Raw genomic sequence first — 67,803 nt, forward strand, 5'->3', positions numbered from 1 at the left:
GGCACCAGCAGTGTTACTCGAAAGCGAACCAAACTCTGACGTGGAGGTTCGTTGAACGAACCAAAACACTGCAGCGACCGAACCGACGGAGGCAGACAGAAAAAGCAAACCAGGTTTGGAGTCCAAACCATGGCGAATAAAAAATTGAACGAGTCCCTCTCCTCTCCTGCATACGAGAACGAGAGAAGCCAACAACACTGCTTTTAATGCAACCTTGGCCCCCATGTATCGATGCTCGCACTAGAGAAGCGAACCATGACCCAAATCGATTTGTGTCAGGCCTCAGTTCGCAGCTGACACTGAAGCTGCCCTAAGCGGATCAGAGCTATACAATGTTCGCCCGCTTCGACTCGAACTCCTATTGCATCTCACTCCCATCAACATGACCCACCGACGACACACTGCGTACATGCATTTCCGTGTCTCCCTCTCTCTACTTCTCTCCTTCCTACTCTCGGGGCTTCGCAGCCGGATGATACGCAAGCACGCGACTTTTGTAATTTCGGTTGTTGGTGATAGCTACCTATTTATAAGGTACTATTAGTAGGATGGAGTCGCTCAAAGTAACCGAGTGAATTCAGTTCTCACCCACCATACCAGGACGGGCGAACGGCCACCGATATGATGCCTGATCTTAATTATCCAAATGCCTGATCCAAAAAATCGGATCCACGCTAACTTTAAGATTTACGGCTACACATAGCTAATGAAAATCATCTTGGTTTTTTTTGGTTGCCTGGACATCCAATTAATCCGTCCCCTTGGTCGGAGACGCACAAGAGAACGTCGTTGCTTCCACGTTCCTCCGGATCGTGGGATGGAGGCTAACGCTGTTCGGTGCTGCACCGAACTCCGACGAACCTCTACCTTCACCTACGGCTCCCTCCGAGGCCGGGATTTCCAAGACCGTTGAGCTACCGCCTTCGATCAATCGGTACGGTGGACGCGCACCGCTCGTGGCTGATCACCTCAGGTCTCGTCCCGGGACAGCACTGCCTGCTTCCTCTTCCTCGACGGAAGCTACCAGATTCACAGTAGTGCATCCCATTCCAATCCGACCAACATCAGCCCCGTTCACATCTTTCTTGCCCATCTCCTCCTCTCTTATTCTTGTCTTATTGGTAGTGTATACATGGACAACTTTTCCCAATGACAGGCACATTGAGAAGGAGAAGCTAATAAGCTAGCTATTTGCCTGTTATTTGTACTTATAGGTTTGGGGTCAAGACTTTCGAGTTGGAAGAATGCAATCTGACAAGACAGCTCTAATAATCATAGGGCTGGACCACAAATAGAAAAACACGTTCATCAGCTTCCTCCAAGCCAGCTGTGACACATCTTCGCATGAAAGTCAGCAGACATGCCAGGGGTACCACTGAGTTTATCGAGCATGCACTCAACGTCGACCCCAAAGTTACGCTAAGGAAGCAACGCTTACACAGATTTCGTCTAGGACCAGAGAAACACCATCAAAGTAGAGCTTGACAAACTACTCACGGCAGGATTCATATGAAAGAGGTGTTTCATCCAAAGTGGTTGGCCAACCCCGTCATGGTTAAGACGAACAACCACAACGAGTGGAGGATCATGATGTGTGCTACTTGATCTGCTTCTTTGATTGTTACAGAACCCCTTCGTCTTAGCGCCTGGCAGGTACACAGTGTAGGAGCGAGCTATCATGATGAAAGAGGATCATGGTAGCTAGATACGTTGATGATGGAAGCTTGCCAGAACTGAGAAAGTCTGCAAGAACTCGGACATATAGAGAGCTAGAGCTGCATGCAGGAGATAAACGACCAGAGGTACCCATTCCGATTCACAATGCATCCCATTCCGATTCAATCAACATCAGCCCCGTCCACGTCTTCTTGCTGCTCTCCTCTTCTCTCATCCTAGCTGCCCCTCTCCTCTCTCTCTCTCTCTCTCTCTCATCTTATTGGCAGTGTATACATGGATGAGTTTTCCCAATTTCACGCGCCTTAAGAGGGAGAAGCTAATGAGATGGCTATTTATAATAGTAGGTAGTGGGTGTAGCTCCTAGCTACACGGAATGACTGGCCTGCACCCGCCAGCCTGAGCCAAGCCGGTTGGTCTCTGCGAGTGCCTATATTGAGTTCAGAACTTCAGACATGCTCTTTCATTTCCTTTTCCATTACAGTTCATTCTTATTCTTCGCATCAGTTTGTGAATGTGATTCCATATGTGCAGCGAGCAGCGTCATATACATACCATAACTAACAATATTTGTCAGCAACCAACACATGATGGGGTGCAATTAACTGTTTATATTAACAAATCAGCAGAATTACATGATAGATGGCTTGCAGGAAGAAAAAGAAATGATCAATGACCCTCTAGTTTGTTGCAGAGATCTCACATCTTTGGGTTTGGCTTCAGCGTCCCCAAAATAAGAGTCAGCGCGCTCTCACCGCTCGTCGTTGCCAGCGAAATAAAACGTTGCCAGCGAGATCACGAAGGGGGGCGGCGCAAGAGCATGGAGCAAGCCAGCATGGCTCAGGCCCGGCGTTGCGGCACACTTGGAAACCTCGCCAGGCACCAACGTGGCGAAGCGGCAGATCCGATGGAGTCATGGAGCCCTGGCCGGCGCGCGCGGCAGCCATGCCGGCTTCCTTGGGTGGAACTGGAACAGAACGTCGTCGCCGGTGCGCTCAGCCTTGGCGGGCACCGTTTCGCCCTCGTTCAGAGTTCCTGCGGCACGGGTTTGTCACTCAGCCGTCCACCTCGGTGCCGTCGTCGGCGACGTCAAGGCCGGCCACGGCGCGCCACTGCCGTCGCGCCCGTATCGGGTAGCGACGCGCCTCTGCGTAATCGAGCCGCAACACAACGGCTCGTCCTAATCGGCTATCCTCGCTGAATCTCGACTGTTGCTTAAGGATCGAACGGCTATCAGTTACCCAGGGGACAGTAAATGAAATACCGTCCACCCCGGACAGTAAACGAAATGCCAACCGCCCAACATGGTCGCGGCGCCTCGGTGATGGGCGTGCGGCCACGGCTAGCTCGCCGGTGGGCCGGAAGTGAAAGTGATTGGGTGCTCTAGTTTAAAAAGAGGAGGGGTGAATTAGGCTATCTAAAACTTTAATTTATAGCTCCAACTATTTTGCACAAAAACTTAAACTAAATCAATATATCTAGATGTGCAACTATGATTCTTCTAGTGTGAAATCCTCCTCTAAAAAAAGTTTTGCAACCTATAGCCAATTCTAACAAGATACTACACTAAGAGAGTAAAGGCACACAAATTGCAATATGAAATACGGAAGCTTAAAGATGAGGAATGAGAGGAAGCAAACTCTCGACACGAGGATTTATCCCGTGGTTCGGATTGCCACACAGACGCCCCTACATCCACGTTGTTGAAGCATTCACGAAGTGTATCGCTTTCTGGCAATTAAGTCTCTTCCGTAAACACAATCACAGTCATCTTGATCTCGCTTTCCACTAAAAGAGCTTGCTCACGAAGGAGGGGTCTCCGTCCCCCGCACAATGTTCTCGACGCCGCTCCACACCAAGCCGGAGGTTGACGTGCCGGCGAGCGACCAATGCTCCAAGGGGCCGGCGCACCGAGATACAATGGTTGGTTCACTCAAGAACCGTAGCACAAGGATCTCAACCTTGCTTACTCACTCATTCAAGAGCTAATCTAGCACTCACACTCACAAAGCTAGTGCTAAACCTAAAAATTTGATCAATATGCATTTGGGTTGGCTTGGAGGTGTTCTTCAATGTGTATGAGGTCTCCCTGGTCTCCAGCAACAACAAAATGGCCGGAGTGAGGCGTATATATAGGTCACCAAGTCTTGGAGCCGTTGCTCCAACAGATAGCTGAAATCAGCAAACCATCAGTTGAACCGATGTCTCTGCATGGGGTAGCGTCGGTTCAACCGGTCACTCACAGCATCTGAACTAGCCGTTGGACTTCCTGACTCGCCTGCAGATCCATCGGTTTAACCGATGATTGGGTGTCAGTTAAACCGGTGACACTTGATCTTCATATAGCCGTTGCATTTTTCTCTTCTTGCTGACGTCATTACACCGATGCACCATCGATTCAACCGGTGCTGAAGACTTGACTCCTGAGCGCTTGACATCGTCTCTGGACAATAGTATATTGAATGCACCGATACTTATCTTTGACCCGTCGGTTAAACCGGTGCTACTGAGTTTTCCTCACTTGGCTCAGTATGCATGATCAAATGCACTGAAACAAGGGCGCTAGTGTATCCGGCAACCATCGGATGCACCGATGGTGGGGCATCGGTTTAACCGATGCAGCTGAATCTGCATCTTTTCGTCCAATTCATCGCGGCAATCATTTGAATTCTTGAAATATATTCTATCTCTGGATTTTCACTATACTTTGGCACTTCTACAATTGATTGGACTTATCATCTTGATGATGGATTGGTCATGGCGTCTCGACGATAGATTGAACATTGCGTCTTGACGATAAATTAGACGTGTTGATTTATATTCATGGGACCTAAAAACTCCTACAAATGTAATCTCATAAATTTGTTTGTTTTATTGATTATGTTGACTCCGATCTCGACCGCGATCCGAATAGCACCTCCGCGACCCAAGCCACCTAGACACCTCTTCAACCTGGGTCACATTGGTTGGTCGGTCTAGGACGGCGAGCGAATCGTTGCGGAGGAGGAAGGAGGCCGTGGCGTCGGCGGAGCTGGGGGCCGGGTCCAGAGCTGTGGTCTGTTGGACGCAGCGCGCGGCAGCAATGCCTTCCGTTCCAAGCCCACAATTCACATCCACAACAATTGATCTAGCGCCTCTCTCCCTCAGCGCCTCCTGCTTGCACGAATAATTTGTTTGAAAGCGCTCAAGCTAAAACCTCGCGTGTCCACCTGACAGCATTGTTCGACCATGTCACAGGCTAGTAAGCATGAATGCCGCAAGTAATTTTGCACAGACCAGTAGAACAAAAATTATACTGACGAAGCAACATCAGTGCAGCTCTTGGATATTTCATCAACTACCAGAATTTTGCAATTGTGGAATAACTGAATAACCACGAGTTTCGTTTGGAATCAGCTCTGCGTCATATTTTCCTTTGAATCATTGCGGGGCAGGAAGACCGGCATGGCTCAGGCGCGGCGTCACAGTGTACTTGGAAAACCATGCCGAGCGCCAACGTGATGAAGCGGCAGATCCATGGAGCTCCGGCGCGCGCGGCAGCCATAGCCATGCCTGCTCCTTGATCAGAGTTCATTCAGCTCGCCGGCAGCCCGGCACCATCTCACGCCCAGATCGAGCATGCAGAGCAGGGCAGACCTGCAAGTGTGTGTTACGGCGGCGCGGGTTCGGCGGTCAGCCGTCTATCTCGGCGATGTCGGCGGCGACTCCAGGCCGGCCACGGCGCACCGCTTCCATCGCGTCCGTGTCTGGTAGCAGCGACGACGACGACGCCTGCGTAATCGAGCCATCGGAGCCGACAGCCGAGAGAGCGCGAGCCGCGACTGGATGGCTCGTTCCTGTTGAGTAAGAGAATCTCGACCGTTGAGTACAGAACCAACGGCTGTCAAGTACCAGGGTGGACGCTAAGCTACAACGTCCGCATCCGCCCTCCCTGGTACGCCGGCCATGGCTTCCTGGCGGTGGGCAGGGAGGCGACGAGGGAACCCAAGAACGGAATCCGATCGAGGTGGCCGGGACCATGGCGGCGGCGCCGCCGACACCAACCGCCCCGCACCGTGCGAGCCGTGGGGTCCGCGCGCGTTAGGCCAGGCATGACGACCGCCGGCAGAGCAGCACCATGGTTGCTGTTGCTCCGAGCTGCCAATCAGAAAACCGGATCGAAGGGCGGCGTGCCGGAGGCTGCAGAAGGTCTGCGTGGAAGATGGAGGCCGCGGGCGGGCGGCGGTCTCCGCGGCAGGACACGATCATGCCCAGCCCTCGACGGCGAGCAAGGCGTTCCCGCTGGTTGGCAACTAAGCAGCGACCATGCTGTCCCGGTGTATCCCCTTGGCCCAGGCCAGTTGCACGCAGAAGCAGCAGAGGGCGCATGACCATATGAGCAATTGGGCATCCCCGCGCGACAGCCGGCCGGCCGGCCTGCCTGAGCGCATGGCGCACCGCGGCGAGGCTTGCAGTACTTGCCGGCTTTCCCATGGCGATCGAATGGAACTCTCACGACGGCTGAGATGAACGGGACTCGGTCGGAACCACACGAGAACGTAGCCAGCCGGATCTCGATTGGCGGCGCAGCAAGGTCGGCCGGACCCCGGCCGCCGGCCGGGTGCGGCGTCGCACTTCGGAATCGCGCGACCACAGCGGCGCGGTCGGGCAATCGAGGGCGTCGTCCGCTGAATCTCGACCGTTGCGTTAGGATCGAACGGCCCTCAGGCACCCAGGGGTGGACGGTAAATGAAATACCGTCCACCCCCGGACGGTAAACGAATCGCGGCGACTCGGCGATCGGCGTGCGGCGGCCACCGCTAGACAACCGGTGAGCCGGGAGGCGACGCGGGGAAGACATGGCGAGGATCCGAGGTCCCTGGAACGCCGTCTTCGGCGGCACCGACAGCAGGCACCCCATGCCGTGCGAGCAGTGTCGCTCCCGTGCGGCGTCGCGCGCGCAGATCGTTGCAGAGGAAGAAGGAGGTCGCGGCGTCGGCGGAGCCAGGGTCTAGAGCTGTGGTCTGTTGGACGCAGCGGCAGCAGTGCCTTCAGTTCCAAGTCCACACAATTCCAGATCCACCAATTGCTCTAGCGTCGCTCAGCACCTCAAGCTAGAGCTGTGGTCTATTGAAAGCACTCAAGCCAGTAAGCATTGACGGCATTGTTCGACCATGTCACCAGCTAGTAAGCATGAATGGTTCATGTAATTTTGCACCAAACAGAAGGATGGAAATTATACTGAAGAAGCAGCATCAGTGCAGAATTTTGTAATTGTAGAATAATCCAGGAGTTTCGTCAGGAATCCGCTTTGCGTGAACCATATTTCCCCTCTGCGAACCAAAGACTGAAATATAAGTTGAAGTGTGGTCAATTGTTTCTCTGTAAAAGATAGGGAAATTTATGTTTGCCTTTTGGGCCATTGTAACTGACAGGCCTGAACTAGGTGTTAGACATTTATATGCCTGGTTGCAGAAGTACTGCTATATATGTAGTGTAGTACTTAAACTATTATTGGTATTTAACTCAGATAACTGAAGCATCTTTTTAGAGGAAAAAAATAAGTGAAGCATCTTGTGGTAGCTGAAACAATTATTTCATACTGCCTATAATATAAAATGGCGGGCTAGATCGATGGCGAACATTGCAAACCAAACAAAGCGAATGCAGACCTCATCCTTCAGAGACTCAAGGGCAGGCACCGGCATGAAGGGCGACGCGAAGGCAGTCGGTGTGGCGGCGCTGGTGGTTGTGCAGCTGATGATCATGGCAGCTCCGGCTGGCCGCACGACGACCGTTCTGATCGAGCTTGTCAGAACGCACCAAATGCAACGTGACCTGAGCTGAGCACGCTCGCTCCACCAACGCGGCCACAGTTGACTTGTTTTTTTTTAGGGTCACGGGGGTAGCGTCCCCACCTGAATCATTTCATTTCGATTGCGGCCCCTAACGGCCCGCATGATAATCAAGGTTTTACACCATTTGTCTAGCATAAAGCGAATTGTGGCACAACCACATAACAACAACACGTCCTAGCTCAATGACTCAACCGTGGCAAACCACGAACAACAACCTAGCTAAACTAGGTCTAAGCCAACACCAAGCCCAAGCATAAGGACCAATTTGTGGCATAACCACGAATAGAAAAACACTGCACCCCAGCATAAGGGTGGAATTATGGCACAACAACTAAAAGCAACAACACGGAAGTTGGGAAGCCAGGGTAGTCGCTTGTGCCGTCTTCCGACGATGAACAGAGTTCGCTGCAAGTCTAGTCGTCTCGAGATGCCGGTGCTACAAGCGCCGCCCTTCGACGCAGCATCACGCCGCACTGACAGTCACCGTGGTGCGCTGCAAGCAACCAGGCCGGCAATGATGAGACAACCCCCGGCCGCCGCCCAACCGCCGCCGGAAGTCGAGTTGGGTCTCAAGAGACGACGCCTCCAAGGAGGGAACGACGCCAGTGGCGCCGCCGTCGCTCGTCCAGACATGGACAGGGTTTTCACCCAGAGAATTCCGTGCAGTAGGGATAGAACTCAAGATGATGCCCCCAACGGGGGAACGACGTCCTAGGACGCCGCCGCCATCGGCACCAGCAAGGTCGCCGGCAATGGCTTTCACCAAACATCCCACTGCACATACTTAGCCCCGGCATGCAACCAGCTTCCAGAGGTTCCACGGATCGGTCTTCCCCACAGCCATCGCCTCAATCGCCATCCCCGGCGACCCAAGCGCGGAGGCCATGTCCTCCATCAGCTGCACGACAGACACAGCTTGGCCAGCCGGCGGGAAGCTCGGCCATCCAAAGAAAGCGGAGGCAACCAGGCCGGCCGAGCAGGAGGCTGTGGAGGGCCGCCGCCCAGCCAGCACCCCACGCTGCCCTCCAGACGCCGAATCCACTGCCCCGAGCCGCCGCCGCACCTCCATGCCCGGCGCCGGCGCCGGCACGCGTCGGTGGTGAGAGAGGCTGGGAGCCCTCGTCCACCGCCGCGCTGCACGCCAGCCCGCGGCCGCACCTCGCGAACCGCCCCGCAGCAGCCGCCGTCGACCACAAGGACGAAGGGCGAGGGAGGTCGCGGACCTGTAGATCCGGTCCCTGGGGCATCGGATCCGGTCCCCAGGACGCAGGATCCGCCGCCCCCAGCCCGGCGCCGGTGCGACGCTGCTGGTCTGGCAGCCATGCCATGCCGGCTTCCTTGGGTGGAACGGAGCGTCGCCGCCCCATGCCTGATGGCGGGCACCGTTTCGCCCTCGTTCAGAGTTCCCGAGGCACAGGTTCGGCGCGGTCATCCATCTACATCGGAACCACTGGAGTATTGGCAGGCTCCCATGGCGCCGACTCCCAGAACAGAACCACTGGAGTGGAGGCGACTCTCGCTCTAAACATCCTCCGCCACAGCTGAGAGGGACGGAATTCGATCGGAACCATGCGAGAACGTAGCCAGCCGGATGTCGATCGGCGGCGCAGGAAGGCCGGCCGGACCCCGGGTGGGCGCGGCGTCGCACTTTGGAAACATGCGATCTGAGGAAGAAAGCCAACGACAAATATAGAATTGCTCGGGCAAATAGATGGGTGATGTGTGCGTGCACTCCACCGTGCTTGTGTTCCCTGCAGGTTCACTTTCACGACTGGAGCTTCTGGGTGGTGTCATCCTCCACGAATTCCTGTTGCATCTCACTCCCAGGATCACCACCCAACTGCACCCCACGTTGACAGACGAATGACATGATACGCACACACCTTTTGCTCCTTTGTTTCTCAATTGTTGGTGAATAAAGACTGGCTTTCAGTTCTTCACCCACCAGACCGGCCACCAATCATGTCCTCGATTGTCCAAAATCCAATAAAAACAAGAAAAGAACTAGCTTTCTCTTCCTCCCTCTCCCATCTACCTATACTCAGCTCGCTCGGCCCAGCCGTGCACACAGGCTACTAGCTTGCACGCGCCCGCCGAGCATTTCCAACGAAACTGACGTGCGAGGGGCACGTCAGGGCCACGAGGTTTCTACCTGTATGAAATCAGGAGAATTTTTTTGTAGGGCTGCATCAACTACAACTGGCAGATAATCCACCATTTCAACATAGCCTCTACCCACAGCACAAATACTCCGGCAACAGAAGACAAGAGTAAGAAACTACAAAAATATCATGAGGTGTTTCATAGAACCTGGAGGATTTTCACAGAATTGGACATCAACAAGCTCTAGTAGCTACACCGCAATCGAAAACCAGAGACGCAATCGAACAAAAGAACAAGCAATATAGAAAAGAATCGATCATAATCTAACAGTTGGATATACATCTACCAGTATTGTTAGCTTCTACGTCATTGAAGCAGAATGCAATCAGATGAGCAAAACAGCATTGTACAAACCGATGTCAGGCCAGAATTAACCCTGTAATTGAAAAGGCTACTGCAAACCTATACAAAATCTAATTAACCCTGTGGAGATGAATCCCCTTGCAGCATGTACAAATAACAATTGCGACGGACTGTTAGAAGCAATTTGAAACAATGAATCATCAGGTTGGGGTGTTGATCTGGTGCAGTATCTAAGGGTGCAGAAAAGAAATCATGGGGAGAGGGAATGCCTCCTCATGCTTGGCGATGGCAGTGACTGCTATCTCCTTCCTGTTTAGATGGTGAATAAACAAGATGGATGAGTGTCAACTGAAAATAATATAATTGATTGCATGTGGTGGTATACTGGGGAATAAACTGTGGTTTTGTGAATTTGGCAACTTGGTACCATATGGAATTACTATAGACCAACAAATATGTTGATAACAGAAAATCAGCATAACATGTTACAGGTTTGCAACTTGCAGTGCTGATCATTAGTGACTTGTTCTGTATACAAGAAGGTGGGACAAGCTTAGCACATTTTCTTTTGAGAGGGGGGGGGGGGGGAGGGGCTATGACAATCTAAATCAACATGCGCTGTCAAATGCAATGTGTGACCTCAAATTCAGACATAGCAATAAAGGATTATCCATTTCAAATATTTGCCTTAAACCATCATTACAGAGGCATCATATGAACAAGTCACTAAGGATATATGTAAAGAAAAATTGAGACTCACCTTGAACATCAATATATAACAGGCCAACATAATACCAGCCACTTGTGCTTGGAGATATCCAAATTATTGCATGACCTTGAGCAACATGACTCCAAATTCTCACTGGTAATGTGAAGCATAGGAAGGAAATGGTACCTAACTATTCCCTATGTCAGCCCTATCGAGAATGCTATAGCTTAACCTCAAGAGGTCAATTATTCTAATGCTTGGCTAGTCCAGTCAGAATATTCCCAAAGGGAATCCTAAAATATCATTTTCCTTGTAGATTACTGCTATGAGGCAATTTGAGTTGACAGCCAACAGAATTTTCAACCAGAGGAGCAGCAAACAATAAACTGTAGAGCTAAGGGTACTCAAGCTGAGGGTGAAAGGTTACTTCGACTGTCCACAGTACACTATAAAGTCACCACCACCTGAAGGCCAATCTCATGCTCAGCAGGAACAGTCTTCTCAGAATCATCCTTGGATTGCAAAGCAAGAGATTCCTTGACTGAACCAGTTCCAGGTGTAACGGCCAATGCCTCTTTGCCAGATATCCTTATGTTGTTGAAGTGTTCAGCTAGAAAGTCACCTGAATCTTTTTGGCTTCTATTATTGTCCAGCCCTTTTGAAATGTTTTTATTATCACCCTCTTCTGGACAGTTATGATTATTAAGCTCTTCCAAATTGTTATGACTGTCAAGCTTCAGGTTATTAAACCCATCAAGTTCCAAAGGGCATTGTGTTTCCACAGTAGCAAAGTTACTACTTGCAGTACCATCAAGCTCCTCTTGACTTTTATGGTCATCAAGCCCTTTCCAATTGTAATGTTCATCTAGTTTTTTCAGACAATTATGATTCTTAACCTCTTTGTCAGTCCTGCAGCTGTCAAGATCTTTCAGGTTGATGTGATTGTTGAGCTCTCTCTCAGAGGCAGGACTGCCAAGCATTTTCAATTCATTATGGCCATCTAGCTCTTTCAAACTTTTATTAGCATCCAATTCTTTCTCAGTGGTATGTGTGTAAATCTCTTTCAGATTGCTATGATCATTCAGCTCTTCTTGACAATTATTATAACTGAGCTCTTTCTCGGTAATATGACCGTTGGGCCTTTTCTCAATGTCAACCTCTTTCAGATTGCTATTATCATGAAGATCTTTCTGACTACCAAGAGCACAAAGACCATTTGGACAATTGGGGACCTCTTCCTCTACAAAGTTGTCTATGCTATGTTCTTTGTCCTCCACAAACTTGATACCATGATCCTTATCTGACTGACCTTTCAGAATTGTTAGAGTCTGTGCATATGGACAGACAGGTAGACTTCTCAGGCGGCATCTATGGCACTTGAAACCAATGAGATTGTTCACATTCTCAATGGTGACAGAGTATATATCCCCATGAAACCAATCTGAAAGGAAAAGCAAATGCAGTAAGGATTATAGGATGGAAAAATGGAAAGCTTCCCAAGACACGAAGCACGACAAAGTAAAATCATACAGATCCAACATATAAAATGCACAACAAGTACTTGATGACTAGTGCTCCTATGTTCAACCAAGTGAAAGTCACAAATTTCAACTACTCTACAAATAATATATTTTGCAGTTGGTTTGAATTAATCTGTAGGACATAAGAGCACTACAGTACTTGCCTTGCTGAGTCGTGAGGAAGGATGCTCCTTTGCATAGGCAACACAAACAAACAGAAATACTTAAAGTAGCTTAGAAGAACAGAAAATTAATACCTCCGTTCTTTTTTTTTGTCATTTAGCTATTGAAAAGTTCTCTACTTTTTGACATAATAGGGCTTGAGGACGCGCATCTAGTCCATTTAAAGCTTGCTGCATTTTCCGATGATCAATTTAATTACTCATTGTTCATAACAGGTGGTTGCCGAAACAAGCTAACTCAATGAAGCACTCCCTGCGTTTCGCAATACTTGGCACTTATGACCAAAGCACGCATATTTAGGGAATCATTTCTTGAGTTGGGTTGGACAATTAACCTTGTAACAGCTGCCCAAACTAACTAGTGTTGCCAGATGAAAAATGTTTTCCTCCATTCTCAGCATATGAGCTATCTCATTGGTGCAAATGTTATCACCAATTTTGCTTTTCCTCTAAAAAGACTGCAACGGTTTTCTTTTCAAGCTTTGCGACGCTATGAAGGAACATCTGATACTTAGCATGGGATGTTCTGGATACTTTGTAATAGCTGCCTAAACTAGCTGCTGGTGCCAGCTGAAAAAAATGTTCTCTTTCGTTCTCTAGATATGCGCAAGAACACATGCCATCTCATCGGCGTCAATGTTACCGCGGCTTTTGTGTTTTTCCACTAAAAAGATTGCAATGCTTTTCTTTTCAAGCTTTGGAATACTGCTGATTAGTGCAGTGGCACAACCACACCTCTTGATTTATCACAAGGGCAAAATTGGAAAATGATGCATTGGGAACACATAATACCAAAAATGAGAGAAGGAAAACTTGGTAAAAGTGCTAATATCCGTGCCCGAGGCTAAAATGACAAAAAAATGAATGCAGGGGGTAATAGTTAAATAGTTTCATAGAGGATGAAAACCTAAATTGATAGGTACCTACCTACTATCCACACTATGTGAACACAAAACACAAAATAAAGAAGATTGTTCTAGCTCATAAAAGCTAACTGGCATGAAGTTGTTCCAAGATCACGAAGATACGCCATGCAAGTAAAGCCCAGCTTACCTTCACATTGTTCACAAGCAATATAAATATCCTCTTCACTGTAGCATTTCTCACACAAACAGCATACTGGGCTGACTTCAGACATTTCAGCATCTTCCAATGGAAAAACTACTCTTTCTTTCCTAAAACTTCTTGCCCTTTCATCATGTGGATTTTGTGTCCATCGAAGGCCATTCGACCAGTATGAATACTGCAAAGCAGTCCGCTTCCTCTTGCGGCAGCTGGTACCATGCTCGGATACATTTGTGTTGCCTTTCATGTACTTGTCATACAATCGTTTTGATATACGTTTTACTGGTTCATTTTTGGGCACATTTGATGGTTCACTCTCACATGTCTTTGGCAATTCATTCTTTGACGGAGCAAGTGGGTTCTTCCTTGGCCGACCACGCTTACCCTTTTTGCCAATTTTCTTGTATTTGAGAACTATCTGATTTCTCCTAGTCACAATCTTGCGTGATTGCTTCTTTTGTTTCTTTTGCTTCTTTTTAGGAGATGGCTTCTTTGGTGCAGCCTTTTTCTGAGGAGACTTCACCTTTAAGACCTTTTCAGCTAAGCACTTGTTGCAAACATAAACAGTATCTGCAGCACCCCTAGGAACCTTGAAATGTTTTCTATGGAAGAGAGCTGCATCGAATAACATAAAAGTAAATAAGTGACAGACATTGAAATAACTCTCAAGAAAACTTCAAGCATCAACTACCAAAGTAAAAGGAAAACTTAACAGTTAATGATTGTTCAGCTAGTGCAACATTAATGATCAATAGAAAATTTTCTTTATCCAATGGCAGACATAGGACACCTCAGAAAGTACATATAAAAATATGAGATTGAGGATAATAATTATGGTTATGCAAAACAGCAAAGGATGTCTACGCGCAACAAGGCATACCTGCACAATACTGGCAGTTCACAGCTTCACTGTTGAAAAGAGAGAGAAAGAGTTAGATTAACAAGTCAAAAGAATTTACCACGATACAAAAGCAAATAACAAATATGTTGCCACACTTGAACACAATGCCAGATTTTATTGGCCAAACAAATAGCTGCAAGAGTCAGAATTCCCATACATGGTTCATATATATACCATAACAGATCTGATGCGCCCCTGAAAATTCGTGTCATAGTTCCGTTTGGAAACAAAGCGTGTGTTATTTTGTCATCCTTCTTAGTTGTTACTCTACTGCTGTCTTAGAACCTTTCTGTGCGCAGAGGTGCTGTGCTTTTGCTCGTGTGTGTGTCGCTCAGTTACTTTGAACTCTAAATTCTGACTATTTTGGTCCTGTTGCAATGCATATGGGCTGGGTCGCCCCTAGAACTCTTATAAAAATATATACCAATACACCATAACGAGTTTTCCAGAGTAATTAGCTCCCTAAATGACTTGTCAAGAAATAGCACCATTAGTTAGATTGGTAATTGTGCACCTAGATTGTTTAGAAAACAACAATGATATCTAACACAGCACATCCAATCATGTAAGAATTTTATTAACATGCTGATAAACACTGCTACAAAGAATAAGTATAATGATTGTATCTGAAAGCAATAAATAACTGAAAACACCCATAGCTGATCAGAGTATACAAGGCATAAGAATAAAAAAGTTTAAAATGTCAATGTACTAGGGCCCTAATCTGCATATCAGTTATCTAACATGTACTGCAGTCTAACAACGAATATGAAACCTTATCAATAGCACACCACTCACATGCACTGTAGCAAGTAGCAACAGATTGGCACAAGAGAATCATGAATTTCAAGAAAATCACAATTTGTATGTAATGGACAATCTTTATCTAGTTTGTTTCAACTGAATTGAACATTTACAATTGCTACTAACAATTGATGGGGTGAGTATAGTGTGGTTGAAAAAACAAATAAAAGAAACTATTAAAAGAGAGAAGAAAAAATAAGCATCCTTGACATACCTTGCAGCCACTTCTTTGTTACAATGACCACAAAGCCCGGGGGAACTCTTTTCTGCTCTTTCAAAGAGGTAAGCAAACCCAGTCTTTTTTGGCATTTTGGGTTTGGAGTCACGCATCTTCTTAGTCTTAGGAAGTTCATCAGTTTCTTTCTTTTTCAGTAAGCGAGCGAACGCTTTGGCTTCATATGCCTTCAACAGATTCAGAGGGACATGGCCTTCATTTAACCAGTACCTGTTCCTCTCGCTAGAGGGCTCCTCAAATTTAGTTCCATGTTTAGAAATAACAGGAGGAATGTTCTCTCTCTTTCCAAAATCAAGTAGATATTCAATATTTGTTCCTTCTATGCGTTTTCTGCGAATTATAACTTTCTTAAAAAGCCTTGCTATTTTCTGTGTTTCCTTGGTCATGAGGCTAGAAGGGAGAGTGCCCAGTATCTCAGTCCACTTGATATTCCATTCAAGCTCTTTAATCTGCAGGTACACAAAATAAAACAACTCAGTGACCATTTTACTGATTGCTTTTCAACAAAAAGCTATTACCTGCAAAATGAGCTGGGCCACATTTTCTGCCATTTCCACAGCAGCTCGCCAAGCTATGTATTTGAACCTCCGGACAAATTGTGAACCATCGGTGTATAAAATCGTTGGAATTTTCCTACGTCCCGCTGAAGCATACCAGGTCAAAAAGGTTTAGTGCAAATACAGTAGTAGAGAAGGAATATCTGAAAATTGACAGAAGATTATTCATAAACCTTGCCGAGCAGCTTTGTGGACCAGTGACTGAGGCAACCTCTTCCAATGAAACACTTGACGAGATAATTTTCCACCCCTCCACCAATAAACACCAACATCACGAGAGTCAACTTTAAGTTCACCATTAGAAGATGGCTTTCTCCCAGGCTTTCTAGCACTTCCATGACTTAGAGATTTATTAGATGAACGGACAAGTATATGAGCTGCAGAACCAACCACTTCAACAGAGTCTGCTGGTTTCTCCCATTCCACAGAAATGGCAACACGTCGCAGACTGGACTCTAACTGCAAAGTATGAGCAGAGAAGCATGCATCATTATAGGGTATTCAGATTTGGGGAAAACAGAGGAATAAAGCAGATGGCAAGTTATACCATTAGAAGAGGCTGCTTAAGTGATGATACATCTGTAGCCTTGAGAACTGCCTTACGCCAATAAATGCTATATTGTGGATTTTGCCAAGGGCCAGTCAGCAAACCATTCAACCTTTCTTCAATTGACAAAATGCTGCGCATAGCAAGGACGATATGACTTTCCATATTTTTTACTTCTCCAAGACCAAAAGTATGTGGCTTATGACCTTCCATACATTTAACATCAGTTACTCTAAAAATGCAGTCAACGCCGCCACTGATTTGGCATGAGTTGCACCATCCACATTTTTCTTTAAGCAGTTCGACAGAAAGCTTTTGATCAGTTAGCGCAAAAATGTTAGCGTATTTTTTACATATTGTTCTCAGATGGAAGGAGAGTGCATCCTGAACAGGTTTCTTCCCTTCCTTGTTTTCAGACAGCTTGTGTTTTAGCTCTTCAGCAGCTGAAGCTGCTATTTGACCAAAGCTGTAATAGTTTATGTACCTAACAAGATCTGAAAGGAGATGCCAATCACTTTGTTTTTTCTTAGGTGACGAATCTTTCTGATTCTCTAAAGATAAATCATTAGCATCTGAATAAACAATGTCTTCCTGGGAACTGCAGTTATTAATCTTAGCACTTGAGGATCTATTTTGAGGTATTTGATTTGAATCACCTTCAGCAGCATTTCCACTTCGAGACATAAGTGCAGATCTAAATGTGATGCTCTTGAGTGACAAATCTTGATCCAATTGATCAGAATTTGAGGTACAAGCTTTTCCAGAGTCCAATTGTTCAAAAGACTTGTCCTGCTCTACCATAAATTGGTCATGTTCACTATGTTGCTTCAATCGTGATGAATGTCTGCAGTTTGTCTCAGCATCAGATGTACTGCATTCCCTGCTACTCTGGTACCGACCGTTAAGGTTGGGTGACTCAATTGCAGTACCGTAAAATGAAGATATTGCATTAACAATTGATCTGTATGAAAGATGACATGTGTTCAACAATGTAACAACGGAATGAAGATCGACCTGACCATAATAATGACATGGAGGGTCACCCTCACATGAGTCAATCCTGCAAGTTCAGAAGATGCTTTGTTTATTAATGCAGCAAGAAGTAACTACCCAATACATACAGGATTGATCAGAGCATAAGCATGTCTCACTTACTAAATCAGGGTATCACAAATTTCCTTGTTTTATTCCAGAGAATCTTAATACAATATAGCTTTCCTTCTTTTAGCAAAAGTGCTAGTCTATAGCACATAAATCGTATTTTTAATGTCGTAGCATACAACATCAAGGTATGCTCTACCTAGCATGACGAAAGTCAAACCATTGCTAATTCCACAAATGTATTACTAGGCTCACATGTCACCAGCAGCTAGTATAGAAAGAATCATATGATTGTTGCAGACTTGCAGCTTACATTTTCAATGGACAGGTGCCACCCAGAAGAAACAAGACAAATAGAACATCCTAGGTAGTAGGTAAAGCTCAGAGACAAGAGAAAAATGCAAAAGGCCTAAAGCTTATATCATTGTTCCTATATCCTAAGGTGACTTCATATCTGAAGAGCAGAGCACTAGAGCAATGTAATCGTCACACATATTTTGAATGGTACATGAGGGCAATATAGCAGAGGGATACATGTAAGATGTAACACCAGAGGAAGGGATCGATGACAACTTACACCAAAAGATAGCCGCAAGTGCCGAAGTATAGTCGGCCATGTGGATCGATTCCAAGAACCTCTGCTCCTCTCATAGGACTTGCCATATTTCTTGATCCATCATTCTTCTGCATTACACATTCAGGACAATACCAATCACCTTCAGGCAATAGATCTTCCACCACCCCGACACATTTTGAATGAAAGGCAGCTGGACAGCCATCGCAGCACAACAAATTACCATCCATGCCACAAAGATAGCACTCATCGCTGTTACCGTCATCCATTTCATCAGAGCCTTCTGGAGAATGGGAAGAATCCGCTGCACCCTTGGCAGAAGAGCCCCTCTTTTTTCTTCTTAAACCAGTGCTTCTGAAGCCCTCATCGTTTCCATCCAACTCTGACATCCTTGAACGTATAGCCCCAATCTCCAGCACATCATCAGAGAGTGAACGCAGGAGCTCAAGTTTCACCACTGCAGGCTGCCTATAGTACTCTGTACTCAACAGCTTTAAGTCTGTAAGCTTCATACCATACCTCAATTCTGTACCCCTGGTTAGCAAGTATTCAGCAAGATAGATTGGCCAAGTTGCTAGGTCTAACAGCTCCCAGTTAAGATTCCTACACAGACAATAGCGGTTAACTTGAGAAACATGTTTTTCATCACGTAAAGCTCTCTAAGCTTAGGATCCAGAGAATGGCATTTTACCTAATGCAGTGTACTGCCGATGGGTCTCCTTCATTGGCGAAATCTTCCAGCTGGCTCTTGAGAGCTCGCAACAGAGCAAAATGCACCCAGTCAATCAAAGGATTGACATACGTGCAATGCAGCGCAGCCACAAATGTGTCCAGTGGAAACGGGCTCAGGAACAGTTGCCTGCTAAATGACCTTAAGCAAGAGTACACTTGAAAGACATCGAGGACGGGGAGGCCGCCCAAATCCAAACCCTGCGATGGCGGTGGCAGGTCCGGCTTCGGTGGCAGGTCCGTCTTCGGTGGCGTAGCGGCATCCTCCAAATCCCTGGAGACAGACCTATAGCGTCCACTTCCATTTCCACGAGGACGCTTCCTCCCAGACTGCTGTGGCGTGGAAGCAGCGGCCGCCTCGGCCTCGGCGGCCTCCGCAGCGGCCGCCACAGCCGCCGCGGCCTCCATCTCGGCCGCCCGCTCGGCCGCCTTCGCCTGGCGCGCGCTCCGCCGCAGCGGCCTGGACGACGACACGGGGGGCCCTGGACTGACCCTCCTCTTCTTCTCCGCCACCCCGCTCGCCTCCGCCGGCGTCGCGGGCCCGACTTCCCCATCCTCCAACGACCCGCCGCCAGCGGGGACCGCCAGCACGACGGCGTCCCCCGTGACGGCCGGGGGCGGGGACTCCTCGTCCCCGCGCCGGCGCTTCTTCGGGCGCCTCCCCGCGGCGTCCCGCGGCGGCGTCCGCTGCAGCGCCTCCGGCATCGCGGGGCCGACGAGTATCTCGGCCATCTCGTCGGCGTCGACCTCCTCCGAGTCGCCGTCCTCGTAGAGCACGCGGAAGTAGCCCGCGTCGGCGTCGTAGGACTCGACAACGCCGGCGTAGGTCCCGAACCCCGGGAACGCCTTCCTCACGGCCCTCCCCACCAGCGCCTCCATCCCGCCCGCCCGCCCGCCCCCCGCGCGGAATTCCTAGGGTTTGGGGCGCGGGGAGGCCAGCGCGGCGGCGGATCGGGCGCGGCGGCCGCGGCACGGGCGGGATCGGCGGGCGATTAGGGCTCTCGGGTGCCGGGAATTTTGGGCTCGCTGGCGTCCGTAGGGGAAGGCGAAGGTGGGGAAGAGGAAGGGGGAGGAGAAGCCGAGAGCGTGTTATATCTATCTCTCGCTCGGGGTTTCAGAGCTGCGAGTCCTTTCGATTCGCTAGTAGACTACTGCTAGACTCTCCCTTGCGGGGAAATGGAATGGGACGAGACGAGATGGATGGGTTTGTGGGAGGGAAAATGTTTGGCTCCACCCTGACACGGGTAGTGCCGTCGTTTGATTTGAAATGGAAATGTAGAAGGAGCGCGAGTCCACCGGGCAGTAGCCAGACAGAATTTTGCGCCCGTTTAGTTACCAAAAATTTTCAACTTCACTTTGAACACATGTATGAAACACTAAAAGTAATTAAATAACAAAACTAATTACACAGTTTGGATGTACACGACGAGGCGAATCTTTTGAGCCTAATTAGTGTATGATTAGGCATAAGTGCTACAGTAACCCACATGTGCTAATGATGCGGTCAAAGGCCTCAAAAGATTCGTATCGCGGTTTCCAAGTGAGTTCTGAAATTAATTTTTTTAATTAGTGTTCGAAAAGCCCTCCCAACATCTAGTCAAACATTGATGTGGCACCCAAAAATTTTTCTGTTTGGGAACTAAACGCCCCCTTTGCTATTCTGGTGCCGTGGCCAAAGGTTTAGGGGCTGTTCGGCTGATCTTGGCACGCCTTGTCTCGGCTTATCTCGACTTATTTCCTCTCACATAATACTATTCATTCTACCAGCCGAACACTATTCATTCTACCAGCCGAACAGCCTCTTACTCCTTTACGCGCGCTCTGTTGCCTACAACTACAACAGTGGTGTTGCTCAACACTTTTGCCCTGGCCTGGGTCAATAGCGCTGCTAACAAACTTCTCCTCTCGTACCAATTAAATACAAGGAAATGCTAAATATGTCTCATATATTGTTCTCTTTTTTTAAAAAAAAAGTATGTAGAGTTTATAAACATGGTCTTTCGTGGAGGTGGTTCTTGGTTAGTGGTAGCCTCATCAACTTCTCCATGACACCCTCATCTTCTATAGTGAAGGACTTTTTCAGTTACGTCATTATCTTAGGTAAGGAATTATCGGGCTTATTTTTTTTGCAATTGCCTATAGGCATTCCTTTACAAATGTTCAAGATTGGAACTTTTCCTTAATCTTTTACGAAGTTATCAGGCTTATGTAAAATCCAACAAGAGCGTGGGTGGCAGCCTCAAGACAAGGAGGTCCAGATAAAGATGTTAGAAATGAATAAAACCGTTGTGTAACGGACGAGATCAAGGTGGATCGAAGGAAAAGTTGTTCATAAGGGATGTTTAAATCTTTTGAGTCAGGTTGAGTACGGAACGGCTCTAATAGTGTTTTTGTACTGCCTCCTCCTATGCTAAATAATTCATGTTTCCAAAATTTGGCATTTTTTTGAATTTCTTAAAATTTATTTTAGCTTGCTTTACTTGATGATGGAACATTAGGCTGAAGAATTCGGTGCCTGCGAGGTGAATAGGATCGACATGGACTCAAGATCACCACGATACCGAACACGGTCCGCTAGGTTGATCTTTGTTAGGTATTGGTCCGTGCAGTAAGTCAAGTAGCCGTTGCAAATTAGAAAGCAGCAGGGGCGATGGCGTTCTGTCCGCTCCCGCCACCTCTCAGTTTCCCCGCCAAGGGCAAGCTCTGTTCATACTTGCGGCGCCGTGCCGACATGCTCTCATTTTGGAAGCTCCTATAAAAAATTAAAAGGACATACTGCCTTGTTTGGAGAAAAAGATCGCGATTCAACAATTCATGTCAATAGAGTTGCGCGCGAACGATTGTAGGACATCCGGCAGTCCAAGCCTCGAAGTTCGGACCTTAGTTTGATCTGACTGCTATAACACGGCCTGGTTTCCCAGCCAAGTTCAGAGTTCGACTACCATTAACATGTCCAATGAGCCAATCGTGCCATTTCTCGAAGAAATAGCCCATGAATCTGACAGAAATGTATTTCAAGAGAATAATCTTACATAAACTACTCTGAAGGCCGGCCTTGGACTGACCGCTGAAACAACACAATGCAATCGCAGGATAATAACCACCACTTTTCCGCAATTGACAGCTGCATACATCTATCCAATCATGAACAAGAAACACGCACCAGAATAGCCATCAGATAAACGCAAACGCCCATATGAACACCACCGTTTGCTTGCCATAACCATGATATCCCACTGACGTAGGGTCAGGTTGTCCTAAACCCCTATAACTCAGCACACCACACAGGATTATAGAACGAGTTCTACTTACATATGTACCTATATAAATTAGCCTCCTCAGCATCCAGTGAGCGGCTGCGAGCCTCTTAAAAAAGCACACAGCACCAGACGCCCAGGGCTCAGCTCTAGACGTAGCACACCCATAAACAATTGGCTGATGAGCCCAGCGTCACTTCACATGGGAGTCGTAGACGTCAAAGACAGATTCTGGGATGACAGTGGGCAACTTGTCTATGTACATGAAGAGTCGCCTCAGGTTCTCTCTTCGGACCGTCGCCATGTCGACGATGTCCCTGTTATCCGTGTATATCCATAGGTCAGCAGAGTTTACCCTCTTGAGGCTGTCGCGGCAGAACGGACAGGACTGGGATCTTGACCTCCTGCAGCAATATCATAACAGGCTTAGACCAACACATATTGTACAGTCGAAGAAAGATGAAATTCACTGAAAGAATCTGAAAGTTATAATTGTAGGCTAGATTGTGATGGTCAGATTGCCACTAACACACCACATACTAGTTCTGCGTTGACACGTTACTAGCACGCACAAAGAATGGCAATTGTCCTTATTTGGCTTGATGTAACATTACAGGCCTATTTGGTTACTTACTATATTTGTCACACCTAAATTTAGTCTAAAGAAATCAATGGGAGAATCAGAAAGATATAGAACTTTGTCAGTTAGATAGTGATTATCAGATTGACTTCTATACAGAAATATTAGCACACACAAACACACAAAAAGAATGATCATTGCCCTTATTTGGCTTCATGGGATATTTCCAACAAAAGAACACTTTCAGCAGGCATAAAGATGAATGCTGATTCTTCAAGCATCAGGGAACAAAAAATTATCTTTTCTATCCAATTATTAATATTATAAGCTGATAGCCAGGTCTCGAGCCCCAGGTAAATTACTAAATTCACCCAAAAAAAAAGAGAGGGCCTTTTGACCTTCACAAAAATTTATTTAGGTTTTGTCATGTTTCTAAATAATGGAAAACCTACACCCAAACAAAAGCAGGATATGACATGGCATGTTCTAACTTGCAAGAACACAAGCTGAGTGGATATCTCACAGAAAACGCACTAAATAAACTGCTCTCTATCTACCTTATGGCTGCCTTGCGCTTTGTCAATACCAGTATTGTCATTTTATTTCTTGCAATCTACATTAGGGGATTATTATTGTATGATGAAAAGAATTGACAAAAAAAAGTAGGGATGAAGTGAACAATAAGGTTTCTAGTTCTTCCTCAAAACTCTACATCTGAGCCACTAAACATCATCAAAGAGCAAGAATGGCAGCTGATATTAATTGGCTGTAAAAAAAATCTGCAGCAAGGTTTTTCCACTACAGTTTGTTGTTGTTGCCCAGCTGATCTCATGTGAACATAAAACAACAGAAGCTTATGGAACACAGCAGCATAAGAATGACAGCAGCTGGCAAAGCAAAGTTGCAGTTGGGGTCACGACTTAGAACTAAGAGTTCGTAAGGGTCAACGATCCTGTAATATAGTAGGGAGCTCAGGGCAAGCAAGAAATGACCCTGTAACTATCTACCAAGTAGCCGGATAATAAAAAAGGCAATTCTTTTCAGTTTGGTACTAATAAATTGATATATTGATGACACATTCAGCTTATATACATATGTATCTTAGCACTATTGCAATACAAAAGTAATTATTTCACATAATGAAGGCATGTGATTTCATTGAACAGGCAAAAACACCTCACAAGAACAGAATAACTAAAATATTCCAAAATACTTCAGAAATGGGAGTGCAAATGTGTACCAGTCACGATAGCATTTAATGCACATTGCATGGCTACAAGTTGGAAGAACAACTTTGGTGTTTATCTCCATACATATGCCACATTCCTCCTCTATATTATCATCAATCTCTGATATGACCATTTTCGGATCCTCATCTCGTTTTTTATACCTCTCTACACATATTGCTTTCTGTTTCTTATCCTCTACTTCATTGATTCCTTCATGTAGTTGCATCAAAGAAGGAAATATGACAGCTGCCAAAACCAACAAGACCTAATGAACAAGCAATTAAAGATAATAACGGCGCAGAGCACATGTTGTTCAAAAGATTCTGAAAGATATGCACTATACCATAGAATTCCCTGATGCTTGCTTTTCTTTCATGAGTAGACATGGTGGTTGTTCCATCAGCATAAACCTGCACATTTAATATATTTTTTAATGCTAACCTAAGTGCTAACTCGCCATAAAAATGGACAGAAACTTGGTTCTATGACAGAAGTGTTGGCCAACCTTATAAATTAGAATCCTCAACAGCCCAAGTGCACCAGCAAGGCTGCAATCTGTCCACTGCACAAGAAAAAGGAAAAAATGGGCAGCAGGGCAATATGCCATCCTCATTTGAAGGGTGGCACCATCATATTCCCTCCGAAATTCAGATGCACTGCATTTTTTACAAACAAAATTATTAGCAATGAATCATCTGGAAGGTACGAAAGTCATGGCTAAACCTAAATCATAAATCATGACTTGCCAGACCAACTCATACACATAGGGTGGCAAACAAACCACGAACCATAGTTCAATTCACGATTAAATATTTTCCCTTATGGTATCTTGTGAACAACAAATTCCATCACAAATCCCAAAGAACTTCAGAAAATAATGATGGTGATAGTGAAGAGCCACTCCATTTCCACTCAAGTGGAAGTGCATGGCACATCAACAAGGAATTTCATGATGGCAATTCCCAATGCTATAAGATAGTTCTTCGAGGCCTAAAAACAAATTGGCCAACCAGCAGAACCCCATCACACACCAGCAAGAGGAATTCCATGATGGCAACTCGAAAATGCTATAGCTGTGCATCACTGATAAAGGAGATTTGGCCAAAAAGTAGCAGATTTGCTGACATTTTTCAGCGAACAGAAAACTCAAGCCATTCACGCATTACTAATAATACCCCAACTATAACTAAAGTGGTATATGTACATAGCATCAAAGTCGAAGCAATAGACCAAAGGGGAATCTCATTCTAGGTGTCACAATCAAGAACGTATCTTATCTAATATACCTATTATGATAGGGACCAATGAACCAAGGTGACTAGCTGCATCCCACCACATAGTCTAACTGCTAACCCATCCCACTCAAGATCTCAATTAACACATCAATTTTGCTCTTAAAAATTAACACAGCAGCTTTTTTAATAACACTGCAATAAGTGGTAAGATACTAGTACCAACACGCTCAGTGTCCTACCTCAAAACAATTGGGTCTGTGTTTAGTTGTAAAAAGGATGCGAAAAGTATTTGCGAAAAGTATTGTAGCACTTTTCGTTTGTATGTGGTAAATATTGTCCTAACATAGGTTAACTAGGCTCAAAAGATTCGTCTCGCAACGTACATCAAAATTATGCAATTAGTTTTTTTTATTTACCTACATTTAGTACTTTATGCACGGGTCATTTGCTATATTTAATGTTTCGATGTGATGGAAAGTTTGGAGGAGTTGGGGAACTAAACACAGCCTGAGAACAGCCGAACAGGAACATGTCAAAAAAAAAACAGGAACATGTCAAACGATATTAATTGATGACCTCTCAGCTGGAGCTGAGCAGCGATCCGGGAATAGCATACGACAAGAAAGGGGAGGCATGAGGTGAGCTCACTACTCACAGCGAGTTGGCGTGCTGGATGTCGGCCTCGAGCACCTTGAGCGAGTCCCTGAACGACCTGCCCATGAAGACCGCCTCCGGGAACGGAAAGCACACCAACTCCACCGCCGCGCCGCCGCGACCATCCAAATCCCGACCTCCTCCCCTGCTCTCGCCGCCCAAAGCCTCCCCCAAACCCTAGCGCCTACGCTCCTCCCGATCCGCGCGTCGGAGCGCCCCCAGAAATCCCAATCGCTCTCCACGGGCTCGCGCGGCTGAAGTGGCAGTAGTTAGCGGCGAGGCCATTTAAAGCTCACGCCCTCTCGCTTTCATTCCCGTCGGGTGCCTTGCGTGCACGGGAGGGAGCGCGGGGGAGCTCAACAGTGACAGCAGAGCCCCACTGACGCGTGGGGGCTGGTCGCGCGGACCCACCCGTCGGTGAGGTTCGGCAGGGTGGCGATAGGGTGTGGTGGGGTCACGGAAGGTTGCCACGTACGTTTCTGGAAGGTGCGGTGGGGTCGCTAGCCTTGTCCGTTTTGGCTTCGTCCCCACCCGGCTGGCAAGTCTTTATACGAGCGAAACACACATAATCATGCTCTGCGCCTCTACGGGGAGTCATCAGCTCCTTTAGTTATCTCTTTGTGTTTCCTTCTCTGTTCCAGTGTTTCTTGATCTGTTCATTTGTTATCTTGAACTCTTGGAGTTTTGAACTTGGAGTTAGAGTCCTACACTTATGTGTTTCTGTTTGTGAACTTTGAATGCCTGATTTATGAATTGAGAACTTAATTGTGAGTAGTTTGAGGTCTTTTTAGAGTACTGAGCCGTGGGCTGGCACGGCACAGCTAGTTGGCTGTGCTAAACGGACTGGCCCGGCACGAAAAATGGCCCATAGTGCCGTGCTTGGGCCGAAGGCCAGGCACGAAGCCCGTAGCGGCACGGCACGGTAGGCCCGTCCAGTACCGGACCGTGCCGGCCCGAGGTCGTGTCGGGCCGGGCCGGGCTGGCCCGTTGGCCATCTATAACGGGGACAATTTGTAAGATACTAATTAGGTGTTGTTACTGCACAAATGACTAGACCACTATTACTGTAGCTGATAGAAAATACGATTTTCCTCCTGCTTCTTTTGGTGTTTTCTGGAACGATAAAATCAACGCGATGGTTGCAGCCGTATCCTCCATGGATTGAGATTGTCAGTTGATATTTTGTGGTTCAGATAAGACTTTAGTTAAATAAAACAGCTGCTAATTGCTGAATACATGACTAACATGATCCGAGGATTGATTAGTTTCTAGTGGAGTTGCATGCGTTCGTGTAAAGGAGATAAGGTGGAATTCAAGTAAACTGTCGTGCTTTTAGCCCCTGCCTTCCCAGCACGAAGCATGATGGAATCATGAGAGCTGTCTGCTTCTATCAGTGAAAACCCTCTCTTTATTTCTTTCAACCACCCGGCTCAATTGTCAGCTGAGCAGATTACCAAACGCCAGTAGTACATGATAACATATAGACAGTCAATTCAGATAACACATCATGCATTCCACGGACCACGGTTCAACGCCCAAAGCCTAACCAAAATGGGGTCAGGTGAACACAGACGATCGTGTACATATAAATAGCGTCCTGATCGGTAGATCGATACAGTTTTTGACCAAGACCTATATCAATATCACAACAAATAGTTTAAGCTCACCAACAAGATAGGATACTTCAACATCAGGCTTTAAATCGGCCTTATCAGGCTTCTTCTATCTTGATTCTGTCTCTTTTATTGCACGCATAAGATGGGTGATGCGGTACTGGAGCTTCTCGTTCTCCATGATTAGCTTCTTGTTCTACAAGGTTCATGAGACGAGTTGTGGTTATACAGATGTCAACAGTTGTATGATGGCGACAGTTTGAAGCAAAAGGGATTGATTACCTTCTCTTTTTCGGTCAGGCATTCTGCACTAACTGCGTCTAGCTTTGACTCAAGATCTTTCATGGCAGAAGAACTTGTCTCTGATCCGTTGTTCAGGCCATCTAGTAATAAATAATAAATCATGTAAAGAAGGAAATAAACACCTCCTCTGACCTCTCTCATCAACAGTAGCACGCATGTTACAGCAAAACCATATCAATTTACCTTTGTTGTACAGCAAGGCTTCCAGCTTTGCTATGCGTATCTGCAGGGCAAAAGGGAACAACCATAAATTTAGGAAAGATAACATCAAGACAACCACCTGTACAAACTAAGCATTCGTGTAGCCGCTCTGACCAAGCATGATAAGGTTGCCACAGGCTTCCATGTAGCTGGTCAATACATCACATCACATCACGATGACTTTTGATAAAGAAACGTAGGAGACAGCAACCCACAAAGTACACCGTAGACCAGTAGTTAATCCACAGACCATAGCCAGCGAGGTAGCCGGGTGGGTGACATTGCAATTGAAGAACAAATGGTCCATGATAGCCCCTAGCCTGGCAGGTAATACTGCAGTACAAAAACATGCCAGTTTTACTTTCCAAAAAAATGCTAGGCTGCTACTCGTCTTATTCAAAAAATTTGGAACACTCGAGTAAAAATTACTCTAGTTACATGGAAAGGAACAAGACTTTTATAGAACAAAAACAAGCAAACAAAATCAAAGAGGTATGTGCCCAGGGCAGGAAAGATCAAAACAATGTTATTTGATGGTATTCCTTTCAAAAAAAAATGTTATTTGATGGTATCAAAAGGGTTTTTTGTAAGCATTTTGTCTTCTATCGCTCTTGAGGCCATGCCGAACGTGGTCATAGAGTTGTGTCGGAAAATCCAGTGATTTCTCTCTTTCCAAGCATTCCAAATCAGGCGGATATAGCAAGGAAATGACCAAAGATCATTCAAGTTTTTTTTGAAGGTCATCACTCCAAGTTTATATAACATTCGACTTCCTCCACAGCTAGAAGTCTGGGATCACATCAATCTCCTCTTGTAGGTTTAAGCAAATTACTCCAAGAGCTAACGTTATGCCTCGCAATATTGTGATCTCTGCTTGCTCAGATAGCCCATGGTTCGTGGAAACAAACGATACATCGACTACTATGCACTATAAATCTATGCAATGACATAGGAATGAGAGTTGGGGGGTTCTGAATCATTTATATGGGTTCACATATCTGGAAACGCAATCTATAGTCTGAGGGATTAGATTCTGAATATAAATAGCACAGAAATACATCTAAAAACCGCATAGGTAATTTGCTCGCAATTCCCCAACAATCTGTTTTATTTGCTCTAGAGTGTACTGAGCAGATAAACCCTTCCCGATAACTTTTCCCCTGTAATCCATGGATAAAAAAGCTGGCATCCCGCAACACAGTGACCATTAGTTTCCAAACCAAACCCACAACTGCCTAGAACTTCAGAAGAGCTACCAGATTGCTGTCGATTGAGGGTTTGCCTAACAGAAACCGCCGAGAATCAGAGAGGAGCCAGGAGACAAGCGAGCGAACCTCAGCCTCGGAGGCTCTTTCCTGGAAGGGCTTGAGAGCCTCGCCCAGCGCCGCCGTCGCGCTGCCGTCGCCCGCCGCCATGCTCGCCGCCGGTCGCCTGAACCCCTCGCGTGCCCTCGGATTCGGATCAGTCTTCCAGGTTCCAGCTGGTCAAGCGATTTTTTTTTTGGAAAGATTGGTCAAGCTATTTCAGTGGGTCGATTTTTTTTTTCCAGAGGAACTGCAGGCCCATCATTCCTATTTGTGCTACTCCTACAAGCCCATCAAGGCCCACCTATAGACCAGCCAGACCCAGCACATCATAGGCCCATTTTTTTTTTAACCAGACACGCAATAGCGACGGGAAGGGGAAACCCGGTCCCCGGACACGCGCGAACCGGAAACCCCATTCCCCTCCGCCCTCGGCGCTCGTTCCTCTCCTAAACCCTAGACCCTCCGCCGCCGACGAAGCGTGCGGGGAGGAGATGGCGTTGTACCTGCTCTTCGAGGCGGCGTCGGGGTACGCTCTCTTCCACGCGTACGGCATCGATGAGATTGGGCAGAGCGTGGACGCCGTCCGCGCCTCCGTGCTGGACCTCCAGCGCTTCGGCAAGGCCGTCAAGCTCGCCGGCTTCGCCCCCCTTCTCCTCCGCCGTCGACGCGCTCAACCAATGTAACGCCATCTCCGAAGGTATCATATGCTCTCTCGCCTCGGCCCGCTCACCGATCCCATGGCTCCCCGACCCGACTGAATTTTGAGCGGTGTGTGGGCTGTGCAGGGATCATGACCGACGAGCTGAGGAACTTCCTCGAGCTCAACCTGCCCAAGGTGAAAGAGGGGAAGAAAGCGAAGTACAGTCTCGGTGTCATGGAGCCCAAGGTTGGGTCTCACATCTCGGAGGCTACGGGTATCCCCTGCCAGAGTAACGAGTTCGTCCAGGAGCTGCTCCGAGGAGTGCGGCTGCACTTCAATCAATTTGTTGGCCAACTCAAGGTGATGAATTTGCTTCTAAGCTTGACATCAGTTTTGTAACCAATCCAAATCTGGGGTCTAGAGTCCAGACCGTCGTCAAGGGACAATTAAATGCTGCAAGCGCTTTGTAGAGTGATATTCTGTACATTGGCGGGTTATTGGAGAATTTTGATTTTCTCGTTAAATTATACGTGTCTAGCTGAAAACTATGATTTTACATGGCTTTGGCTTGCGAGTTATATACTATAGAGGTTACGAGCATCACTTCAGCTTTAACTACTTGCTGCTTGTGCTATAACAAATGATATCATTTTTGTTCTTGTTTGTTTACTGCCTCCGTTGGTGGTTGTTTACAGGAATCTGACCTAGAGAAGGCTCAGCTAGGCCTGGGGCATAGTTATAGCAGGGCTAAGGTCAAGTTCAATGTGAACCGTGTGGATAATATGGTGATCCAAGCGATCTTTCTGTTGGACTTGGACACACTCGATAAGGATATCAATTCCTTCTCCATGAGAGTGAGGTAGGTCTTCCATTTTTAATCAAACTATCTACATGCCAATATTTCTTAGATGCTGTGACAATTTGTTCACCTCAACTTTATTTTGACACTAATAATTCTAGATGTATTTGAATGACCTTTGTTCTGTTGTTTTGGCTCCGTGTGCTGCTAATGATATTCTGACCTGCAGTCATGTCATTAATATTAACTTAAGTTTTCATGCAATTAATATTAACTTCTGTCATGACTTGGTCTGGAATTCTTAACTCTGGGTACTGTTGAATACAGTTTGGAGTTATCTTACAAATGTTGCCAATGCATGTGCCAGAGATCGCCAAACTCATCATGCCTGCATATATACTCTGTTATGTTTGTAATTTGCATTGCGTGTATCTCTTCCATTGATGATGATAAAACTATCTTTTGAATATAATGTATGAATTATGATGGTGATGTTGATTTGGATATATTTCTTAACCGTAATGCAGGGAATGATACTCATGGCATTTTCCCGAGCTAGTTAAAATTGTTAATGACAACTACCTTTATGCTAAGATTGCCAAGTTTGTGGTGAACAAATCTGATTTAGCAGAAAAAGACATTCCAGCTTTAGCAGATCTAGTTGGAGATGAGGACAAGGCGAAAGAAATTGTTGAAGCAGCAAAGGCATCTATGGGTAACATTACATCTTCAAGTAGTTTTGCAATAACTGTATCTTCGTGGTAACTATTTGCTTTTCTTTCTCTGTTATTTCAGGCCAGGACCTTTCACCAGTTGATTTGATCAATGTCCAACAGTTTGCCCAACGAGTCATGAATCTATCTGAATACCATAAAAAGCTCTATGAGTATTTGGTAACGAAAATGAATGATATTGCACCAAACCTAACATCTTTGATTGGGGAAGTTGTTGGAGCTCGACTAATCTCTCACGCTGGCAGTCTGTCCAATCTTGCAAAGTGCCCTGCCTCCACTCTTCAGATACTAGGTGCTGAAAAGGCGCTTTTCAGGTACCTAGAGCTGTTTATGTGTTTTTTAGCCTCTTGTTGATAGTTTGCTACTTGAATGTTTAGTATCGTGGCAAATGTTCAAACTTTGCCCTTTATGCCTCTGAATTCTTTTTTTTTTGCGGCTCTCTATTTAATTGCAGAGCTCTGAAAACTCGTGGAAATACACCAAAGTATGGCCTCATATTCCACTCGTCTTTCATTGGTCGTGCATCAGCTAGGAACAAGGGCCGAATGGCTCGGTACCTGGCAAATAAGTGTTCCATTGCTTCACGCATTGATTGCTATTCAGGTCAGTTGCAGAACTTTGCTTGCGAAGTTCATATGTTGGCACCCCTTTCTGAGTTTCCTGAATGTTAAACTTTGGATTCCAGAGTTGAATGCATCTATTTTCGGAGAGAAACTGCGTGAACAAGTTGAGGAGAGATTGGACTTCTATGACAAGGGTGTTGCACCTCGGAAGAACCTTGATGTAATGAAAGCTGCCATTGAGAGTATTACAAATGCAGTTTCAGAGGATGGTGATGGTAAGGACATAGTACACCCTACTTGGTCAAAACACTCAAACTCAACTCATGCTTTGTATAAGCATAAATAATGTATTTAACACATTTTTGCAAATTCCTTTTGCAGGAAATGGGAAGAATGATGTATCTGCTAAGAAAAGCAAGAAAAAGAAGTCTGAAGATGAGGCTGAAGGTGAAGCAATGGACGTTGATAAGCCTGCTGCTGGAGAAGACGAACCTCAGACTGAGAAGAAGAAAAAGAAGAAGAAGAAGAAGAAGCACAAGCTCGAGGAGACACAGGATGAAGAGATGACCACCGGGGCAGCCAATGAGGAAGTCAAACAAGATGAGACTCCAAAGAAGAAGAAGAAGAAAAAGAAGAACCATGAGGCATCAGAGGATGTTGTGCCTAAGACAGCCACCGAAGGGAAGAAGAAAAGGAAAAAATCGAAAACCGATGACAATGACATGTAATTATTTGATGGCTATTCCTTGTGGCTGTTGGATCATGAAGATAATTGTCTAGGGACTAGGATGAAGATAATTTTCTAGGATCATGACTACAGATTCTAATCAAACTTAACTATTTAAGCTTCGCTTGTGACGATATCGCATTTTGTACACTTGTTGATGTTTATAATGTTGGGAGGCAATGGTGCATGAATTGAAATGGAGAGCTACTGAAGCGTCCCCTCATAAGAGAAGACTTAAATGTGTTATAAACATCAGTCCCAGAAGGCTGATGACACATTTATTACATCAGATGATTCATTACCGTACAACTCTACGCGGTAGTGAGCAGAGAAGCGCCACTGTCGCGAGGATTACAATCCACACACACGCAACGATATTAAATATAAAAAGAAAGTCATCAGAGTCTGGCGCCATGCGGTATCTCCTGTGGGTGACCCAATCCACATGCAAGGCTGGGTGCAGGACGGTACCCCTACTCAACGTCGTCAGGTACAAAATCTGGATCTTCCTCTGTAAAAATAAAGAATGGGGTGAGTACAAACGTACTCAGCAGTACAAAAGAAATCAGCAAGTCCAACCACACCCACGGAGGGGGTATAAACAGAGTATAATGCACAGGGTAAATCAAGGATAAGGCCAGGGTTTAATTTGCGGAAAGCAATATTTTATGCAAGGTTTTATTTGAAAGAAAGCATTTTCCAAACCAGTTTTCTTGTTCCGAGTGACACAAAGGGTTGATCCGCACAGGATCCAGGTTTTAAGCTGCTACCGGACTCCTCATCCGCCGTAGCACACGGCACAACTGCCGGACACATTTCTAAAACAACTCACGCCAACCCATCCCAAAGTAAACACTAGTTGTGAGACCACACCATAACTCGCCCAGTACCGTGGCACGGACTATTTGAATAGGTTTCAACTCTGCAGAGGTGTGCAACTTTACCCACAAGCGGGGTACCGCAACTCGATCACCTTAGTGTCGGTGCAGATCCCAACAAAGCCATTACCCACCTTAGCTAGACCTGACTAGCCATCGCGGGATGCACCAAGGGGTCATCGACCTTTCACCTAGGTTTAACCGGGACATAAGTCACACGGGGCTTATCCCTTTTCCTTAGTCACCCGTTGCTCTCAGCTCTCCTGATGGCTATCAGACTAACTAGTGGGATTTATGCTAAGCCGTTATTCAACGGTCGAGTGGTTTGCACGAAAGTGGAGTTAGGTGAGATGTAACACCAACTCGGTCCTTAGTTGTGACAAGATGGATATCTCCCTTCCTTACTCTGTCATACAGGCACGAGCACACCAAACACCAAACGACAAATCACACTGAAATGCCATCCATCCCGTCTAGACTCATCTTTCGAAAATCCACTTTTAACCCTTCCCACACACACACCTTTTCTTTATAAAACAAGTTGTATAAAGTAGTAGATCCTAAGCGTTCTAGTATCGATTAACGTCCAAGCAAAATCAAACATTAATCTAGGTGGTCAAGGAATGGTTATCACAAATCAAGGGGTGGCTATCCAACTATGTTTTCAGCAGGCAAAACATATGCAATTTTATAAAACGGGCCAATAGGTTGTGTTTATAAAAACTAGGACAAAACATGCATCAAAGGGCGGGATTGAACTTGCCGTCTTCGAAGCCTTCGGGGAGATCCTGGTCGAAGTACTGTCCTTCGGGCTTGGGGTCGCGAAGCTGGTCCTCGTTCACGGGCTCGCAGTACTGCTCGTCAACGGGCTCTCCTTCGTTCACACCGTACGACACGTACAAACAAACACACAATCAAGAAAAAGAAATAAAAGTTTTATCGTTGAGCTCGAATCAGGAATAATTAAGATATGGAGTTCGGAGTAATATCGTTGAGCGATTTCCTAATGTCATGGCCAAAACTATGACACGAGAGGCGTGGTAAAGTTTTAGGTAGATCCGAGGTCGTTTGGCGCATGAAATGATAGGTCAATGGGGTGTTTAGAGTCTAAACAGGGGTCCAGGGACCTGTTTGTAATTATATTTGAGAAGGCAGTGGCTTGGTTTGTATTTTAGAAACTATTTGGGTTATTCTAAAAAGGGTCAGGGGTTTATTTATAAGTAAGTTTATACAGTGGAGGGTTCTTTTGCAAATAGGATAAAGGTTGGGGCTTTATTTGCAAAAAGGCCACAAGGTGGGAGGGTTCTTAATTAAATTGAAAAAAGAGGAGCGGTTTTTGGGCAAAATGCCCCTCCTTCTTCTACCCCCCCCCCGACGGGGCAAAACAGAGGAGCCCAGGGCGCCGGCGGCCATGGGCTCGCGGCCCCTTGGGGCATGGTGGCGCCCGGGAATAGGGGGAAAAGGGGCAGGGCGGTGCGGGGGCCTGATCCCCAACCGCAGCTCGGCCAGAGGTGGCCTGGCCAGGGGGGCGGGCGACGGCGAGCGGCGGCGGCCGTGGTGGCGCCGCTGCGGTGCTCGGTGGCGGCCAGGGGAGGGGAAAGGTGAGAGGGGGCCAGGAGGATCCTACCGTGGCCCTTGGCCCGGGTGGGAAGGAAGCGAGGTGCTTCGGTCACGGAAGCGGGCGGCGGCGGGCAGCAGTGGGCGTGGCGGCGGCGCTGCGAGCTAGGAGAGGGGGCACGCTGTGGTGGAGGCGGTTGTGGAGCGGAGGAGCGGCACTGGGGTCCTTTTGTAGCCCTAGTGAGGCGGTGGAGAGAGCCGTGGGGCGGTGGCCGTGGTGCGGGCGGCCGGCGAGCTCCACGGGCGCCATTAATGGCGATTGGAGCCGCGGCAGCCCGATTCGCGGTGGCGCAGGGGTGGCATGTCTGCTCGGGCAGCGGCGAGCAGCGCGCCGGTCATTGTGGCACGTGGGGGGCCGGACGCTGTGTTTGTCACCGTGCGGCGCGAGCGGCGAGGCGACGTCTTGCGCGTGGGCGAGGCCGGCGGCGAGGCTGGCTACAGGAGGGCGGTGGTGGCACTGACTAGCGGGCGGCGCGGCGAGCTCCGGGGCCGCGTGGAACGCGTGCGGCACGTGGCATGGCAGGCGTGCGCGCATGGCACGGCGGGGCGCGCGGGCTGGGCAAGTGGGTGCGCGACGCGTGCGGCACGGGAGCGCGCTCGCGTGCGCGCGGAGAAGCGGGGCGAGCGTGCTTGCGGAGGAGGCGAGGTTAGGGCGGGGCCAAGGCACGCGCGCGGGGAAGGTGGTCGATGGCGGGCGGAGCGGTGTGCGGGAGCAGGGAGCGGAAGCGGGGAGCGGCCGGCCTGAGCAGCGCTCGGAGAAGGAGAGAGAAAAGAGAGATGAGGAAGAAGAGAAAAGAAGAAAAGAGAAAAAGAAAACGGAAAAAGGGAAAAGGAAAAGAAAAAGAGGGAAGAGAGAGAGAAAGGAAGAAAATAGAGAAGGGAAAAAGGAAAGTAAAATGGGGGAAAGAAATGGAGAAAAAGAGAAGAGGAAATGGGAAAAGGGAAAGAAAAAAGGAGGGGGCGAGTGCGCGCTGGCGGCGACCGCGACCGCGGTCGGCCATGCGCGGCGTCGGTCACGCGTGCGCGGGCCAGGGGAGGTGGGGCACGTGCGGCGCTTGCGGCCAAGCGGCGCTTGAGTGCACGCGGCAGGGAGGAGAGGGAGGAAGGAGAGAAAAAGAGGAGAGAGATTGGCGACGATCGCGACGGGCGGTGAGGAAAAAGAGAGGGGGTTTCGGTCGGCGTTTTTGAAAACGGATGACAGGACAGCGGAAAAACTGGGAGGGGTTAGGGTTTAGGGATAACTGAGCTCAACGATGAAAAATAATTTTTTTAAAAAAATATATTTTTAGCGCATGATTTATTTTGGTGGATTTTCGGGATGGTAGCGCTACTTTGCAACTGTAATTCCTTTTGATGATTGTGAGGTGCTGAACGGCCGTATAGTTTCTTGGAAATTTGGCGTTCTTTAAGGTAGCACTGCCAGTTACGGTAAAAAAAAAATACTGAATGTGTATATATGTATTATCTTATTTCTTTGCTGCAGTGAAGTTTAGCGACCAGAATTTTGCAATATTATTGCTGAATTTACTCCACATAGTTAGCTTGTTATGAGGTACTTCATGGGTAATTGATTCCAGACAACTTTTATCAGTGGTTCAAAAAAAAAAAAAAGAGCCGGCACAAGTTCTCTTAAGAGTTCGACACTCCTATTCCACTGGTACTGCAACTATTTGCTTACTTTTCATGTCTTCTGAGAGGCCCTTCAGAACCTGTTCGACTTCATGAACTACCCCAAGCCTTCTGAACCACCCAGCAAGCAACTGAGAAGGCTCTTGACCAATTACAACACCATTTTCTTCAAGCTCTGTCAAAAATCCTAGTGCTGTTTCCAACATGTTCGCCTTCTCATAAGCACCCAGGACCAAGGCAATGCATTTGTCACAAGGTGTCAATCCTGCCGTTCTCATATTTCGGATCACGCAAACAGCTGCATTGATTCGATTGGAGAGACAGTAAGCATTCACCAAGAGGGCGCAGAGCTTTGTGTCAGGCACTACCCCTGCAAATTGTATGGCATCGAATATCCGTTGTGCCCCATCTGAATCGCCTTTGTATGAATAGGCTCTCAGCAATGCCTTGTAAACTTCCTTTCCCGCAAATATCTGCTGATCCTCCATTGCTTTGATTATATCTTCTGCTTTGTCCGACATGGCAGCCCTGATATAAGCCATGATCATTGAGCCGTATGCGCGCTTATCCAGCGGGAGGCCGAGCAAGATAATTTCTTCGAAAATCTCCTTTGCTCGGGTGAGATCTCCAGCCTTACTGTACATGTCCATCAGTGCAGTCAACATGACCTGATCACAAGGGAAGCCTCTGCCTTTCATGGCATGAAATGCATCCTCAGCTTTCTGCAGCAGCTTCTGCTTGCCATAGATGTGGATTAACTTGGTGTAGTCACGAACATTTGCTTCAAAAGAATCCTCCAGCAACGCATACTCCAATACCTAGCAATCATGCATGACTATTAGGGTCAATGCCAACAGAGTAACAGTTAAATCGAACAAGGAACAAATCAAAAGTCTAGTGAAGAGGATGAGAGTAAATCAGAGCATGTCGCTTGCCAAGAATAAATTTCACAATTTTAGGCTACGCGATAGTGGAATCAATTTCTATCATTTCAAATTTTCATCCAAGCACAACAGTGACCAGAGAAAATTTGATCCACGTAAGAAACTCTGAAAGAGCCCATCTTTGAGCAATATAGAAGCAGCTGATTATATCAACCACTATGTACTCCTTTTTCCAAAAAAAAACACTGTATACTTCAAAAACATGAAAATGAATAGCGTTTCCTAGTTTTTACAGTGATCCAACAAGCACCCAACATAACGGCTTGAAAAGCATACGATGCTTCAGAAGTTCAGTCTTTCGAGAAAAAAAAATGCTTCAGAAGTTCAGAGTTATAACAGTCAGGTAGCGAAATGCTCACTGTCACTAACCTCAGCAAGCAGTGGGCTCTCCATTGCCTTTAGCTCCTTGAGGACCAGCAACCAGTCCGCCCTCTTGGGCTTCATCGCCTTCACCCAGTACGCGAGCAAGGCACCAAGGTTCTCATCCCCGGGGGACAGGCACACCACGCGCGTCATCAGGGCCTTGCAGCGGCTGGGCAGCTTCGGAGACAGGCCCCGAATCGCCCGCTCCTGTGAATCGGACCCGAACGCGTCCCATATGAACCTTGGCGCCTCGCTCACCGCCACCTGCTCAGCCTCGGCGGCCATAACCTGCAGCTCCGCTTCATGGCCACCAGACACGCAAGCGCATTGGCTAGCGGGCTTCCAGGGCTTCGTGATCGTGGCGCCAGTGACCTTGCTTCCTACCAAGCGCAAGGCCGTGATGGCGAGCGACGCCATGGGAGTGGAGCAAAACGGGACGGCGCCGGAGAAGAGGAGGAGAAGGGGCGGCGTGCCGTTGCAGCTGGGGAAGACGAAGGCGCTATCCAAAGAGAGGACGGGAGAATCTGAGCCGTCCGTTGATCGAAGATCCGATCCGACGGCCTATACTGCCCCCATCCACCACGGAATATCCTCGCCATAGATGCCTGATCACACGGGTGGCCGGCTCGTTGGGGAGTCTGTCACGCGGGCCCCACCCGCACCGGCGCCGCCAGATATAAATAAGCGGGGCTCGCGGCCAGGCCTGCTCCTCTCCATCTCTAGGGTTTGGGATTTTAGCCGCCGCCGCCGCTCCTCACCTCCTTGAGAAGTCGCAGCCGACGTAGTCCTCGCCGGATCCGATGGCCGTGACTTTCTCTGAGCTTCACACCGCCGACGGCCTCAAGGCCCTCGAGGCGCACCTCGCCGGCAAGACCTACGTCTCCGGGTGAGCCCGATTGATTGCTCTTACTTACGCTTGCACTAGCTCTGGTTAGATCTGTTGATCTGTTGAACCGATAGATTTGCGCTTAGTTGCTTGGATCCTCGCTGAGTTGCGCTGTCCGGATGATACACTGTGATTAGAGATCTTGATGTTTTCACTTCAAATTTAGTAAAAATCTCTAGTGATTTGGAGGCGAGCTGTGTTTGCTTATGGTGATTGTTTTGCTTCTGCAGGGATGCCATCAGCAAGGACGACATTAAGGTGTTTGCGGCGGTGCCGTCGAAGCCTGGTGCCGAGTTCCCCAATGCTGCCCGGTGGTACGAGACCGTCGCCGCGGCTGTTGCCTCCAGGTCCGAAGTCCAGTGTTGCAGCTCGTTATCCATGCTTGTGATGTGACTGGGTAGATAATATGTGGTACCGGATTTGTTTGGGTGGCTGATGTGTTTCGTTCGCTGCAGATTCCCTGGCAAGGGTGTTGGTGTGAATCTGCCTGGAGCCGGATCGGCTCCTGCAGCAGCAGCTCCTGCGGCTGAGGTTGCCAAGGTTTGTTCTTCCCGTCCTCCTTCCGTACTGCCCCTTTGTCTTGTTTCTATCAACTTGTGATGATTGAGCAATTGAGCTGCTCTGTTTAATTTATACTGTATGCTTTTTGAATAATTCATTGTGGGTACTCTAGATAATTGTAAATTTGATTGATCTTATCTCATAAGTTATATAGTTGTGTACATGATGTGGATGTCTTAGATCAATGCATGTTTCATTTGTCATTCCACAATCAAAAGCCAGCTAACTAACTGAAATAACTTCATAGTATATGATGCTGCTAAGTTGATTTGTTTAATAATATATGCTGATGATACTCTGTAGGATGATGATGATGATGATGACGACTTGGATCTTTTCGGTGATGAAACTGAGGAGGACAAGAAGGCTGCAGATGAGCGTGCGGCTGCCAAGGCCTCTGCCAAGAAGAAAGAAAGTAAGCATAATTTTTAGTTTGGAGTGGTAGCCTAGTTATTTACTCAAATCAGTGGGCAATTTGCCAGTGCTACTTTAGTTTTACATCCAGGTTGTCAGTTGTGCATAGCTTATACATATCTATACAGGTGGCAAGTCCTCTGTCCTGATGGACGTGAAGCCGTGGGACGATGAAACTGACATGAAGAAGCTTGAGGAGGCTGTTCGCAGTGTCCAGATGGAGGGTCTCACTTGGGGAGCTTGTAAGGAACATCTATCTGTTTCTCTTAGCTAGCTAATAGATTTTCCTGTGACTAACTCACTTTTATGTTGCAGCAAAGCTTGTGCCTGTTGGTTATGGTATCAAGAAGATGACAATCATGTTGACCATTGTGGACGACCTCGTGTCAGTTGACAGTCTGATTGAGGACCACCTCACGGAGGCACCCATCAACGAGTATGTCCAGAGCTGTGACATTGTTGCCTTCAACAAGATCTAGAATCCCAATTGTTGGGCACTAAATCTGCTGCTGGGGTCTTGGAACTGGATTGGTTGTGATGGAAAGCGCTCAAGTTTCCTGTGGGATGCGAGCTCTTACCCCTTTTAGTAACTCTGCTATAGAAATGGTCGGTCCGAGTCTATTGTTAAGTGCTGCCTGGTTTTTGAATGTCTGTTTATCTTGAATAGTTGAACTGCTGGGCAGTGAAACATGTGCTGTGTCTAAAGTACACCAGTTTTCTTTGCAATGCTAGTTTTGAATGAGGATGAGAAACGTGTTTTTTGATACTGCTTTTCTGTCTGCATTAGCACAGTTGCGGGAATTATGATACTGTATTCTGTGGCAACTGATGCGGCTGATATTTTACTCTCTATGACCTTGTAATTGTTTTTCGTTTATTGCACCTATATGATGTCCATGCTGTCTCGTGCACATGATACTCACCAAGATCGGGTTTGAGTCTTGTCTGTTCCGAAAGAAAAAAAATGAAGCGTACCAATCAGTCAGTCAGGCGCACAACATTGCTGATTAATAGCAATAACTCCTACACGCAAATGAGATTTCCAGATGGGCCGTGGTGCTAGTACTGGTGCGCCATGGACAAGATGCCCCCTGCTGGCCTACTGCAACGGCTGAAGTAATTGAAAATCACATACGGCAGTGGTTTGAAATGTATAAACAAGACAGAAACTATTAATAGGAATGCAATAGGTGAGTGTCGACCAAAGGTGCAAGATCAAAGTAGATGATGATGACGATGACAACAATGAGGATCAACAAACGATATGTGCTTTTCAAAGGTGCCAAGATCTGAATTTACACACCATACGAACTGCAATTACTGACCCTGAAAAAGAAAGCAAATTACCAGGTCAAGTTACTGAACCTGTCTGAGGAAAATCGATGCTTTCCCTAGCCAGTGCACCAGCACAGTATCCTTAACATTCAGAAAATGTCTTTACCCATCGGAATGATCTTCAGTTTACCAACTGCTCCTTTCTACCTAACTGGCTACCACACACACACACACACACACACACACACACACACACACAGTGCTCCTCATCCTCTCTATATATAGCAGCACCAAGATCATCAACGATGGACCCATCTCATTTCACTCGGGATCCATAATTCCACACAGCTAGCTAGCTCGTCCTGAACCTGCCTCTGCTTCGGTTGCCCCAGAGGAAGCCACGCGCGCACAGCTCCCTTGAGCGATGGGGGTTGGCAGCGGCCCTGCGCCGTTTCGCTATCTTGTCTCCCCGGACGGTCATCACCTGACGCTCATCACCGGCTGCGTCTTCGCCGCGTACGCCTACCACACCATCAGCAGCACCCCCAGCTACATCCAGGTTCGTTGCCAATTCCAAAGAATTCTCTCCCCTTTTTGGATTGGCAAACAAAAACAATTCGATGAACTCGCCGGCATTCGTTCCCATTTCTCAATGCATGCATCATTCTGGATGATTTTCTTCTCTTTCTCTCCAAGAAAAAAAATTTAAAAAATGTTGGGCGATTCTCTTTCCGCACTACAATACAATGCATTCCTGGGTGCAATATGCACTCAGGTGTCGACCTCGCCGGCGCTGGCCGCCGGGCTCCCGCGCTGGGTGCTGTGGAGCAGCGCTGTCCAGGTGGCCGCGGCGGCGCTGCCGCTGGCGCCGCCGCTCGGGCGCCGGGTGGAAGCGCGGCGGGCCCTCTCTGTCCTGGCGATCCTGGCGAGCTTCGCCTCGAGCATGGCGCTCTTGGGCCTCCTCCTCGTCTACATCAACTACATGCTGGACACCTGGAGCTGCGACGCCTTGTGGATAGCTAACTCCGTGGCCTGGCAGAGCATCGGCCTCGTCCTGCAGCTGATCGCTCTCGCCTTGCTCTGGTAAACCCATCGGTTCCTGATCAGCGTGGGAGCTTAGTGATTCTATGGTAATTAATGTCGGTCATCTGATCTTGGAGTTCAGCCTTTCTTAATTAGTGCACGTCGGCAGGCACTTCAATGATCGATGAACTACTAGCAGCTTGCTGTATCTGCAGCTGGCCGCGTGATGATGATTCACCTGCTGTTACACAAGTTCTTTTATCGAGAGTAGTAAATCAGTAGCATGCATTGTGGATAAGCAGCTGGGCGTTTGCGGTAACTTGTTGGCTCCACATTCGTTGTTACTAGCGATTGCTGCTGTTAATTTCAGTTTACATGAGCATGAGCAACAGTTGACAGACATGCCAAGCGTGTCAGCTGACAAACCCACAGGCCGGCCGCCTGAGAGTAACAATCGAACTGTGTTTCAAACCAAAAAAAAAAAAAAACGAATTGAACCTCATGTGCAATCTGGTCGCTCAGACTTCAGGCCGCTCTATCGAGGAAACAGCCCAAGGAAAGTGGTGCGACACCCATCGTTCTCAAACTGATCAGTCCGGTCTTGGTGGGAAAGCTCTTGCAGTTGCAGGCCGGGGGTAACTCACTATTCACTAACTCACTGAACCAAAACAGGTTACACGAAATGGACGTGCAACGGCCGAAAGGAATTTGAGTTGCAATGTATAGTGAGGACGACAGGAACAAGTACCATTACTGCAAATGAAGATAGCAATGGGGTGGGTGAATGTTACTAGAAATGCATGCACCGGTGCCTAATAACAACAGTAATAAATAAATAACTGATAATACTAGGTACGCTAGACCATTAACGGATACTACTGGCATGCCAGATGTTGCTTTGCATTTCTTGGACCTAAAGTATCCTCTGCCCTGATCATTACCAACTTTTTTTTGAGAGGACCATTACCAACTAAGAGCATCTACAGTAGTTTGGCAAATCGAGTTGCCATCTTTGATTTTTGGCAAAAATGTTAAAAATACTCCTCCAACAGTTTGGCAAAAGATTTGGCAATTTTTGGCAACTTGGGAAAAACCAGCCTCCAGCGAGTAAATATACGCGCGCGGCGCGCGGTTGACATCGTGATTTCTAGTCAAGTGGGAGGGTGAAAAAAAAATAAATAACAGAGAAGAGTTCATGATTTAAGTTTTCAAGAGGTGGAAGGGCATAAATATAATTTTGTTTCTTTATCAGGGTTCCTGATGTAAGTTAGATCTGGATTTGGCAAGTGAATTATGCCAAACTGTTGGAGATAAGCTCTTTTTTTACTTGGCATATTTTTTTAGAAGTTGGCAAACACAAGATATGCCAAATAAAATATGACAAACTCTTGGAGATGCTCCAACCAGTTGCAAACTTACATCCTATCTTTTAGCCTATCCCAGACTCAATAAGCAACTGCGCAGACACAGCCCAGAAGTTGCGGGGTCCAATTTTCACCGGAGATCTCTTCTCTGGGGGCCCACGAAGCCCAACTAGCTATTCCTCTAGCCACCGCCCACCGAACTCTCCCGAAATCCACCCCATCGCCGCCACTCCACACCGCCGCCGCCGTTCCCACCGCGCCCCTCTGCTACCCGCCGTGCAGGTCGCTTCGCCCCCGCACCTAGGGCGACCGTCGCCACAGGCGCACGCACATACGCTCTCTAACCTGTCGCCTGAGCCAGTTAACCATGGCGGAACCCACCGAGAGGGACCAGTACACGGACGAGGAGGAAGATGACTTCCTAGACGAGGAGCAGGACGAGCAAGGACTTGGAAGCGAAGACGACGAAGGAGGAGCAGGAGCAGGGGGCAAGAGGAAGCGGCTGGGGAAGAGCCTGGGCGGGTTCGGCAAGCGCGGGGTGTGCTACCTCAGCCGCGTCCCGCCGCACATGAACCCGTCGCACATCCGCCAGATGCTCTCCAAGTACGGCGAGGTGCTCAGGATCTACCTCGTGCCCGAAGGTACTCAATCTGCGGAATCGACGCTTGTGTACATAATAGCTTCAAATTTTGGTGGGATCGCTGCACAGCGTAGTGCCTATTTCAGGGAGACATATCCTCTGCAATCAAGCTTATGGTGTAATCACCGTGCAATCCAACTAAAAAAAGTCTCAAAAAATTCTGAAAAAAATCTTGAATGTGCATCTCAACCTACTTCATCTATATATAAAATTTCAGGGTCAAATTCGTCATCCTCTGGAAGTTACAAAAAAGACAAATTTTCTGACAAAAGTAATAGTTCAAATGCAACCTAAATTTGTCTTTTTTTAACTTTCAGAGGAGGACGAATTTGACCCTGAAATTTTATATATAGATGAAGTAGGTTGAGATGCACATTCAAAATTTTTTTCAGAATTTTTTGAGACTTTTTTTAGTTGGATTGCACGGTGATTGCACCATAAGCTTGATTGCACAGGATATGTCTCCTATTTCAGGAGCTTAATGTGCCCCGTAGATAAAATATTGTGGCGCGGATGGTTCCCATCAACTGATTCAGTTAGATGTACTCACGCAATGCATGATTTTTTAGTTTACTGTGGCAAAACATGTCTGCTTGACCGAACGGATCCTCATTGCGTTGAAGAGGCTTGTGCTACTTGCATTTCTGCTGCTTTCGTGATTTTAGCTATGATCTGCATACTAAGTGAAGTACATGTTGCCACACCAATAAGCTGCTATTACTTGGTGACCCCGGACTAATTTTTTCTTTCTTTCATGTGTTAGAATATGAGTCTTTGTTGGTATTGAAGGGGGATAGAAATCTCTTGAGCTTCTCGTTTGTTGCTTATGTAACATAATGTATTATTAGTTTTTCACTATTTAACAGTTAAGAACTGAAAAACATAACCGTATTTGTTTTTCAATGTTTGCTGATTAACATAGTCTCTTATATATACTAATGTCTGCCATGTCCATCCTTCAGGTCAAGGTCATCGCAAAAATACTACTGTTAAAGCAAAGGCTTACTCGGAAGGGTATGTCTTGTTGGACAGGACACCAACAAAAGGGGGAGATTCACTGCTTTGGAGAACTTTGCATTCCTTATGTGAAATCTTACTCTAGAAGTGAAACATGTGCAAATATTCGTAGCAGCACCACTTTTATTACATTTGTGGACAGTTTCACCAAAGCCTCAAATTATGTTCTAGTGTTTTGTTCATTTTTTGTATGTACTCATTCTGCTACTAAAATCTTTTAGGTGGATTGAATTTGCAAAGAAAAGTGTTGCCAAGAGAGTGGCTAATCTGCTTAATGGTGAACAAATAGGTGTGTTCTCATTGACAGTTTATTCTTTATGCTATTATTATCTATTGGTAGTTGTATACTTGTATATATGGTTAGCCTGTTTGAAGAGGTATTAGATGTGTAGTTCTTGCATGAAAATCATAGTCTGTGTGCTCTAGAGCTTGTGTTTTCGTTGGCAATCACTGGACAATGGTCTTTGCTAATGTTTTACTTTCTTAGGTGGAAAGAAGAGGTCCTCATTTTATTATGACATTTGGAACATTAAATACCTCAGGAAGTTCAAATGGGATGACCTGGTTCGTGAAATGGGTACGTGAAAGTTCTAAACTACAATAATTTATAACTATATAAACTTCTATTGAAATGCTTGATAATTAGAAGACTTTTCTAAGTCGTCTTATATCCTTTGAATATAATGCAGCTGAGAAAACTCATATCAGAGAGCAGAAATTAACCTTGGAGATAGCAGCGGCAAAGAAACAACGTGATCATTACCTGTCCAAACTTGAAAAGTCTCGTGTTGTGAAACATATTCAAGAGCGCAGGAAAAAGGTTTGTCATGTTTTGCATACCTACAGGATATCAAAATTTTCTTGCATTACTGTTTATCTGTTGGAACTACACATTGCGGCATGCATGTTTGTGGTCCCTACTCTGTACTCCTATTTAATCCACAAAGGAACAATTGCCAATGGTAATTAAAATACCTGACCCCATCGTTGCATGGATTATGGTCGAATTGATTGTTGTATGGTGATCCTTTTAGATGCTGTTTAGAACATCGTTTAGCAATGAAATTATATAAACTTGTTGTGGTCAAACCATGCCCCCCTATCCTAGGAGATGTCGCAAAGTACTACCCTTGCGGTGGTTATTTAGTACAATTCCTTGTGACTTGCCCTCAAATCTAATAAACTTATTATCCTTGAAACAGAAGCAGAAGACAGAAGGAGCAGAAGCCAGTAATGTTGAAACAAAAACTGCTTGGCCAATTCCCCAGAAGAAACCAGTTGGGCAGACTGACGCCAAAACTAAATCAAAGCTTTCAAACGACATTTTAGCTGGAGTAAGTTGCAGCCCTTATGGAAATCCACCTTGAAATTTCTTGTCCACCAGTGTTCTGACACACATCATGGTACTGCAGGTATTTGGTGGTTCATCATGACCGCTTTCTATCAGTGTGGGTTGGTGCATGCTGAACTGATACCGCACAAGATCATGAGTTCATAGTACTTCCAATTTTTTTGTAGATTAAGGCATGTTATTATTGTTTTTTTTTGGCTAAGTAGAGGAACTTTGAGAAACCTCTTGTACTGCTGATATGCCCATGAAGGTTTTCTGGCACCTAGCAGTGAATGTAAGAGGATTGCTGATTGCCGGCGCTGAATGTAGAACTGAAACTCTTGCTATCTTGTACTTGTTGAAACAACAACATATACCATAAGTGTTGTCTTTGGCTTTATCTTGCCTGAGATTTCAGTACTTGAGCTATTTTGCTGGTTAGCAGTATCTTTTTACTTTCCTTTTTTCATTTCTCAAAAAACTACCTTATACAAGGCAAAAAAATACTTTCCAACTGTTTTTCTCAACAAAGTCGTATATGATCAGTATAGTATTCAAAGTTTCAAACATAAGAAGATACACCTTTGTGAGATGAGTCGTGCAAATATTTTTTAGTCAACCAAATATGTTTTAGTTTTCAAACACATGAAGATACACCTAGTAAGGTGAGACTTGAACTGAATCTAATCAAGAATATATGAATTATCACAAGCTGCTGCTAAATGTTGGAGCCCGAGTGGAGAGATCCATCTCGCAGGGATAGTACATGGTTTTGTATCTGATACTGCTATCCGAGGAGCACCTCACGATCTTCCTGGACTGCAGATCCAGCCACGAGAAGTAGCGGTCACGCACCCGGATGAGCACGGCGCCGCTCCTCTCGGCGAACCATTCCATGGGAACCTGCTCCCTCGGCCACTGCCACGATTGCAGGCCTCCCATGTCCTCACCGGCCAGGGACCGTGCGATCGTCTCGTACTCGATGACCACCTGCGGCTGCTCGCCCCACCTCGCCGTGTGCTTCGACTGTCTCCAGGCGGATATCTTGGAACTCTCCCCGTCCGCCACCAGCACGGCCGGGCTCCCGCCGGCGTCCACCGTCGCCATGAGGCGTCGCAGGTTCCACCTGCCTTTGTAGGGGAAGCTCTCCGCGAGCTTCGTCACGGTCAGCCGCGGCGGCGGCGCCGCCGCTCTGACGCGAAGCTTGAGGACGAAGCCCTCTTCGTCGGTGAAGCACAGCCAGTGCACGGCGCCGCCGGCGACCAAGGGCTGGGCTCGCAATGGATTGTCGTCTCCTTGTCGTGGTTTCCCATGGATTTGAGGCGTCCGGATTTCGGTGCAGGGGCCCCACGTGCCGAGCTCCGACGAGAACGTCTGGACCTGCAGCCGGCGGCGGCGCTGCTTTGGTTCCAAGACCAGGCGCGCCTTGACCACCTGGAAAGGCCGGGCTTGATGATGGCCAACGCCGCCGTCGCCGACGAGCAGAACGTGGTGGCCACCGACGATGAGGTCAGGTCCGGCGGGAGGGATGATCTGGCTGTGGCCGGTGGCCAGGTTGCACACGCGTAGCTCCTGAGCCTTGTGGCGGACGAGGACCAAGCCGTCGCGCGCGGCCATGGGGCTGCTAAGCGTCAGGGGCTCGCCGTCCGGCCCTGGAGGGAAAGGGAAGCACTCGTCGGCGCGGAGCAATCCGACGGTGTCGCCCGCCGCGGTGGCGCCGTCCACCAGGTACATGCGCTCGCCCTCGCAGACCTCGCCTTTGGACTGGGTCGTCTTGTCCCCGATCAGGTGCCCCCGCAGGAGGGTGGGGACGAAGCGGTCGGCGTGCCGGAGGCGGAGGCGCCGGCGGAAGCCCGGTCCGCGACGCGGCCGCGCAGGTCGCGGCGCAGCGCACGAGCGTGACCGGGTCGGAGCGCGCCGCGATGCCCGCCATGACGTCGAGCCGGAGAGACGCCGCCTGGTGCCTCCGCCGCCGCCGCCCGCCATTGTCGGAACGGATCGAGCTGGCCTGGGTCGCCGTCGTCGTGGAAGACAAGGAATTGAAAGGCACAGAGGAAGCCCACCGATCGAGCTGTATATATATCCGAACTGAAATCCAAAACGAACCGCGACGGCTATGCCAACTTGCCAGTTCTACTACAAGATATACTACAAGATATAGTTGTAAATCAAAATATCAAACACATCAAATACACTTGCGAGGTGAAGGTGAGACTAGTCGAGAATTATTCGAAGCAAATGAACTTAAACGAGAATGAATCACAAGCTGCTACTGAAAGTTGGAACCCAGGTCGTCAAATCCATCTCGCAGGGCCAATACATCGTGAAAGTGATCGGGTGCTCTAATCTAAGAGGGAGTGAATTAGACACTCTTAAAAATTTAATCTATGACTCCAACTAATTTGCACAAAACTTAAACTTAAAACAAACTATCTAGATGTACAACTATGGTTCTTCTAGTGTGAAACTCTCATCCCAAAAAGAGTTTTCCAATCTATAGCCAATGCTAATAAGATACTACACTAAGAAAATAAAGGCACACAAGTTGCAATATGAAATGCGGAAGCTTAAAGAAAAAGAATGAGAGGAAGCAAACTCTCGACACGAGGATTTATCCCGCGGTTCGGATTGCCACAAAGACGTCCCTACATCTACGTTGTTGAAGCACTCACGAAGAGTATCGCTTCCCGGCAATCAAGTCTCTTCCGTGAACACAATCACAGTCACCTTAATCCCGGTTTCCACTAAGGGAGATTGCCCACTAAGGAGGGGTCTCCGTTCTCCGTACAAAGTTGTCGACGCCGCTCCACATCAAGCCGGAGAGTCATTGATGTGCCGGCGAGCCACCAATGCTCCAAAGAGACCGGCGCAGCGAGATACAAGTTTGGTTCACTCTAGAACCACAGCACAAGAATCTAAACCTTACTTGATCACTCACTCAAAAACTAACCTAGCACTAACACTCACAAAGCTTGTGCTAAGGACTAAAGATTTGATCTTTATGCTCTTGGATGACTTGGAGGTCTTCTGGGATATGTGTGTGATGTCTTGGGACTCCAGTAAACTCAAAATAGCCGGGGTGAAACATATATATAGGCCACCAACTCTAGAGAGTCGTTACTAACCGTTAGCCAGTTTTCTGCGTAGCCATCGGAACTTCCGATGCATAGGGCATCGGTTCTCCCGGTCACTCTGCGCTCTGAAGTAGCCGTTGGCCTCTCTGACATGCTGCAGCAACTTCAGGGACCATCGGATGAACCGATGATAGGGCGTCGGAACTTCCGGTGACACTTGATCTTCATATAACCATTGCACCTTGCTGACGTCATTGCACCGACGCTTGCTCCGGTGGCCGTCGGTTCTTCCGGTGCTGAAGTCTTGGCTGCTGCACGCTTGACATCGTCTCTGGACAATAGTACGTTGATTACACCGATGTTTGTCTTGACACCGTCGGTTCAACTGGTGCTTCACTTGATCATCCTTTAATCTTCATTTGGCACTCAGACTTGCACAGTGTCAGGGCGTCGGATCTGCCGACTACCATCGGATGCACCGATGTTTCATGCATCGGTTAAACCGGTGGCTCTGTTTTCTGCAGAACTCGTCCAATTTAGCGTGTTCTTTGAGTTCTTTCTTCGTGTATTGTTTTGTATGACCTTTTTACTTCATCTCTGAGATCTAGAAATGTTCACTCAACAAAACCATTAATCTCATTAATTATGTTGTCATATAATAACCAAAATCACACAAAATATCATAAATAGTGACATATTCGTTACACATGGCTGTATACCCAATCCGTGGATCCCGGGACCACCTCACGATCTCCATGGACCGCAGATCCAGCCAGAAGTAGTAGTAGTCGCGCATCCGGCGGATGAGCACGATGCCGCTCCTCTCGGCGAACCATTCTAAGATAACATGCTCCCTCGGCGACATCCATGATGGCGTTGGCTTCAGCAGCCTCTCATCGCCGGCACTGCCCAGGAACCGTGAGATCGCGTCTTGGAGTTGGATCACCAACTGCGGCTGCTCATTCCATTTGAATCTCGTCGATTGCGTCCAAGCAGATATCTTGTCTCCGTCCGCCACCAGCACGGCCGGCCTCCTCCGGCCGGCTTCCATTATCGTCGCCAGGAGATGATGCATCCGTCCCCCGCTGTTGTAGGGGTAGCTGTTCGGGAGCCTCGTCACGGTCAGCCGTGGCGCCGCCGCCGCCCTGACATCATGGAGCTTGAGGACGTAGCCGGCGCTGCTGGTCCGGCACAGCCAGTGGACGGCGCCGCCGACGACCAGGGGCCCGCCGCTTAGTGGATCAGAGGAAGAATTTCCGTGTATATGACTTGTCTGGATCTCGGTGCAAGCGCCCCACATGCCCAGCTCCGACGAGAAGGTTTGGGCCAGCAAGCGGCTGGGGATCCCATCCAGCAACAGGTTCGCCTTGACCACTCGGAACGGCCGGCCAACGTCGCCACCCTCGCCGTCGCCGACGAGCAGAACGTGCCCGCCAGTGAAGCAAGGTCCGTGAGGGACGGCCTGGCTGCGGCCGGTGGCCAGGTTGAAGACGCGTAGCTCATGAGCCTTGTGATTGTGAACGAGGACCAAGCCATCGCGCGCAGACAGGGGACGGCTAAGCGTCAGGGGCTTGCCGTCTGGGCCTCGAGGGAAGCTCTTGCCGGCGCCAAGCGCTCCGACCGTGGCACCCGCCGCAGTGGCTTCCACCAGGTAGATGGGCTCGTCCTTGTCCGCCTCGCTCCTGAACAGGTAGCACAAATCTCCGATCAGGTGGCCGCGCAGGAGGGAGGGGACGAAGCGGTCGGCGTGCCGGAGGCGGAGGCGGTGGCGGAAGCCCGGGTCCGCGACGTGGCGGCGCAGGTCGCGGCACGCCGCGGCGCAGCGCACGAGCGTGACAGGGTCGGAGCGAGCGGCGATGTCAACTATGACGTCGAGCGGGAGAGACGCCGCCTGGCGCCTTCGCCGCGGGCCCCTTGCTTTTGTCCGCGCCCAGCTGGGGAAGTCGCCGCCGCCGCCGCCGCCGCCGCCGCCGCTCGCCATGGGCGGTTGAATTCGCGAGACGGTCGAGTCTTGGTCGTCGTTCGTGGATAACAAGGAAGGCATTGTTTATGTCAGCTATGACGTAAAGCTTCTGGATTGACACGGATCGTGCTTGGTGCTAACTTCGGAAAGACGCATGATATATATATAGACTCAAGGATACATTATACAGCTCGGCTGTTTCCAGCAGGTCTCCTATCCCACTGCTATCTGTAAAATAGGTAGCAGAGTGCTACTGTTCACCAATTCAGTAGGTCTCCAATGCGGATGCGCAAAGCTGAGGACGAGGAGAGAGGATGCGGATTACTACGGTTTCTCTCTCCGTCCCGCAGCTCCCTATTTCTTCTCTGTGCAGTGAAAAAGGTTGATAGTGCCGGGACCTACAGTACTTTGCACATGCCTGTTGGATCACAGCTTGCGGATGCGAACGTCTTATCCGTGCCCCTTTACGCGTCCGCATCCGTGCGCTGCTGGAACGGGCGTCTTCTCTCCGCAGCGCCTGTGGTGGGCCAGGGTGCGGATACGCGGTGTTTTCCGCATTCGCCTTGGGTCTTTGTTGGAAACAGCCTTAGAGCAAGTTTTATGGTTGCGCTAGCAGCCGGCGAAAAGAAAGCCAGCGTGGGCGAGCATTAAATGCTGGAGCAGGAGCGGCAGCGAGCGGCGCAACCCATCCGGCCAATGGGCGGTGTGCGCAGCAGCAGCGCAGCTAATGGCAGCGCACGCGCCCGCTTTGCGCCGGCTGACTCACGACACGCCCGTTTTTTCTCTTTCCTCGTTTCTCGCTCCTCCACGTTACGTTTGATTCGGATGATGTGGCTGCTCTCTTCGCCAGGTGAGTGTGCCTTGTAATACTTGCTCTTATTTGACGATAAATATCTCCTGCGAATCTCATTGGAACGGTTCAACTCAACATCGATGCTTGATGAAACTGCAAACTGCATTTGATTGCTTTTGACTATACTAGCTAACTGCAAAGGAGATTTTCCGTGTTGGCAATACTGTACAAAAAAATAATCTGAAGGGACATTGTTTATATATCCTTTCACCTGCACTGATTGTCAGTGTAGCCCTTGTAGTTGCATTACATCCTTGATTACCTCTGAAACAATAACAAGCAATGCACCTCCCATAACAACCGAGAGAGTAAGTTTTCCTCCTGGGACGATAGGGGGTACGGGGGCTTCCGACTCATCTGAATATCTCTCTGACCAAGACATAGCTGCAGGAAAAACTCCAAAGAGTACTAGAACTGAAAATAATGCATGCAAGGTATCAGTTCATTCTACTGAAGTATGAAGTGCAATATATATGCAGTCACTAATCAGATGAATGTCCTATACTTCAATTTATAAAATCTTACTGCAATAGATTATAGATGATCACAAGTCATATGGATGTCTGGCACTTCTATTTATCTGCTATTACTTTGTGATTTCATATCCACAAGGAGTGCTTTTCATTTGGGTCAACATAAACAATTTTTATTTCATATATTTTTTCTTAGCCCCTGCCTGACCCTGCATTTTGAACCTAAGCCAAACGCTTGGGACTCCAAAGTACCCATCATAAAAACACATCCTGGAAAAACCTTGATCTGTTTCAGGTGAAAATTCTTATGATGTGGTTGGTGTTTAGTTTCAAGATTTCAGATCAGAAGGAAAACTGGAGTAATGTATTGTTGGTATTGTCCCATTTTGCCACATGTTTGCAAGGATAATAGATTATGAAATAACAGTTCAAGATACAGTAAAAAGATCCTTGCCTCCATAAGTTCCTGCAAAGTCCAGTGCATTGAAAAATATCTCCGGATCAAGCAGGGACAGAAGAAGTGGAGGGAGCAGAGTTAATAAATATGGCAGCGGTTTGTTCTGGCCACTTGGTAGTTTAAGCACTGCAAAGTTTTACAGAAGAGACAAGAAATGAGCGAAAGCACTGGTTCCAGAATCTTGAAAAGAATTATTGCTGCCTTGGTATCTCTCCCATAAAAAAGGTGGAGATGTTCTCCCTCAGGCTTAGCTGAGAAATCTGATTGCTATGGACCAAAGATACTTACAGTCTGCTAGGAAGTCTGAGAGTCCTAGAACAAATCCAATGTATGATGTGCCTATTGCGAGAAATGAGAACGCCTCAACAATAGGCTGCAAACCAGAAGGGATGTCGAAGTTAGCTACAGTTTTCTAGAGAACTGTATGAGTAACTTGAAAAATACTTACCCCCACTATCCCATTACTTGATCTAAGTAGTTCTAATGGATCAGAAACAGTGCTGCTCCCTGCAATTCCAGGAAGTGTTCCCAGGATTACACCATCCCACACTAGGAACAGAGCCAGTGGTATGGCAGTACCCGCTATGATAGCTGTTCTGCAAAACCCAAAAAGGATATGCTTTCACTTTTACGATTTGCTGATACATTATCAGTTAATAGAGTATAGTAAATTTAGAGGAAATTCGTGACGTTTCTTTAGTTGAAAAACTGTTGTCGTGTTGTATAAATAGCTCTGTTGTTGCAAGCCTGACAGTATAGGTAACTCCTTTAACTGGCACAAATAACAACTTCTGTACTTAATTAAGTTGGATCGTTTATGTACAAAGTTGTCCTCAGAAGTCTCACCGTACTTTTGACAGGTCTCCCTCCAAATTTGTACAGAGAACAGGAACTACATTCTGTTAGAGCAAATACTCAGTTTAGTGCCAAGGAGAAAATTTATTCAAGTAAGTACGGATGGTAACAGGATTACCTGGTATACAAATGAAAGAGCAATTATTGGTATACTTTGTGGAGCAGCAGCAAAATTCGCTTCAAGAAGAGAACTCCACTGTAGGTTTCCACTTGCAACCACCTGTTTATACTAGAACCAGTACGTTATCTGTGACACACCCACAGGCCACAATGACATACTTTGCCTATAGGTGTTTCCGAGTTGTCTGATGGTCTAAATTTTGTCACAGGGACATACTTTCTGTCCAAATATAATCATACAAAAAGGACGATGATCACATTACTAAAAGGGGGTCATGATTTGTTGGGTTGCGTAGTGATATTTGGCCCATGGTCTTAGAGCCCATTGTCTATGTATATATACCAGGCACAGAGAGAAAGCTAGCAAAAGTTCCAGACATTCCTCCAAATTCGTCATGTTTTGAGCCAAACAGCATATAAGTACTGAGCTTATGCAATGTTTTACTCATCTCTCTCTCTCTCTCTGAAAAAAATATTTTGGAAAATAACATTAGTGAAAGCAAGTATGGTTGGGAAATTGATAGATTGATTAACAGGAGTACACAGAGGTACAATATATAGGCAAGGATCATCTAGGGTTTATAGAATACACCCAATCAACGGAGATCCTTGTCTAATCCAAATCAACTATCATAAAACCAAGAGTCAACCCTAGCCGCCTAGGCTGGGCACCAAGGCCCAAAGTGCCAGCCCACTAATAGTCTTGCTAACAACTAGAACTAGTGTTGTTCTTAGGGATTTTGATCCTTATTAGTTATTAATCTGTCATCTGACACATTCTTTAATAAGAGACTTTTGAAATAATTAATTACTAAAAGAAGTCTTGAATGTAAAACTCCATAAGGCAACTTTGCTGCGTACATATCTGATAGCATTAGCACTTACAACAAGAGAAGTGAAGGACGTTAGGATGCCAACTACCAGAAATCCATTTACTGCACCGATCAGTCGCTGGCTGCGGTCATCAACACAATTTGTTAAGTGCTTATAATCTCTTGGGAAAGTAGTAAAAAATAGATCGTTCTATTAAGATTATCAAGTAAGAATTTAACTACCCCATCCCCTAGACTGATGAATTACTTGTAAAATCATTTTTTAAAGCTAGAAAGACACTTATGACAGTCATAAAGTAAGGATATCAACATCTCAAGGACTCATAGCTACACTGCATATAGTCAGTAGCTGTCCTGGATATAGCTTGTGATAAACTTCAAGTCTGACCAAAATTCTACAAAACTCAGAGAAAGAGCCATTTCCTTGTATATTACAATTCACGTGTTCAGGATGTCTGATACATTAACAATTGAAAATTACCTTCCAAAGTAACAAATTCCCCCAAAAGCCAGTGAAAACAGGGTAGCACTCTCCCATCTGTAATAGCACATCACCAATGTCTTAAGAAGGCGTGACTGAATGATTGAATGCTAATGCTAACTTAATTGCAGTGTGATGACTAGTGATATTTTGTGGCTGTTTAGAATACTACAACCTATAAGTAAAATTATTATATGAAAGCAAAACATTTGAAAACGAATGCAAAGACCACCTATCCTTTGATGATGAAGAAAATTTAGAAATTACCAGTTTAATGCTACATGATGTTGTGATTTCAAAAATAATACAAGATATTATTTGTTAATTACACGCAAAATACTAATGATTTATTAGATGACACAAGGATGAAGCATATAAATGATGTTTGAGTCCTATCAGATGACACACTAATCAAATGGATACAACATTTTCTTTAACAAAAGTGCTGGACAATAGCTAGGCAGTCAAATAAAAGCAAAAGAAAATAGAAAAATAGGGCTTACAATGGAATACCCAATGTGTCTGTTATGATATCTGAAGAGCGTGCCACGTATGCGACAAGAAGCGCATAATGTATAAATAAATAGGATAAGCTGCAGGCACAAGAAAAGCAAAGTCAAAAAAAAATTCATAGGAGATATGAAATGTTATTTGTGTCGAAAAATAGTAATACTAAAATGGTCGGCTCAATTTGTGTGACGATATGAAGTTCCTTCTTCTTTTAGAAATGTCAGTTTATCAACATTTCAGGCTTTCTATGCATTAATAAACTTCTAGCATGTGATTTAATCATACCAGGCTGTTCTTACTCCAAATGTCCCTAGAGTGCGCATAGCCATTGAGACCTGGAATACATGTTGCTTCAGATGGCTACTTTGAGATTGTGCAAGATACAAAATATACAGGGAGCAAAGTCCATAGCATGCAACTTTTTAGCTGAATTTTACTATTGCATAAACATTTTAATTGACCCTAAATAGTACTCTAGTTCAGGAAACCGTCACAGGAGGATATGTTATCTACCAGGGAGACACCTCCAGATCCTAGCTCACACATTGTATTGACGTTTACTTCAGCAACTAGCAACCCTGTCACAACCTGGAAATGTGATGCCAATCATAAGCTGTCTTACTGTAAACAATTGAATGGAATAGACATTGGGTCGATTATCAAACCGTCCTGTATCAAGGTGACACGAGAAACGAATATTTAACTTATAAGGGCAATAATTTATCCAGTGATGCAGAATGCAAAAGGGTTTACCTTTCATAGGCTTCTCTGACTGCATGTCACCTTGAACAAGCCGGATTTGATAATTTACCCAGTCAACGACGTTCTATTACCATGTATAACCAGCAGGAAATGCATGTAACTGCAGAGGTCAAGAACCCAGCTTCTTGTGTGACTGCAGGGATTGCGAGGATACCTGCCCCAACCTATTTGCAGAGGAAAAGAAGAGTAAGTGAAGTGTTATGAGGGATGCCAATTAGAGGAATAGAGGGCGAATTTGTCTGGAAGTTATTTAATAAGCACATATATAATGTGCTTTCCATTTCTCATGAATTTTGCTTTGCAAGTTTTAGTCCGTGAAGCGTGAGGCAATGTGTTAGAATCTATCAGCAATTCCTACTTGAGCATTTCAGCTCTTACAGCACAAGGAAGAACAAGGGAAGAAAATAGTACAGTACCGTTGTGCCAGCCACTAGGAAGATGGCACTGGTGAGGCTTCCTGAAATCAAAGGGAAACAGAACTCATTGGTACGAGCAAATCACCGGGAGAGTCTGAGAGTTGAGAAAAGCAGTGACTGTGCATTACCAGGCTCGTGCTCCATGGTCGCCTGGTTGAGGTTGGAGAAGAGGCGCTCCAGCTGCGGCGGCGAGTCCGGCGGCTGCCGTTCGTCGGCGTATTGAGAGCAGAGGCATCTCCGCAGCGGCCTCCTCGTTCCTCTTCTGATTACTCGCCTGGGCACCGGTGTCCTTGCGGAGATCGAAGAAGGTCGCAGTAGAGGGCAGCAGTGAACAGAGATCAACGACGCCATTGCTGAGGCTGTTCCTTCTCCACAGTGTTGTACCAGCAGAAGCTTGTCTGGCCTGGCGTCGCGTCGCGTGTGCTATCCTCTTGCTGTTGATGCTGGCCATTTATTTGGGGTGTCGAGCACGAGCAGGCTGGAAAAGTGCTGGTGCTTTCTCCGCTTCCAGTCCGTCCAGCCACTTGTCCAAACTTTTCGTTGCATTATCCTGTAAATCGTTAGTTTTCTTTTGCTGCTTCCATGTCCACTGTTGAAGTTATTGAATAAAAAAAGCTAATTTTTATCTCAGTGTCTGCGTAGACCTGTCTAGCAATAAAAAAAAATCAGCAAAGGAAGGCTGGACCTCAGGTCTAGCGCGGCACGGGGCCACTGCAGCGCTCCTTCAACTTGGGCCTCACAAAAAATCAGCAAACGAGTACAATCATTTGTTTTCTACCGACAGTCATTTTAGTACGTCAGCTTTGATTTGAGAGTCAAGTTCATCTTTGAACTTTCAGATAAGTCAATATAGTTCTTCAACTTTTATTTTTGAATCATACTCATCCTTGTGATATATTATACTTCATAATAACATGAGATTTTCGCAAAAGTCTTCTTTTACCCTTGTCTCATTTCCCTTCTAAATTCCTCAACAATTTATTATTACAAAAATATATTTAGCCAAAGCAGAAAATCAATATAGTGGTATGAATATCAATGCATTTAGGAGCTGAACATCACTAGTATTAAATTTAAAACATAGAATTTTATTTATCCATGAATCGCAATGTATTGCACGCGCATGAAGAATGAAAATTAAGAAGGGAAAGAAGAAGCCAAGGGTAAAAAGGATTTGCTTAGAACTGATGGCCTTCTTCACACACAAAAAAAACTCAGGGCCAAACAGCTAATCTTTTTTTTCTCAACAAAGTCTGACTATATTGATGCATGCATGCTTCCTTAGTTGTGGTCGTGGAACATCCCTAAAAACAAGCATTTACAATTGCCAAATGCCAACTGTATTCAAAAGCTACTGGCAAAGGTTGGAGCCCAAGACGACAAACTCATCTCGTAGGGACAGTACACAAATTTGTATTTGGGACATGAAAAGTGCCTCACGATCGCCATGGACGCGAGATCGAGCCAGAAGAAACCATGGCCATACGTCCGGATAAGCACGGCGCCGCTCCTCTCGGCGAACCACTCAAGCTTGGATCGCCCCGCCGGCCGAGACTTCCCCATGCGCCGAGCCGCCCTTGAACCGCACCATCGCGTCTCTGTGGATCGCCACCACCTGCGGTTGCTGCTCCCATCTCGACGTCTGCTTTGACTGCGCCCAAACGGATACCTTGTCGTCGTCGGCGACGAGCACGATCGGGCTCCCGGACGCTGTCGCAGTCGCCAGCAGGTGCCGTCGCGGAGACTGACCGTCCCACCATGTTGGCCGGGGGAAGCTCTCCGGCAGCGCCGTCACGGTCACCCGTGCCGTTCGGACATGGAGCTCGATGACATAGCTCGCGGCGTTGGTCTGGCATAGGAAGTGCGCAGAGCTGCCGACGACCATGGGCGTGCCTAGATTTTTTGCAGGGAGGTATCTACCTCTTATCTGAGGAGTCCGGATCTTGGTGGTGAGCTCCCATGCCCCGAGCTCGGACGAGAAAGTTTGGATCTTGAGGTAGCGTTTGCGGTCTGACAAGGCTAGGCGCACCTTGGCTACTAGGAAAGACCGGCCAACGGCGGCGCCGCCCTCACCGCCGCCGACGAGCAGGACGTACCGGCCGCCGAACATGGGTCCAGGAGGGAGGGTCTGGCTGCGGTCGGTGTCCGGGTTGCACACGCGCAGCTCGCGGGCCGTGCGGACGAGGAGGAGGCCGTCGCGCCACGCCCAGGCTTGTGGAGACGCAGCCTCCTGCCGTCGGGGTCGCTGTGGAACCTCTCGTTGGCGCGGAACACCGTGGGCGTGGCGGTGGTGTCCACCAGCCACACCTTGTCCGCGCCGGACCCGTCCTCCTCGCCCAGCAGGTCGTCCCACTTGCCGACCAGGTGGCCGCGCAGGAGGGTGGGCACGAAGCGGTCGGCGTGCCGGAGCCGGAGGCGGCGGCGGAAGGCCGGGTTCGCGACGCCGCGTCGCACGTCGGAGCACGTCGCGGCGCAGCGCACGAGGGTGGCCGGGTCGGTGCGCGCCGCGATCCCCAGGAGCACGTCGAGCGGGAGCGACGAACTCCTCGGTCGGGTGCTGCCTGCCGTCCTCCTCGGCTCCTCCTCTCGCTTGTAATGTATCGGCGATGTGAGGCCGTCGCCGCCCGGCGTAAACCCTGGCTCAAACGAAACGAACCCGGCTATCCCGGCGCTATATATTTTAGGGCAGCACCGTCGAATTTTCCTCTCGCCCCAGCTATCTTTCTTCTTGCTTTCGTAAAAGCCTGGATCTCCCGAAGCAATCCATCTCGGTTTAGGTGTGTCGTGTGTGGACGCCTGGACGGTGTGCAAAGTCCTAATTTGATTGGTCATTAAAAGATTCCAAAGTTAGATATATATACCACACAGGCAGTAAAGCTCGAATTTGTTCTCCTTCTTGTAGAGCTCGAATTTGTTATTTTCTCTATTTTCGGAGTTCTTTTGTACGATTTTTAGTTCTCGCGATTGGCAGCAATTTGGGATGGTTTTCTTGGAGCAAATTGGTGTGCCAGAACCGCATCGTGGACGACCCCATCTTCCACGGCCGGCCGCCTCCGGCTCCGGCACACCGACCGCTTCCGATCCTCCCCCTCCTGGGCGGCCACCTCGTACAGTTCACGAGCAATGAATTGTGGCAAAAATGCGGTGGCAAGAGAAATCATGTGCCCACACAGGTAGTAATCTTCACAAGTAAATGCCAGGCAAGATTAACATGAGTAATTCAGTATATAAATTTTGAAATGTAGGGATGCAACGCATCAGAAAAAGAAAATCAAAACCAAACAGAGAGACAATCTTCAAATCTGCGCAGTTCCTCAATGCATTCTTTGCTTGCGCTGTGGCCGCAGTCAGAATCTTGCAACCTTTCGGGTGTACATGCCCATGTCCACACCGCTTCTTCGTTCTCTGAATATAGCCCGTCCGCGCTTGCAATCTCTCTCACATTACACACAGGGTAACTGAAACAGAGCTTTATTTACAGGATTCGACACGTTCAGAAATCAGAATTGGGCCAAACATTTTTGGGCTAACACTTTATTAAACCACAAATAATAATAGTAATAGTAATAGTAATAATCACCAGACATCAAGGGTTTTTTATATAAGTCATCTGATCTGATGAACTTGTGGACTCTGAACTTTCGGTGAACAGCACTTCAAATAATCGTACTACTAGTAAATGTTGGAACCCAAGATGACAAGTCCTCATATGGCAAACGTGTGACTCCATGCAGGACCGGAGCATCTGGGAACCACCTCACGATCTCCATGGACCGGTGATCCAGCCAGAAATCTCCGTATCCATCGCTGCTGAAGAGGACCAAGCCGCTCCTCTCGGCGAACCAGTGTAGCTGGGCACGGAAACTCCCCAACGATCTCCTGCTCCTCAACCACAGCATCACCTCGTGATACTCATGCATCACCACCTGCGGTCGCAGCTCCCACTTGCCCGTCGGCTTCGTCTGCACCCAGCAAGAAATCTTCTCGCTGTCCGCCACAAGCACGGCGAGCTCCTCGCCGGCGGCCACCGATGTCGCCAGAAGGTAGTGCGTCCCGATCACGGCGTCGGGACGGGGAAAGCTCTTGGGGAGCATCGTCACCCTCACGGCCGCTTGTGCCGCCCTCATCTGGATCTTGAGGACGAAGATCCGGCTTTCGGTGACGCACAGCCAGTGCGCGGCGCCGCCGGCAACCAGGGGCCTTGCTCTCCGTAGCAGGCACCTGCAGCAATGTAAATAAGGTGTCCGGATCGTAGTGTACCTGCCCCACGAGCCGTCCTCCGATGAGAAGGCTTGCGTCTCCAGATACGGATTGGGATCTGACATCACCAGATTCGTCTTGAGCACTTGGAAATGCCGGATGCCACCGCCGTCGTCGCCATCGCCGACGGTCAAGACGTATGGTTCCCAGAATGGTTGTGCAGCCCCAGGGAAGGTAGGCTCGGCGGGGAGGGTCCGGCTGCGGCCGGTGGCCGGGTCGCACACGCGGAGCTCTCCACGATGCCACGGCAAGTCGCGGGAGTCGGTCGTGCGGACGAGGAGAAGGCCGTCGCGTGACGCCACGAGCATGTGGTCCCACGCGGCCTTGCCGTCAGGAGTAAGAGGAGGGAAGCCCTCGGCGGCGGTGAGCGGCCTGCTGGACATCATCTTGCCCGGCGGCGGCGCGGTGACATCCGGCATGCGCACCTTATACACGGGGCCGAAGTCGCCGATGTTCCCGGATACCACCTCCAGGTGGCCGCGCAGGAGGGAGGGGACGAAGCGGTCGGCGTGCCGGAGGCGGAGGTGGAAGCCCGGGTCCGCGGCGGCGCGCGCCCCTGCACGTCGCGGCGCAGCGGACGAGGGTGGCCGGGTCGGAGCGCGCCGCGATCTCCAGCACGACGTCGAGGGGGAGCGAGGGCACCGCCTTGTTCTTCTGCTTGTTCCGCCGCCCCCGTCTCGCCGCTGCTTGCGCCCGCGGCCTGGGGACGTCGCCGCCGCCCGCCATTTTTTTTGGGCCCACCCGTCCACGATCGTGCCCTGGATCCGTGGGAAATCAGCGTGTTTCGCGGCGTAGTGACGTGACGACTACATGTAATGCGTCATGTGTTCGGGACCCTAATTGTATCCGGACTCTTTAGAGCATCTACAGGAGTTTCTTTAATGATTTAGAGAGTTATTTGAGTAAATTTTTTTTCTATATCTTTATATTTTCCAATAGCTTTTCTATATCGTGTGTAGTTTAGAGAGTCATTCTTGTTCTCCATCTTTGGCTAGCGAGAAATCCGAAATAAAAGATGTTTATATTTAAATATCTAATTGAAAAGGCAGTTGGAGGGTATTTTTCTACCAAAATTTTTATTTTTGTAAATTAGGAAAGATATAAAGAGTCTCTTGGAGATACTCTTAGAGCAAGTTTTATGATTCCGCCGGCAACAGGCTACAAGCGAGGGGTGAGGTGGCGCATGTGGTGGCGGGTTCCGCAAAGATTTAATGCCCAGTAGCTCCATCAACCAATAGCAGCAGCGGACAGTGCACTTCGCCCACTCAAGCCGAAACTAAAAAGATATAATCACTTAATTTGATTCAGCTGCGTGTTTCAGCTTTAGAGCACGCCATCCTCTCTGATCCCCCAGCTACCGGAACAAGTCTGTCTCACAACATCTGCACTGCTCACTGTTTAGCTTCAGGTTTTTTATCAGCCGTCAGCTGGATCGCCTCCGTCAGCTAGTACCATTGCTAGGTAGGGACGTTGGTTAAAGAAAAGAGGCAATTTTCCGTGAGCCATTAAAAAGTTTTTAATTCCATACGTGCCACCCAAAAACTTCCCGCTTCCAACCAGCCATCAGCCCAACATTCTTTGGACTCCTGTGCCAATACAGTCTGAATCACACGTAACAGGAGGAAATGGCTGGGGAAAAAAACATTTTGCCCTTGAATTCAACAAGAGAAGAAAGCTAGTTGCAAGGACACAGGTCGTCGGGCACCAGTCCTCCGGTCGCTGAGCACCAGTCCGGAATCCCCAATCAATCCGACGCCTGAGAGAGAGGTGACGCGCCTCCTCCGATTCCCGATTTTCCCCTCTCGGCCGGCTGCGACAGGATTAGTCTGCCATGGCACCATCCCCCGCCGCCTCGCAGCCTTCGGTCCGAGCCGCGGGAGGTGCACCCACCGATCGAGCGGTAGGGCAGGGGTGGAAAGGAGGATGAGCTTCCAGGACTTGGAGGCCGGCAACCTACGCGGCGCGCCGCTCGGCGAATCAGAACGGCCGAGGCCCCGCGTCGGGCGGCGCCGGTGCGTCGCAAACCATCGCATCACGCGTCTTCCATATCATCACCGTCGTTGCCACGTTCCAGCGCCGGGTCTTGCATCCTCGAGGCCCGCTTCCTCGACCCTTGCGCCGGCGTGGCTGGCTGGGCCACCGGCGCCGCGGCCCTGTGGTCGGCCGCAGGCGCGGAAGCTGCCGGACCGCCCTGGCAAAACAGCCACGGTGGTGGCATAGCAGCGCGCAGAGCGGCGAGGGTAATATGGGCACACTAGTCATCGATCTATGTCGCCATTTGATCCATCCTTCACTCAACCTGACGGATTTAGACGGCAGTGGCATAAGAGTCCAAAGAAAGTTAGGTCGATGGCTAGTTGGGAGCGATAAGTTTTTTAAGTGGTACGTAAGGAATTGGAACTTTTTAATGCCATGTAGAGAATTGCCTCTAAAGAAAACCAACTGAAATAAAACTCACACAGGAATGGTCTTTCAAGAAAAGAGAGAGTAATCAGAATGAATCAAACAGAGATCGACAGTATTCAAGTCTGCAGAATGTATTCTTCGTTTGCGCTGACGACTGCAGTGAGAATCTTGCAGCTTTCAGGCAAATGCCCGCGTCAAAGAATTTCCACGCTTGCAATCTCTCCTTCACATATCGGAAACTGATCAAAGCTTTCGATGTTTCTTTTGTTCATAGGGAGGGCGAGTCTGCTCATAGATGTGCGAGTATGCCGTCGGAGACCACTCCTCTTCTCTCCTGGTCTGGCCTTCTCCTATTCTGGCTGATGGAAATTGCTAAGAGAGATTGTAATGACTCTTTAAATCAATAGAAGCTCTCGTGATTTGCCCTAAAAAAAACTTCTAGGCTTTGGCACGTTCAGAATTGGGCCTGGCATTTTGGCCAGTTCATCCTCCGTCTTCACTACACACATTAACGCCTGATCGAATTTACGTGGACTCCACAGCTTTCAGTTGCTCTCAGCTCACGACTATCGTCATTGTTTTGACCAGTGATCACCTTTCTGATGTTTGCCTATCTCGCTTTGACTGTTTGATTGTTCATTCACACCTCTCCGGATCAAGCCTGACTCAGGCAGCAATCTCCACAAGTAAATGCCAGACAAGATTAACATCAGTAATTGAGTATATAAATTTTGAATGTAGGGACGAAACGCATCAGAAAAAAGAAAATCAAAACCAAACAGAGAGACAATCTTCAAGTCTGCGCAGTTCTTCAATGCATTCTTCGCTTGCGCTGTGACCGCAGTCAGAATCTTGCTACCTTTCAGGTCCACACTGCTTCTTCGTTCTCTGAATATATAGCTTGTATATCCACGCTTGCAATCTCTCTCACATTACATACTGAAACATAGCTTTATTTACAGGATTCGACGTTCAGAAATCAGAATTGGGCCAAACATATAATAATAATAATAATAATAATAATAATAATAATAATAATAATAATAATAATAATAATAATGATGATGATGATGATGATGATGATGATGATGATGATGATGATCACCAGACATCAAGGAGTTTTTAACACATCTGATGAACTTCTGGACTGAACTTTCGGCGAATATATCAGCACTTCAAAACAATCGAACTTGTAAATGTTGGAACCCAAGATGACAAGTCCATCTCATATGGAAAACGTGTGACTCCGGGCGGATCACCTGGGAACCACCTCACGATCTTCATGGACCGGTGATCCAGCCAGAAATCTCCGTATCCATCGCAGCTGAAGAGTACCAAGCCGCTCCTCTCAGCGAACCAGTGTAGCTGAAGCTTGGCACGGAACCGCAGCATCGCCTCGTGATGCGGATACACCAACACCTGTGGTTGTCGCTCCCACTTTGCCCGTCGGCTTCGTCGGCACCCAGCAAGAGATCTTCACGGTGTCCGCCACAAGCACGGTGAGCTCCTCGCCGGCGGCCACCGATGTCGCCAGAAGGTAGTGCGTCTGCGTCCCGATCACGGCGTTGGGACGGGGAAAGCTCTTGGGGAGCAGCCCTCATCTGGAGCTTGAGGACGAAGATCCGGCTTTCGGTGACGCACAACCAGTGCGCAGCGCCGCCGGCGACCAGGGGCCTTGCTCTCCGAAACAGGAACTTGCAGCCATGTAAATAGGGTGTCCGGATCTTAGTGTACCCGCCCCACGAGCCGTCCTCCGATGAGAAGGCCTGCGTCTCCAGATACGGATTGGGATCTGACATCACCAGATTCGTCTTGAGCACTTGGAAATGCCGGATGCCACCGGCGGCGTGGCCATCGCCGACGGTCAAAACGTATGGTTCCCAGTCCCAGCAGGATGCCCGTGCTCGTGCGCCCCCAGGGAAGGTGGGCTCGGCAGGGAGGGTCCGGCTGCGGCCAGTGGCTGGGTCGCACACGCGGAGCTCTCCGAGCTCTCCGCGATGCGACTGCGAGACGCGGGAGTCGGTGGTGCGGACGAGGAGAAGGCCGTCGCGTGACGCCAGGAGCACGTGCCCCCAAGCGGCCTTGCCGTCGGGAGTAAGAGGAGGGAAGCCCTCGGCGGCGGCGCGGTGATATCCAACATGCGCACCTTATACACGCCGATGTGCTCGCATACCTCCACCAGGTGGCCGCGCAGGAGGGAGGGGACGAAGCGGTCGGCGTGGCGGAGCCGGAGGCGGAAGCCCGGGCCGTCGTCCGCGACGCGGCGGCGCGCGCCCCTGCACGTCGCTGCGCAGCGGACGAGGGTGGCCGGGTCGGAGCGCGCCGCGATCGCCGCCACGACGTCGAGAGGGAGCGAGGACGCCGTCTTGTTCCTCTCCTTGTTCCGCCCGCCCCGTCTCGCCGCTGCTTGGGCCCGCGGCCTGGGAACGTCGCCGCCGCCAGCCATGTTTTTTTTTTGTCCGCCCGTCCACGATCGTGCCCTAATATCGATCAATGCCGCGACGATCAAGGAGTACAACTAACTCGATCGGGAACAAAACATGGGCCTGTTTTTTTTACCAAAAATAAATAGATATAATCTTACTATATGATGCACTATAGATGCCCAAACGGACGGACCAGCACGAGCCCGTTTAGTCACGGCCCGTTTAGGCACAAATTAATAAACGGGCCATGCCTTGCCTGCTCATGGGCTGAACTACCGATTCAGGCACGGCCCGAAAGTGCTTTAATCGTGTCGGGCCGGTCCGTTTGGCCCGACAGCCCGGCGGCCCGAAAATACTTTAATATGTTTTGATAATGAGATGGGCTAATATTTAAATGGGTCTATCGTGCTACTCATCAGGCCGATCGAGCCGCCTATTTCAGGCCGTGCCTGGACACGTCCAGTGGGCCGGCATTAAGGCTCAGGCACGGCCCGGCTATCGGGCCCGTGCCGCCCGGAGCCCAATAATCACCGGGCCCGGGTCGTGCTTGGGATGGGCTAAATTGGGCCGGGCCTCGGGTCTCCATGGGCATCGGGCCAAATGGCCAACTATATGATGCACGCACCACAAGAGGCCGGGCCAGCTAGCGTGGCCAGATTGCTGGCCATTTTTGACCGTCAGATCAGCCGAGCAGACACCTCAGATCATATGAATTTCATATTCCTTTTTGGCAAAAAGCACTTCTATTTTTTTGGAAAAAAAAGGAAATATATACTTACTAGTTTAGAAGTGAGAAAACATCACCCTGGTCAGTAATCTGGCCGGGTGCAGCTCAGAGCTGGTCTGCCTCACAACATCTGCACTGCTCACTGTTCAGCTCCAGTTTTTTCATTAGGTGTCAGCTGGATCGTCTCCGTCAGCTAGTACCATTGCCAGGTAGGGACGTTGGTTAAATAAAACAAACTGAAATAAAACTCAGACACCAATGGTCTTTCAAAAAAAATCAGAGAGTAATAATCAGAATCAAACAGATATCAACAGTATTCAAGTCTGCAGCATGTATTCTTCGTTTGCGCTGACGACTGCAGTGAGAATCTTGCAGCTTTCAGGCAAATGGCCGTGCCAAAGAATGTCCACGCTCGCAATCTGTCCTTCACATATCGGAAACTGATCAAAACTTTTAGGCTTTGGCACGTTCAGAATTGGGCCTGGCATTTTGGCCACTTCATC

At 47.9% G+C, this 67,803-nt stretch overlaps 7 protein-coding genes and 1 pseudogene across 12 annotated transcripts; 3 read left to right on the forward strand and 5 right to left on the reverse strand.

Moving 5' to 3' along the window:
* Positions 1-9,914: 9,914 nt before the first annotated feature.
* LOC120694764 (DDT domain-containing protein PTM-like) lies at positions 9,915-20,012 on the reverse strand. Of its 2 annotated transcripts, XR_005683649.1 has the most exons (10): positions 18,864-20,012; positions 18,176-18,775; positions 16,498-17,557; positions 16,124-16,409; positions 15,912-16,036; positions 15,373-15,842; positions 14,334-14,362; positions 13,442-14,068; positions 10,738-12,127; positions 9,915-10,286 (listed from the first exon to the last, which is right to left on the reverse strand). XR_005683649.1 is itself a non-coding variant. In XM_039978023.1 (9 exons), the coding sequence occupies exons 1-9, from the start codon at positions 19,778-19,780 to the stop codon at positions 11,133-11,135; spliced, it is 5,109 nt and encodes a 1,702-aa protein (XP_039833957.1). In that variant the 3' UTR covers positions 10,734-11,132. The 2 variants fall into 2 exon arrangements, 1 of the variants encoding a protein (XP_039833957.1); XM_039978023.1 differs by lacking the exon at positions 9,915-10,286 and having other exon boundaries at positions 10,734-12,127; positions 18,864-19,780.
* A 1,972-nt stretch (positions 20,013-21,984) lies between these two features.
* Positions 21,985-26,243, reverse strand: LOC120694766 (E3 ubiquitin-protein ligase AIRP2-like). The gene is made up of 5 exons (XM_039978024.1): positions 25,858-26,243; positions 24,473-24,623; positions 24,311-24,377; positions 23,979-24,213; positions 21,985-22,562 (listed from the first exon to the last, which is right to left on the reverse strand). The coding sequence occupies exons 1-5, from the start codon at positions 25,920-25,922 to the stop codon at positions 22,352-22,354; spliced, it is 729 nt and encodes a 242-aa protein (XP_039833958.1). The 5' UTR covers positions 25,923-26,243; the 3' UTR covers positions 21,985-22,351.
* Positions 26,244-27,244: 1,001 nt separating this feature from the next.
* LOC120694768 lies at positions 27,245-29,466 on the reverse strand. Its single transcript, XM_039978025.1, has 4 exons — positions 29,308-29,466; positions 27,956-27,995; positions 27,752-27,852; positions 27,245-27,665 (listed from the first exon to the last, which is right to left on the reverse strand). Exons 1-4 carry the CDS (start codon positions 29,386-29,388, stop codon positions 27,579-27,581), a joined length of 309 nt encoding a protein of 102 aa, XP_039833959.1. The 5' UTR covers positions 29,389-29,466; the 3' UTR covers positions 27,245-27,578.
* Positions 29,467-29,651: 185 nt separating this feature from the next.
* LOC120694767 lies at positions 29,652-32,944 on the forward strand (annotated as a pseudogene).
* Positions 32,945-36,775: 3,831 nt separating this feature from the next.
* Positions 36,776-38,697, reverse strand: LOC120694770 (pentatricopeptide repeat-containing protein At1g01970-like). Its single transcript, XM_039978030.1, has 2 exons — positions 38,181-38,697; positions 36,776-37,685 (listed from the first exon to the last, which is right to left on the reverse strand). The coding sequence occupies exons 1-2, from the start codon at positions 38,589-38,591 to the stop codon at positions 36,885-36,887; spliced, it is 1,212 nt and encodes a 403-aa protein (XP_039833964.1). The 5' UTR covers positions 38,592-38,697; the 3' UTR covers positions 36,776-36,884.
* Positions 38,698-38,849: 152 nt separating this feature from the next.
* Positions 38,850-40,884, forward strand: LOC120694772 (elongation factor 1-beta). 3 transcript variants are annotated; one of them, XM_039978032.1, is made up of 7 exons: positions 38,850-39,060; positions 39,291-39,407; positions 39,516-39,601; positions 39,784-39,788; positions 39,925-40,036; positions 40,164-40,277; positions 40,351-40,884. In XM_039978032.1, the coding sequence occupies exons 1-7, from the start codon at positions 38,975-38,977 to the stop codon at positions 40,512-40,514; spliced, it is 684 nt and encodes a 227-aa protein (XP_039833966.1). In that variant the 5' UTR covers positions 38,850-38,974; the 3' UTR covers positions 40,515-40,884. The 3 variants fall into 3 exon arrangements, with proteins under 3 accessions (XP_039833966.1, XP_039833967.1, XP_039833968.1); XM_039978033.1 differs by lacking the exon at positions 39,784-39,788 and having other exon boundaries at positions 39,516-39,600; XM_039978034.1 differs by lacking the exon at positions 39,784-39,788 and having other exon boundaries at positions 39,516-39,600; positions 39,928-40,036.
* Positions 40,885-43,878: 2,994 nt separating this feature from the next.
* On the forward strand, positions 43,879-47,101 carry LOC120694771 (pre-rRNA-processing protein ESF2-like). Its single transcript, XM_039978031.1, has 7 exons — positions 43,879-44,338; positions 45,300-45,351; positions 45,576-45,643; positions 45,842-45,931; positions 46,044-46,174; positions 46,557-46,688; positions 46,767-47,101. Exons 1-7 carry the CDS (start codon positions 44,065-44,067, stop codon positions 46,785-46,787), a joined length of 768 nt encoding a protein of 255 aa, XP_039833965.1. The 5' UTR covers positions 43,879-44,064; the 3' UTR covers positions 46,788-47,101.
* A 4,970-nt stretch (positions 47,102-52,071) lies between these two features.
* On the reverse strand, positions 52,072-57,956 carry LOC120694769 (tyrosine-specific transport protein-like). 3 transcript variants are annotated; one of them, XM_039978028.1, is made up of 15 exons: positions 57,610-57,956; positions 57,482-57,522; positions 57,137-57,229; positions 56,817-56,891; positions 56,589-56,638; positions 56,297-56,386; positions 55,794-55,850; positions 55,365-55,434; positions 54,478-54,588; positions 54,351-54,403; positions 53,953-54,100; positions 53,793-53,877; positions 53,502-53,630; positions 52,786-52,988; positions 52,072-52,707 (listed from the first exon to the last, which is right to left on the reverse strand). In XM_039978028.1, the coding sequence occupies exons 1-14, from the start codon at positions 57,830-57,832 to the stop codon at positions 52,798-52,800; spliced, it is 1,416 nt and encodes a 471-aa protein (XP_039833962.1). In that variant the 5' UTR covers positions 57,833-57,956; the 3' UTR covers positions 52,072-52,707; positions 52,786-52,797. The 3 variants fall into 3 exon arrangements, with proteins under 3 accessions (XP_039833962.1, XP_039833961.1, XP_039833963.1); XM_039978027.1 differs by having other exon boundaries at positions 52,659-52,988; XM_039978029.1 differs by having other exon boundaries at positions 52,659-52,988; positions 54,478-54,579; positions 57,610-57,954.
* Between the last annotated feature and the right edge of the window lie 9,847 nt (positions 57,957-67,803).

The sequence above is a fragment of the Panicum virgatum genome, chromosome 2K (assembly GCF_016808335.1).
Source record: "Panicum virgatum strain AP13 chromosome 2K, P.virgatum_v5, whole genome shotgun sequence".
In the NCBI taxonomy this organism is placed as follows: Eukaryota; Viridiplantae; Streptophyta; class Magnoliopsida; order Poales; family Poaceae; genus Panicum; species Panicum virgatum.

What these genes read in the sequence shown, in the direction of transcription:
- LOC120694764 (XM_039978023.1), bottom strand. Translation starts at nt 19,780, where the DNA reads ATGGAGGCGCTGGTGGGGAGGGCCGTGAGGAAGGCGTTCCCGGGGTTC. An exon ending in AACAAAGAAGTGGCTGCAAG is followed by an intron (nt 14,363 to 15,372) that starts GTATGTCAAGGA and finishes TCTTTTCAACAG; the next exon opens with TGAAGCTGTGAACTGCCAGT. An exon ending in GAACTGCCAGTATTGTGCAG is followed by an intron (nt 14,069 to 14,333) that starts GTATGCCTTGTT and finishes TATTCGATGCAG; the next exon opens with CTCTCTTCCATAGAAAACAT.
- LOC120694766 (XM_039978024.1), bottom strand. Translation starts at nt 25,922, where the DNA reads ATGGGCAGGTCGTTCAGGGACTCGCTCAAGGTGCTCGAGGCCGACATC. An exon ending in ATCCAGCACGCCAACTCGCT is followed by an intron (nt 24,624 to 25,857) that starts GTGAGTAGTGAG and finishes TAAAAAATGCAG; the next exon opens with TGCATCTGAATTTCGGAGGG. An exon ending in AAGCATCAGGGAATTCTATG is followed by an intron (nt 24,214 to 24,310) that starts GTATAGTGCATA and finishes TGGTTTTGGCAG; the next exon opens with CTGTCATATTTCCTTCTTTG.
- LOC120694768 (XM_039978025.1), bottom strand. Translation starts at nt 29,388, where the DNA reads ATGGCGGCGGGCGACGGCAGCGCGACGGCGGCGCTGGGCGAGGCTCTC. An exon ending in AGCCTTGCTGTACAACAAAG is followed by an intron (nt 27,853 to 27,955) that starts GTAAATTGATAT and finishes ATTTATTACTAG; the next exon opens with ATGGCCTGAACAACGGATCA. An exon ending in GCCTGACCGAAAAAGAGAAG is followed by an intron (nt 27,666 to 27,751) that starts GTAATCAATCCC and finishes TGAACCTTGTAG; the next exon opens with AACAAGAAGCTAATCATGGA.
- LOC120694770 (XM_039978030.1), bottom strand. Translation starts at nt 38,591, where the DNA reads ATGGCGTCGCTCGCCATCACGGCCTTGCGCTTGGTAGGAAGCAAGGTC. An exon ending in AGAGCCCACTGCTTGCTGAG is followed by an intron (nt 37,686 to 38,180) that starts GTTAGTGACAGT and finishes CATGATTGCTAG; the next exon opens with GTATTGGAGTATGCGTTGCT.
- LOC120694772 (XM_039978032.1), top strand. Translation starts at nt 38,975, where the DNA reads ATGGCCGTGACTTTCTCTGAGCTTCACACCGCCGACGGCCTCAAGGCC. An exon ending in GGCAAGACCTACGTCTCCGG is followed by an intron (nt 39,061 to 39,290) that starts GTGAGCCCGATT and finishes TTGCTTCTGCAG; the next exon opens with GGATGCCATCAGCAAGGACG. An exon ending in GCCGCGGCTGTTGCCTCCAG is followed by an intron (nt 39,408 to 39,515) that starts GTCCGAAGTCCA and finishes CGTTCGCTGCAG; the next exon opens with ATTCCCTGGCAAGGGTGTTG.
- LOC120694771 (XM_039978031.1), top strand. Translation starts at nt 44,065, where the DNA reads ATGGCGGAACCCACCGAGAGGGACCAGTACACGGACGAGGAGGAAGAT. An exon ending in GCTTAATGGTGAACAAATAG is followed by an intron (nt 45,644 to 45,841) that starts GTGTGTTCTCAT and finishes TTACTTTCTTAG; the next exon opens with GTGGAAAGAAGAGGTCCTCA. An exon ending in TGACCTGGTTCGTGAAATGG is followed by an intron (nt 45,932 to 46,043) that starts GTACGTGAAAGT and finishes AATATAATGCAG; the next exon opens with CTGAGAAAACTCATATCAGA.
- LOC120694769 (XM_039978028.1), bottom strand. Translation starts at nt 57,832, where the DNA reads ATGGCGTCGTTGATCTCTGTTCACTGCTGCCCTCTACTGCGACCTTCT. An exon ending in TCCTAGTGGCTGGCACAACG is followed by an intron (nt 57,230 to 57,481) that starts GTACTGTACTAT and finishes CTCTGCAAATAG; the next exon opens with GTTGGGGCAGGTATCCTCGC. An exon ending in GGAGACCTGTCAAAAGTACG is followed by an intron (nt 54,101 to 54,350) that starts GTGAGACTTCTG and finishes TGGGTTTTGCAG; the next exon opens with AACAGCTATCATAGCGGGTA.